This window comes from Lampetra planeri, chromosome 45 (assembly GCF_965212315.1).
Source record: "Lampetra planeri chromosome 45, kcLamPlan1.2.h2, whole genome shotgun sequence".
Classification (NCBI taxonomy): domain Eukaryota; kingdom Metazoa; phylum Chordata; class Hyperoartia; order Petromyzontiformes; family Petromyzontidae; genus Lampetra; species Lampetra planeri.
Window position 1 is genome coordinate 7,579,703 of NC_136151.1, and position 64,759 is coordinate 7,644,461.

General features: G+C 45.2%; 2 protein-coding genes and 1 long non-coding RNA gene across 4 annotated transcripts; 2 read left to right on the forward strand and 1 right to left on the reverse strand.

Moving 5' to 3' along the window:
* Positions 1–2,658: 2,658 nt before the first annotated feature.
* Positions 2,659–19,758, forward strand: LOC144733211 (E3 ubiquitin/ISG15 ligase TRIM25-like). The gene is made up of 6 exons (XM_078615005.1): positions 2,659–3,312; positions 3,643–3,738; positions 7,535–7,768; positions 8,385–8,407; positions 9,168–9,271; positions 19,179–19,758. The coding sequence occupies exons 1-6, from the start codon at positions 2,755–2,757 to the stop codon at positions 19,724–19,726; spliced, it is 1,563 nt and encodes a 520-aa protein (XP_078471131.1). The 5' UTR covers positions 2,659–2,754; the 3' UTR covers positions 19,727–19,758.
* Positions 5,365–47,514, reverse strand: LOC144733230 (uncharacterized). 2 transcript variants are annotated; one of them, XR_013588328.1, is made up of 3 exons: positions 47,351–47,514; positions 12,588–12,655; positions 5,365–10,962 (listed from the first exon to the last, which is right to left on the reverse strand). It is a non-coding gene; the product is annotated as an uncharacterized LOC144733230 (long non-coding RNA). The 2 variants fall into 2 exon arrangements; XR_013588327.1 differs by having other exon boundaries at positions 5,365–12,655.
* Positions 29,806–49,140, forward strand: LOC144733226 (E3 ubiquitin-protein ligase TRIM11-like). The gene is made up of 6 exons (XM_078615020.1): positions 29,806–30,427; positions 30,899–30,994; positions 40,062–40,295; positions 41,155–41,177; positions 41,547–41,650; positions 48,434–49,140. The coding sequence occupies exons 1-6, from the start codon at positions 29,870–29,872 to the stop codon at positions 48,979–48,981; spliced, it is 1,563 nt and encodes a 520-aa protein (XP_078471146.1). The 5' UTR covers positions 29,806–29,869; the 3' UTR covers positions 48,982–49,140.
* The last annotated feature ends 15,619 nt before the right edge of the window (positions 49,141–64,759 follow it).

The following is a 64,759-nucleotide window of genomic DNA, read 5'->3' on the forward strand; positions in this document are numbered from 1 at the left end:
TACGTCATACTGATGACAATACTATACTCTATAAAAACAAGTATTTTTAAACATAAATTTGTACATGTTATGTTTCGGCTTGGGTCTAATTGTCCACGCTCAACTAACGTTGGCTGTAAATCACCACGGTCCCTTACGTTGTGGCAAGCTTCGGGGCCACTTCCTGGAGTCGTCGAGTTCTGCCATTACGAGTATGGTACAATTTCGATTTAAAGCTTTCGTGTCTGCAGGGATTCATCTTCTTGGTTCTTTCGGTATAGTCACGTAGAAGGGAAGTAATAAAATAATAAAAATGAAACATAATAAAAAAATTTAAATGAAACATAATAAATAATAAAATTAAAACATAATAAAATAATACAAATAAAAAATAATTAACTAATAAAAATAAAACATAATAAAATAATAAAAATAAAACATAATAAAATAATAAAAATAAAACATAACATTTCGATTTAAAGCTTTCGTGACTGTAGGGATTCATCTTCTTGGTTCTTTCGGTAAAGTCACGTAGAAGGGAAGTAATAAAATAATACAAATAAAACATAATAAAATACAGTTCTCACGACGTTTCGGCCACAACGCAAGCAGCCGAGGCGACAGTGTCTGACGCTGTCGCCTCGGCTGCTTGCGTTGTGGCCGAAACGTCGTGAGAATTATTTTGTTATGTTTTATTTGTCTACGTGACTTTACCGAAAGAACCAAGAAGAGTATGGTACATTTCATTAAAGCGTGTTTAAAAAAAATATTTTTTAAATATTACTTATTTTGTTTACGTGACAAACCTTACTCATTGGTTGTGTCGGGTGGTGGCGGGTTTAACGACACTTATATTTACGCGATCTACCCCAAAAACACGTTTTATAGATAATATTGGTCGCGATAGCCTACTTATAATTTTAAATCTTTAATACAAATTTACACGGTGAGGTTTACAGTGGAAAAACACAGCCTCAGCCAAGCGGGTGTAACCAGTCTATAGGACAAACCATCACCGTTTTCATGGTTACCGTGGGGTTTTTGTAAAAATATATCAATTGCGACTCTTTAACCTTGACACTGTGTGTGAATGTGACGCCACGTCTACACAGGTGAGTTCGGGCTGCCGCGTGCAACATTCCAGGGCGCGTCTCGTGGTGTTTATAATTTAGCTGCAGGTGAAGTCAGCTCGTTTCCTTGTTCGTTGTCGCTGCTCTGATTTTTTTTTTACATCTCGCCGCGGTGGCTATGAGATGTTAACTACCTCGCCTGGTATACAGGAGGTCGTCGGTTCGATCCCGGCCCTGACGCCTGTACGTGTTCTTGTAGTTTGCTTGTCTCTCTCACCGTAGTCGTGTGGATTTGTCTCAGGGTTCTCCAATTTTTCCCTCCACACTTAGAAACATGCACTTAGAGTGTTTGGCTGCTAGAAATGTCCACGTAATAAGCCACGTCTGTGAGCTATCATTTGTGGCCAGATCGCTTCTGAAAAGAGCTATATACCTCAGTGGGCCTTACCTGGTAAATTTTAATTAAATATTTTTTTTTATATATAAAATCGTCCAAACTCAACGAGTCCAGGATGTAAAATATTCACATTAACAATAGGTGATTAATAAATATTTTTTTAGGTTTCTAAGATTATAATCCTAATTTTTTTTACGCATAATAGGAAAATGGACGGTGAAAGTCATATGAGCTTAAATGAACCATGATGTTTGTTTAGCCAGAGGCTGTTCGCTGTGGTAATGCGTGAGGCCACCCACCCAGGTACCCAATCACTGCTGCACGCCCTCCCAGCCACCCACTCACCCTCCCTCCCTACCTCACCTCCTACTCGCCCACCCTTCACGCCATCCTCCTGCTCATCTGTCTCCCATCTCACCAAATAACCCCTCCACTCACTCAACCACCACCACCCACTCACTCGCCTCTCTGATTAGCACGAGTGGCTATGTACGCTGCGACATAAGTTCAACATACATACCCACACACCCACTCACCCAACCACTCACCCACACACGAAACCAATCACCCACCTCCACACTCACCCACACACCTTCGATTAGCACGGTTAACTACGTACGGTGAAAAAGAAGTTCAACATACACCATTCACCCAGAATAAAACGGTGTCGTGGGAATAAAAAAACTAAAAAATGATTGACAGATGAACAGAGGATGCATGAAGCCAGTAGTTAAAATATTAGTTGATAAAGGTGGAAGACGATTACAGACTGCGAACTTTAAAAAGGCCTTGCAAGAAAAAAATGGATAAAGACACAGATGGAAAAAAACAAGTTCACCTTTACATCAGAATCTTTGTACAAGGTGCGGTTCCATTGTGCAATGCACACAGCCTGATCTAGCCGGTCAATCAGCCTGTGGGACAAACCATTATCGCGGTGTCCCGGGTTGCTGCTGCTGGGTTTTGTTTGTACAAATATATCAATTGAGACCGGTCAAAGCTATGTGTGTTGAACTTCTTCCACACCGCACGTAGCCAACAGTGCATATTAGAAGTGCAGGGGAAGGACAAACTAAACACAAAAGCAGTTTTAGCTATTACACAGTGCGTGACTGTAACGCCACGTCTACACAGGTGAGCCCAGCCGCCGTGTGGAACATTCCAGGGCGTGTCTCGAGGTATTTATAACTTCACTGCAGGTGAAGTCAGTTCATTTCCTTGTTCGTCTCCGCTGTGTGAGCAGCTGCTGCTGCGATAGCTCCTCTGTGAGCCGCGGCGAGCGACTGAGTCCGAGTGAAGCCATGGGCCATGGCGAGCGCGTCTCCCAGTGATTGTGTCGACCGTGAGCTGAGCTGCCCCATCTGCCTGGGCACGTTTGACTGCCCCTCCACGCTGAGCTGCGGACACTCGTTCTGCCTCCGGTGTCTGGACGGTGCCTGGGAGAGAGCGAGCAGCTTCAGCTGCCCGCAGTGCCGAGCGGCCTTCCCTGAGCGACCCCAGCTGAAGAGGAACGTGGCGCTCGCCAACCTGGTGGAGCAGCTCAGAGTTGGAGAGAGGATGGCTGCAGTTGTCTTCTGTGACACCTGTGGTGATGGGGAGACTCGTGCAGTGAAGACCTGTCTCAGGTGTGAGACTTCCTTCTGTGGGTCCCACTTGACACCTCACCTGAACAACCCGAGATTGATTGACCACGTCCTGGTGGCTCCCATTGTCAGCCTGGAGGAGCGAAGATGCCAGCAGCATGGAGACCCTTACAGGTTCTTCTGCAAACAGGACGAAAGCCTGATCTGCACGGTCTGCACAATCGCCGGACACCATAGAGGGCATGATGTCAACACACTAGAGGATGTGCATGAGATACGGAAGGTGAGGCCCTCAGGGAGTGAGAACCACTCAGGAGTGAATGATACCACACACGAGCTGGTAAAAGCCATCACTGGGAATAACAACGTGGCATTTAAATAATCAGTGTCACTGGGATTAATAGAAACATCTCATAAAAAAACATCACCATGAGTTGATTGCCTCTCGGTGGTCTCTTGCATTGTATACTTGTCAGTCGTCTAGCCTGACTTCATGACCACTCTTCTGGGGGGCATTTCAGGGCCACCATTGTGGAGTGGCTCCGTGTGGTGTGGGGCTGAGAGGGTGTCACTCAGGGAGTGGAGTCTCCTCTGGTGACTTCGTCTCTTACAGAGTGGAGTCGGAGAGGAGACGCGAGCAGTGGAGAAGAAGAGGAGGGAGGCGGAGGCGTCTGTGGAACGGATGGAGGCCGCTCGCAGGGACGTGCAGGTACCGCATGTGGGCTCTGTGACCCTGTGACCTCCACCGTGTGGAGTCTGTGACTCTCCCTGTGAGGCCAACTCCGTAGATTAAAGTGAACTTTGTCATCCTTCAGTAAATGCTTAATAACTCTACAGGATATTGAATCATTATGGTTACGAGTGCATGGGATGTATTGTTTAAAAAAAATTCAACTTTTCTAAGAACAATGTTAATATCTCGTGCCCCTAGCCGAGGTGTTTCACGTTATTTTACTGAATGACTTAAAACATTCACTATTGGCGAAATGGTAGGACCAGTATAGGTATAATCTACACAAGACGACCTTGTGCTGCAGGGAGTTTATTACTTTGCATATATTTATGCTCGTTTGTTTTATCTTGTGGCATGGTTGTCTTTGTGCTGATTTCTATTTTCTTCGTTGCTGTGCTTTATACATTTTTTATTTCGTATTTTTTGACCTAGGTTACTCTGATAAATAAGACTCTCTCGCAATCTAGAGTTCTCACCCGATAAAACAAAAATCAACTTAAACTGTATTTAACCAGGAGATAAAATATATCAATAGAAGCACATGATGAAATAGTATTTGTTTATAGTGTTCGAGTATAGGTTATAGATTATATGCTATAGAGTTAGTGTACACAATGTAAATTTTAGAGTGTTAGGGTTGACCAAATGCGTTGATCAAAGACGTTATTCCACTATGGAACACCAGCATACTGGTGTATCAGGTATGGCACTGCCGTGGATTGAGTCATACCTACATAAGTCGATCACGGACCGTGAAGCTGAGTGATGAAAAGTCATCAATTACGCTGTGCCTAGTTGGTGTACCACAAGGGTCCATCATCAGGCCCTTCCTATTTTCAACATATCTCTCTCATCGCATGACATCAAGTTCCATCTATATGCTGATGAGACACAATTATATACCATAGTGTATTCAAAGTTAGATATGGAGAGCCTCGGTGACCTTGAAAATTGCATGTCAGCGGTGCACATGTGGTTTGCACGAAATGAAATGCTGCTTAATCCATAAAAATCAGAGGTACTGCAGGCGAAAACATTTGTGGGAGGATCAGGTGTGGTGGTCGCAGACTCCAGGATTCAGTTTTCTACTCATCTCCAGAGCCTCAGCACCATACTCAATCAGAATATGTCGATTGATCTCCACGTGCAAATTATAGACTTTGACACTGCCAAAAGCCTAAAGAACAATTTAAGATCAGCTGACACGACTCAATGAATTAACCAAGGAAACCAAGATACCGCATACTGTACAATAACAGCCACATACCGTCATACACCCACCTACGTGGAGGCCGTGACCTACTATATTTGCACAGTGCAACCTAGCGTTGTGACATCATCATTACAGACATGGGCACCATTTTCACCACCATGAATAGGTCTCAAACGGCGTGGATAAAATACTAGAATCTAATCGCAATGAATTAAGGGATAGCTCTCATTCGGACGCCTTCACAACCGCCCCGAGACTTCACCGAGGCACAAATCAGACTGTGGCGTTGCAGCGGTTTCTAATATGAACAACTTAAAATGTTATCTTCATTAGGCAATTCACGTTGAACGAATCATTATATGTATACTTTTTAAACACAACAAAAAATGTATAGAAAAGTATTTTTATTAGAAAAATTATTTCTCATCTCCAGCTGCTTGGTGGAGCGGTGCCCCAATGCCCCTTGTGTACGAACCGCGCCTGGTTGCAGAATATTTTTTAAAGGAATACTTATGATGTGAAGGAAACAAGGTTTTTTTTCAAAAACGTTGGTGCTGCAATGGTAAGGGCTTTGTCACCTATTCCAATGTTTGTTCTTTGGATAGTTAAAATGCAATTAGATGGATGCCTTAGCTTTCTTGGATTTGGCAATGGGGTGAATGAATTAGCGTAGATTTGCCAATCAGGATTTTGTGGATGAACACGGCCCAATGTAGATTTCTTCTTGGATCCAGTGATGTGAGATAGGATTTTTAAGTAGACATCTACTTAAATGGCGGGTTATGTGTGGTACATCCAGTGCAAATGGAAGAGCAGAATGATAAATCGGGTTTAGTCGGTTTCGTGATTCATTAGGATCTGATCTGTAAGCGGGATCACAGTAGTAAATGAGTGATTGAATGACAGCTTCAACAATTTGCAGGCGTCATCAAATGGGAAAACAATGTTTGCTTCTATAAAATCCAGAGATTAATATTCTATTTTACTATTTGACGGTCTATAGCAACACATCAGAGTAAAATGTTGGTTACTTGGAGAATACATTATATTATAAAGAGCAAGGGTTGGTTACAGTAGCGAGTTGTATGCAAGGTAAGTCATTTTTCAAATATACTACCACACCTAATCACAAATTATTATTTCCATACATTTTATTAGGCTAGGATTTATATGTGAGGTAAGCCATGTTTCAGACAAACAGAAGATGTCTGGCTAAATATTGAATTAAATTTTGAATTGTTAAAATGTACCTATGTCAAAAGTATAGGCCTTATAGTATTTTGAAAAAAAGTGCTGTGCTAATTGGCGTTTGCTGACAATTATAAATGTTGAGGACCAGTTTTAGGGCATTAAGTTGAAGTCCATCGAAGCCCTGTTGTAGATGCTGTTGGGGCTGTGTCATCAGCAAAAACTTAAATGTCAAAGTGCAGATTGGAGATGCCTATATGGTTGATATAGAGAGAAAACAGAACAGGGCCAAGCACAGAGCTCTGAGGAACTCCCTTAGTAATCGGGGTCCTGTCAGACCCCCATTATGGACACAATTTGAAATCGGTGACATAAGTTGTTGCGAATCCAGTTGATTGCACAATCCGAGAAATGTAGCCATTTTAGCCTTTGCAAAATTACAGCGTGATCCACAATGCCACGCATGCCCAATCAGCTTGTGTTTGACCAGACAGAGGGGGATAAACAGGCATGGCACGGGCTAGAAAAGAGATGGTGTGGTACATGAGGATGTGGGGCTGAGTGGACTTGCCGATGACCGGTACCAGCAATGTCAAGATTGGCCTCTGTGGAGGAGAATGCTCATGAAGGACGCTCCTGGGCAGTTGGAGGCAGTCGCCATCCAGCAAGAGTGGAGGGTAGAGGAGTGAAGCTCACAAAAACGAGCGGAGCGCCGGGCAGCTAAAAAACATAACATCTCACTGGTATTGGCCAAACTTCACGATGCTGAGAAGTTACTCAATTAATACCACAAAGCAACAGCGTTGCCCTCTACTCTCAAAACTTGGCAGGACCTTGCAAAAAATTGTCTTGCAACCAAGTTGGCTATGTACGGTGCAAAAGAACTTCAACATACATACAAGAGAGATCTTTCTGGGCAAACAAGCAGAATAATCAAACTAATAATCATGGCTCATGGAAAATGATATCTTAAATTTATAGAGTGCGTTCTCTCATGGCGCTTTATATATAAACAAAAACGGTAACAATAGAGTAAGTTAGATGGCAGGGCCAATAGATCCGTGACAGTAACAGAGGGCACATAGGGGTCACGAAAGTGCAGGGGAGGAGTGGGAAGGAGGGGAGGGGTAAGGGGAGTGGAAGGGAATGGGTGAACTTTGAGAGACGAACGAAAGGAAGTTGAGGGGGACTGCTTCATCTAGAGGGTAAATGTCGTGAGAATTTTATTGTTAAATTTTTTATTAATTTATTATTTCCCTTCTACGTGACTTTACCAAAATAACCAAGAATATGAATCCCTACAGTCACGAAAGCTTTATATCGAAATTTAGAGGGGAATGGTCAATCATTAGAATTTGCGTGTCTCGACAGGGATCTATGACTGGGGTGAAGGAGCGAATCAAAGCCGAGTTCACCCGTCTGAGAACGGCACTCGATGAGGACGAGAGGACGGCTTTACATCGCGCAGAACTGAAGGAGAAGGAGCTGCTGTCCCAGATCGACAAGAACATCGCTCATTACAAGCACGAGATCAGCGAGCTGCAAGCAGCAGCCGCGCGCCTGCGCACTCTGCAGGAGGAGAGGGACTCGCTCACGTTTTTGCAGGTAGAGCGCTCATGGAGCCAGGGACAGAGCCCTCAGCAGTAGAGAGGCTTCTGGCCCGAGGGTTTAGAACTTGAGAACACAGTTTCAATAACAATAATAATTCCCTTAACCACGATAGTGGCTTCTTTTGAAATCCCACTATCTATCTAATTAAATTATGTGTATTATCGCATTTCCTGCAGAGAATTCCACATATTACCGTGAAGATAACATTCAGATAAAGTTCAATTCTAAATACCTGATGGTATGCTATACAGTTGCTCTGTTGCTATCAGATGTTTGATATCCACTCTCAAGCACCCTTAATATACATTGATGAATTGCCTCTGCAGAAATAGACATTGCTTATCAATTTGAGAGGCTGTCTCAAGCCATCAGAAATGGGTACTGCCCAAGGCTGGAGGGGACTCAAACTCTGGCAAAAGGGTTGAGATGCTCAGGTCTTGAGAAGATCGCTTCACTTATTAACCAAGGATACAGATTTGGCCTTCACAGGGTCATTAGCCAAGACGTGGGATTCATATTCCGGTCATGGGACTCGCAGAGGGAACGCGAGCGATCCCTTGGGAGTGAATGGAGGCAGCATCACAGTGACGCATCTCTCTGTATCCCACAGGGGCACCTGGAGGAGACGCGCAGGTACAGACCCTCACAGACCACGAGGCGGTGCAGTGTGGGAGCCTTGTGCTGTGTGTTTACTTGTAAAGTGATTTTAATCACCATTGTGATTGTAGTTTACTTGGATAGTGATTTTAATCCCTGTTGCATGAATTAAAGTTAACGTCAGGTGGTTCTGATGTAACCGTATGTTTAAATTACTTTAAACGATACTATCCTAGATCATTTCTTTAGAACTGCTTTGTTTTAGTTCGTTGTCATTCCCCTCACCTTCGATTAGCATGCTTGGCTACGTTCGATGCGTAAGATTGTAATACATACATATGTGTGTGATGATGCTCTTTGTGGTAATATGGACCATTTGCTGTGTGTGCTGGTGCTGTCTGTGATTATCTGTGTGTGGAACATCGGCTGTTTATATTGAGTTGGTGTTACAAACTGGATGCGTGTGACCATGCTAATGTTGCATAAATAGAGGACTGCATATTGCACAAGGGCTATGTATGGGGCATGCGCTGTGTGTAGGAAATAGGTTACATTTAATGGTTCTGCATTTTTTACGTTGTCTTGCATGTGGTGATTCTGTGTGTGTGTGTGATGATGCTGTGTGTGTGTGGTGATGTTGTGTTTTTGTGGTGATGCGGTGTGTGTGGTGAAACTGTATGTGTTGTGATGCTGTGTGTGAGTGGTGATTCTGGGTGTGTGTGGTGATGCTGTGTGTGTGTGTGGTGATGCCGTGTGTGTGGTGATGCTGATTGTTTTTTGCTAATCGTTGTCACAGGGGAAAGGTTCCTAAAAAGTCTCCGCCCCCAGCTCCAACTCCACTGGACACCCCCACGATCCGCTCCCTTGAGAGAGTCATGGGCAGACTGCTCCCTCTCGTCTGTGAGTTCATCACTCCTGCCCCAGTGTGGAGGGGAGACCTTGGCTATTGAAACAACTGATTCCAGATACTAGGGTCCTGGGTTCAATCCCCAGTTCTAGCTGATACCTAGTATAGTCAATGTACTCATTGCTGTGAGTCTAGCCTGAGCTTAGTCTCCAATCGTTGCACAACAAACACAACCCTCCATTGCTAATAGCACTTATTTCACTCATCCAGAAGCGAGGGCATCAATATCAGTGTAAAATCATGATTCATATGACGCAGTGTTAATGCCCGAGACTCACAGAAGCAGAATAAGTCTCGTTTCGAGGCTGTTACATTTAGGCTCGATCAACTTTCATAAGTCGTAGGGTTCAGTGTCCATATTCCAGGCTCAGGTGATAACTTTATCACTCTGCATATCATAAGAAACGTGACAGTTACACAGGTAGTGTATTTTCTAAATGTTAATGTATAGCAAACGCATGAGTGTAAATCACTCTTACAGTGCTCTATTAATACTACACGTGTATATTGAACTTGTTTCCCACTGCACTTAGCCAACCGTGCTAATTGGAGGTGTGAGTGTATAATATCGAGTGTGGATGTTGTCGGCCAAAGTAACCATTGTAGCAGATTCATCTATTAGTAGAGGAGGTTTCTCGGTCATGGATGTCATCCTCAGACTAGAGCCAGACTACATTACCGTAGTAATGCAAAAGGTTCATTGTTAATGCATGAGGTGCATAGCCAGGCTAACTCAGCATTAGGTTTCATCTTTATTGGTTGAGGCTGCTATATCCCTTCTAAGGCACCTCAAGGATTATTGGGATTGGGTGTTAATTCCCGAGGCTCACAGAGCCACACTGGGCTATAACTGTGGCTGACCATGTGTATCATTGTACATATGTTACAGTGCAAAGACGACTCAGGGGCAAATCTTATTAGGGGCTTACGCCAAGGGACTATTAGGGGATTACGCCAGTTATGGGCTAAGGGCTAATATAATTCTCTCCAGGGATAGGGTACTGGGACTCCTAACACACTGACTTAGCGGGCTCTTCCCACTGCGCCAGCCCGAGGGCTCAACCAACATCGGCCGACCGGGTAAAGCAGCCACTCCTAACCCTCGTGCTAGATTTCCCTTATTCCCCGTCAGCCCTACCCCTGGGTCCAAACTTCCACCCTTCACGTTATCCGGGCTCCTGCGACGACCCCGCTCACGTCACGGGCTCCAGCTTAAGTACCCCACGGAGACATGACGTCATCGCCCCGCCCCCCGTGCATGACGTCACTGTCCGTGATGTCATCCTACCGGAAGGTCCGCATGACGTCACATCCTGTGATGTCACCGCACCAGAAGGTGAGCGTGACGTAATGTCCCCGACTACTCCTCTACATTACCCACCCCCCCGTGAAAAAAAATCAGCCTACCCAACGGTAACCATTACTAGGCAGCATGATACAAGGCAAAGTTTGGAGACAGTCCCCACGTGGGACACCATAAAAGTGTCTGAGGAAGGCAGGGGACGAAGAAACAGCTCCACTGGCCGTCACAGTATCCGCACGCCCCGTGAGTGTGTGCGTGACGCCGGCCCGCTTCCCCGCGCAGCGTCGGGCATCAGAACCGGCGGTCTACTGGCAGGTGTCAAGTCCGTCGCCGGTACATCCGCCGGATGAGGCGTCGCTGTTGATGTTACTGGCGGGGACTCTGCAGGCGCACACACAGGCAGGGTATCGCTCGCGCCATAACAACCCGTGCGGCCCGGCTTGTCGCACGCATCAATCGCTGGCCGCTCCTGAAGTGGGGATGAATGAGTGAGGCCAGGCGGTACAACTCGATTGAACCGAGACGGGTGCACAATCCAGTGGCGGCGGCCCAACTGAATAGGGATGCACTGCGGTCGGCGGACTTCTATGACCTCGACAGGGCCCTGCCAAGGACGATGCAATTCAGGGGACGTGCCAACAGGTACTTGGGGGCAGTGCAGCCACGCCTTCTGGACCTTTTCCCATGGAAGGCCAACAGCCTGGTGTTTGGGCAAGCACTCGTTAGCCGCCTGCCGGCTGGCCGAATTATCCAAGGCCACCTGCCATGCCTCACGCAGCCGGTCAAGCGCGACTTTCATTGGGGCAGGCACTGGCGAGCCTTATTTGAAGGACCCAGGTCCAGCTGGATATGCATCGGGGGCTCCGGTTCCCTCCCATACATTAAATAAAAAGGCGAGAACCCTGTCGAGGCATGCGCAGCCAACCTATACGCAGCCAGAACCCCCGGAATGAACAGGTCCCAATCCGATTGGGACGTACTCACGTGGTGGCACAGCATGGATGTGAAGGTGTGGTTTAAGCACTCTACCATCCCGTTGGACTGGGGGTGGTAGGGCGAAGTGTGGATTTTCTTTGTGCCAAGGAGCATAAGATTCTCGTGAATGGCTCAGATCAATTTATCTCGCACGCCAATGGGCACAACCACACAATAGCGTTCCAACTGGGCATCCCAACGCATGAGGAGGCCGTCATGCACGTCAATCACCGGGGCAGCCGATGGAGCTGAGCTCCGAGCATTTGGCCCAACACAGCGTCGTAGCCTCAGCAGAGAAGAATCCTCCATCTGCAACTTAGACCAAACCTCTCAGGGGAGTCCCAGGCCGAAATCAACAGGCAAGGCCACACCCAGAAGGGGGGCCGCTTCGGCCGATGCAACCAACTGGGCCGCAGTGTCCACTGGGGCTTTGCAGCGGCTACAACCCAGGGCACAAGCGCACCCGCCGTCTGTAGGCAGCCTGGAAAGGCCATCCGCATTCCCATGCTGTGTCCCCTTCCTGTGGATGACGTCGAAGGGGTACTCTTGGAGCACCTCGAGCCAGCGGGACAGCTGACCCGACGGCTGGTCAATCCGCAGGGAATATTGCAGGGCCGCATGGTCGGTCCGGATGGTAAACCACCTACCATACAAATAGGGCCTGTACAGCTGGACTAAAAACACTATGGCCAGCAACTCCCTCCGGGTCACACAGTACTGCTTTTGGGAGACAAAACACGGCTGCCATAGGCAACAACCCTCTCAACCCCGTCGACCACCTGAGCCAGGACAGCCCCAATGCCCGTGTCACTGGCATCAATATCGAGGAGGAACGGTTTGGAGAAGTCCGGATACCCCAGGGGTGGCGCGTCCGCCAAGGCCGTACGAAGCGCCACAAAAGCGGCTTCCTCCTCTATCCCCCAGCAAAACTTTTGACCTTTGGCGGAGAGTGCGTGCAGTGGTTTCGCAATTGTCTCAAAATCGCGGACGAACCGATTATAGTACGATGCAAAGCCAACAAAGCTACGAACCTCAGCAACAGATGTAGGAGTCGGCCTCGTCCGGACACAAGCTGTCTTTTCCGGATCCGTGGCAACACCTGACACACTCACAATGTGTCCCAAATACTTCACCAATGGTTGCAATAAATGACATTTCTGTGGTTTGAACTTCAAGCCCACGGCCCGCACTTTGAGGAACACTGCCTCAAGGCGTTGCAAGTGCTCGTCAAACCTATGGCCAAAAACAATAACATCGTCCAAGTAGATTTAACAAGATTACCACTGCAGCCCCGCCAAGACCATCTCCATGAGACGCTAGAAGGTGGCCGGGGCCGAATGGAGACCCATAGCAAGCCGATTGAATTGGAACAGCCCCTGGGGTGTGCGGAATGCTGTCTTGGGTCTGGAGGCCTCGTCCAGTGGCAACTGCAGAAGCCTGAGAGCAAGTTTAGGGTCGAAAAGAACCGCGCACCCGAGAGAGCGTCCAGAGAATCGTCCATGCGAGGCAATGGATATGCATCGGCCACCGAGATCTTGTTTAATTTACGGAAGTCGACGCAGAAACGGAGACTCCCGTTCCCGTTTCTTGACTAGCACAATGGGGGCACCACAAGGGCTAGTGGATGGGGAGATAATGTCCGCTGCCAACATCTCGTCACGTGCGGAGCGGACATGATCCTTTTCCGCCGGGCTAAAGCGGTGCGAATTTAGCTGAATAGGGGTCGAGTTGCCCGTATCTATGTGATGTTGCAGGAGAGTGGTGCGACCGAGATCGAATTCACTCTGGCTAAACACATCGGTGAACCTCACGATGAGTTCGCGGAGCGGCTAGCGCTCCTCGGAGGATAATGAGACATTCTTGTGACACAACACATCGATCCACGATGCGTTGGTTCTCCCCTTGTGCAGTACGCCTGCCACAACCCCTCCAGCCGGCCTAGCGTCATTGGGAGGGGGGCCCGGGGTAGCATGCGCTAAAACAGGCACCGGCTGGAACGACGATCGGCGAGGGCCCCGAATTTAGGACCTGTAAAAAGGGGTCCTGGCCCGCCAACACGGCCGTCAAGGCGCCTACCTACCCATTTAACCTCAAAGTAATTGAAGGGAGACAAGAGGATACCTGCCTCTGGGGAATCCAATTTTAATGGTCTGCGCAGCCTGAGGGGTAGTAGGATTTGTGACCCAGGTGGAACCATCACAGACACCTTAGTCACACACACACAAGTGTACATCACTACACTATCACACACACACACACACACGAGTGTACATCACTACACTATCACACACACACACGAGTGTACATCACTACACTATCACACACACACACGAGTGTACATCACTACACTATCACACACACAGACGAGTGTACATCACTACACTATCACACACACACACGAGTGTACATCACTACACTATCACACACACACACACGAGTGTACATCACTACACTATCACACACACACACACACACACGAGTGTACATCACTACACTATCACACACACACACACGAGTGTACATCACTACACTATCACACACACACACACACGAGTGTACATCACTACACTATCACACACACACACACACGAGTGTACATCACTACACTATTACACACACACACACGAGTGTACATCACTACACTATTACACACACACACGAGTGTACATCACTACACTATTACACACACACGAGTGTACATAACTACACTATTACACACACACGAGTGTACATCACTACACTAACACACACACGAGTGTACATGACTACACTATCACACACACAAACGAGTGTACATCACTACACTATCACACACATACGAGTGTACATCACTACACCATCACACACACACGAGTGTACATCACTACACTATCACACACACACACACACGAGTGTACATCACTGGGCTAACACACACACACGAGTGTACATCACTACACTATCACACACACACACACACGAGTGTACATCACTACACTATCACACACACACACGAGTGTACATCACTACACTATCACACATACACAGTGTACATCACTACACTATCACACACACACACGAGTGTACATCACTACACTATCACACACACACGAGTGTACATCACTACACTATCACACACACACACACGAGTGTACATGACTACACTATCACACACACGAGTGTACATCACTACACTATCACACACACAGTACACATCACTACACTATCACACACACACACACGAGTGTACATGACTACACTATCACACACACGACTGTACATCACTACACTATCGCACACACACGAGTGTACATCACTACACTATCACACACACACACACGAGTGTACATCACTACACTATCACACACACACGAGTGTACATCACTACACTATCACACACACACACACACACACGAGTGTACATCACTACACTATCACACACACACGAGTGTACATCACTACACTATCACACACACACACGAGTGTACATCACTACACTATCACACACACAGTATACATCACTACACTATCACACACACACACGAGTGTACATCACTACACTATCACACACACACACGAGTGTACATCACTACACTATCGCACACACACGAGTGTACATCACTACACTATCACACACACACACACACACACGAGTGTACATCACTACACTATAACACACACACACACACACGAGTGTACATCACTACACTATCACACACACACACACACGAGTGTACATCACTACACTATCACACACACACACGAGTGTACATCACTACACTATCACACACACACACGAGTGTACATCACTACACTATCACACACACGACTGTACATCACTACACTATCACACACACGACTGTACATCACTACACTATCACACACACGACTGTACATCACTACACTATCACACACACGAGTGTACATCACTACACTATCACACACACACGAGTGTACATCACTACACTATCACACACACACGAGTGTACATCACTACACTATCACACACACACGAGTGTACATCACTACACTATCACACACACACGAGTGTACATCACTACACTATCACACACACACGAGTGTACATCACTACACTATCACACACACACGAGTGTACATCACTACACTATCACACACACACGAGTGTACATCACTACACTATCACACACACACGAGTGTACATAACTACACTATCACACACACACGAGTGTACATCACTACACTATCACACACACGACTGTACATCACTACACTATCACACACACACGAGTGTACATCACTACACTATCACACACACACACGAGTGTACATCACTACACTATCACACACACACAGTGTACATCACTACACTATCACACACACACAGTGTACATCACTACACTATCACACACACACAGTGTACATCACTACACTATCACACACACACGAGTGTACATCACTACACTATCACACACACACGAGTGTACATCACTACACTATCACACACACACGAGTGTACATCACTACACTATCACACACACACGAGTGTACATCACTACACTATCAAACACACACACACACAGTGTACATCACTACACTATCAAACACACACACACACAGTGTACATCACTACACTATCACACACACACGAGTGTACATCACTACACTATCACACAAACACACACGAGTGTACATCACTACACTATCACACACACACACGAGTGTACATCACTACACTATCACACACACACACACAGTGTACATCACTACACTATCACACACACACACGAGTGTACATCACTACACTATCACACACACACACGAGTGTACATCACTACACTATCACACACACACACGAGTGTACATCACTACACTATCACACACACACGAGTGTACATCACTACACTATCACACACACACGAGTGTACATCACTACACTATCACACACACACGAGTGTACATCACTACACTATCACACACACACACGAGTGTACATCTCTACACTATCACACACACACACGAGTTTACATCACTACACTATCACACACACACGAGTGTACATCTCTACACTATCACACACACACACGAGTTTACATCACTACACTATCACACACACACGAGTGTACATCACTACACCATCACACACACACACGAGTGTACATCACTACACTATCACACACACACACGAGTGTACATCACTACACTATCACACACACACACGAGTGTACATCACTACACTATCACACACACACGAGTGTACATCACTACACTATCACACACACACACACACGAGTGTACATCACTACACTATCACACACACGAGTGTACATCACTACACTATCACACACACACACACGTGTACATCACTACACTATCACACACACGAGTGTACATCACTACACTATCACACACACACACACGAGTGTACATCACTACACTATCACACACACGAGTGTACATCACTACACTATCACACACACACACACACGAGTGTACATCACTACACTATCACACACACACACGAGTGTACATCACTACACTATCACACACACACACACACACGAGTGTACATCACTACACTATCACACACACACACACGAGTGTGCATCACTACACTATCACACACACACACACGAGTGTACATCACTACACTAACACACACACACACGAGTATACATCACTACACTATCACACACACAGAGTGTACATCACTACACCATCACACACACACACACGAGTGTACATCACTACACTATCACACACACACACACACACACGAGTGTACATCACTAAACTATCACACACACACAGTGTACATCACTACACTACCACACACACACAGTGTACATCACTACACTACCACACACACACAGTGTACATCACTACACTACCACACACACACGAGTGTACATCACTACACTATCACACACACGAGTGTACATCACTACACTATCACACACACACACACGAGTGTACATCACTACACTATCACACACACACACGAGTGTACATCACTACACTATCACACACACACACACGAGTGTACATCACTACACTATCACACACACACACAGAGTGTACATCACTACACTACCACACACACACGAGTGTACATCACTACACTATCACACACACGAGTGTACATCACTACACTATCACACACACACACACGAGTGTACATCACTACACTATCACACACACACGAGTGTACATCACTACACTATCACACACACACACGATTGTACATCACTACACTATCACACACACATAGTGTACATCACTACACTATCACACACACACACACACGAGTGTACATCACTACACCATCACACACACACACACACGAGTGTACATCACTACACTATCACACACACGAGTGTACATCACTACACTATCACACACACGAGTGTACATCACTACACTATAACACACACGAGTGTACATCACTACACTATCACACACACACACGAGTGTACATCACTACACTATCACACACACACACGAGTGTACATCACTACACCATCACACACACACACACACACGAGTGTACATCACTACACTATCACACCCACCTCGCGTGCCGTGCCGGCCTTCACAGGTGCTCACCAACACCACTTGCCCCTACAGCCTGTGAAAGGTGACACACGGGAGATGTTTGTGTTTGTTGTACACACACAGAGACGCTGCGGCGGTGTTGATATCCACGTTGCCGCTGCTGCTGTGACCCACTGCCTCCCACGGGCACTTCCGCACAGTGGGGCTGAACGATGAATCGATTTCAAATCGAAGTCGCAATTTGAAACAACGCGATTGGCAAATCGCAAAGGCTGCGATTTTGAAAAGTCCTATTACTTTCTTATTGGAATGTTTTATTTTTTATTATTAGAACTTTATTGATTTAACTTAACAATTAATTCTAGATTTGAAGCTTTCGTGACTGCAAGGATTCATACTCTTAGGTTGATTCGGTAAAGTCACGTAGGTAAAAATAAATAAATATTATAATAAAAGAAAATAACTCAATTACATCACGATGTTTCGGAGGCAACACAAGTCTCCGTCTTCAGGTGGGAGCGTCACAGCTAGATTTACTGTATCACTTTATTTTACTATTATTACCTACGTGACTTTACCGAAAAAACGTAACAATTGTTCTATGTTTGATCGTTCTATTTCAAGAAATCTTTTTTAACAAATACATGTTGAAAGCAATTAATAAATTTTTAATTTTCAGCCTTGCATTAGAATATATAGAGCAGTTCACATTTTGATGGTATCATCACATGTTGTACATCTATTACACAGTGAATATTGAACTGAAGCTCGACTTTTAAAAATGTAGATGGCGGGGCAGACAAACGCACCGCTGTACTGTACTTCTGTGCTCTCGCCAGCTGCGCCACCTGCCTTCGCCAACGCGCGGTGACCGGCGTGGTGAAGTATGGTCAAATGTCCCCCGCGACCCCTACGGCGTAAGGAGGCCCTCATCCAGCAGTGGATTTACAAAATGCCTGTCACATGTCATCACACCGATAGCTACGCATTACAACGTTGTATAACAATGCTCATTATGAATTGCTCTATTGTAGTGCACGTGCGTGTTAGTGCACGAGTGCTGTTGTTATAGTGGTGCTGTTGTTACACGGCTACTGTGATTACTGCAGACGGACGCTCACCGACTGTGGACACAAACTCGGCCGACAACAACCTCCAGATTTCCTCGGACCTCAGGACGGTGACGTGGACCGCTGTCTCCCAGGGTCGCCCTGATCACCCGCACCGCTTTGACTGGTGGCCACAAGCCCAGTGCTCCGAGAGCTTCTCATCGGGTCAGCACTACTGGGAGGTGGACGTGGGGGGTGCGGCGGGGCGCTGTGAGGTTGGAGTCGCGTACGGGACGATCGCACGGAAAGGGCTTGGTAACGAGTGCAGGCTGGGATACAACGACTCATCCTGGGTTTTATATAAAGATAACAACAGCTGCTACGTGCGTCATGGTGGTGTATCGACCTCAGTGCCGGTGAGGGATCCTCCCCGGAGAGTCGGGTGTCACCTGCACTGGGAGGCGGGGCTGCTGTCGTTTTACCGCGCCGACTCCATGGAGCTGCTGCACTCCGTCCACCACTCGTTTAGTCAACCGCTCTACCCCGCACTGTGGGTGGGTGATGATGATGACTCAGTGAGGATTCTGGATCTGAGTCGTGCGTGCTGAGAGCACGGGAGTGTGAGCAGCGCAGAGAAACGGGCACAACGCACAGACTCACGCACACAAAGACACAGATCTCCCGTGTAGCCTTCACAGGCTGTTGGGGCAAGTGCTGTCAGCGAGCACCTATGGGGCCGTCCATAAATGACGTCACGCACCTGGGGGGGGGGGCAAATATTTGTGACGATGGGGGGGGGGGGGGGGGTTGAGAAATGTGACGTCACGTCAAAATGCGCAAATTTAAATAAATTTCGACAACACGTTCTACTTAATTAAATATACTTTTTTTATAAATGTTTTCTCCTACAACATCAGAGTGCAGCGCCACATTAAATAGGCACTACAATGACAATAGTTTAAAGCGATTTGAAGCATGTTTTATTTTCTTTGGGGGGGGCAGAGCTTTGTGACGTCATATTTGAGGGGGGGGGTCTGACTTTTTGTGACGCCGTGTGACGAAGGGGGGGGGGGATCAAAAATCGTGTGACGTCATTTATGGACGGCCCCTATGAAGGCCGGCACAGCACACTAGGGGGTGGGTGGCCAACACCACGCCTGGCCGCCTTTGTCTCCCCAGTGGTGATGTTTACACACCGTACCAGGAACTCTTTTTTCAGGCTGAGTCGACCTAGGGGAGGCCCATGACCGGTTCACCAACACCAGTGACGTTTATCGGAATCGGTCCAGGCTCTTATCTAGGTCGACTCAGCCTCAAATGAGTACCTGCTGCGACGTGCAAACATCGCCACTGGGGAGACAAAGGCGGGTCGGGCGTGGTGCTGGTCACCGACCCCCTAGTGTGCTACAGTGCCGGACTTCATAGGTGCTACTAGCAAACAGCACTTGCCCCTACAGTCTGTTAAGGCTACACGGGGATAATTTTCTTTGGGTTAGTGGGTTGGTCTGTATGCCTTTGTCTGTGTGTGTCTTTGTTTCTGTGTCTGTGTGTGTGTGTCTTTGTTTCTGTGTGTGTGTGTCTTTGTTACTGTGTCTGTGTGTGTGTGTCTTTGTTACTGTGTCTGTGTGTGTGTGTCTGTGTGTATTTTTGTTCTGGTGCTGGCCACCCACCCCCTCGTGTGCAAGAGTGACAGCCTTCACAGGCTCTGTTATTTGCTACTAAAAGCCCTTTCCCCAACAGTCTGTTAAGACTACACAGACACACACACAGATCGACAAACACACTCATACACATACAAGCACACAGACACACAAACAGGTAGACACATGTACATACACTCACAAATACACTCACAAACAGATACATACACAGATACACACACAGATACAAAGACATATCCCCCGTATAGCCTTAACAGACTGTACGGGCAAGTGCTGTTAGTGAGCACCTATAAAGGCCGGCACTTCACACGAGGGTGTGGGTGGCCACCATCACGCCTGGCCGCTATTGTTTCCCCAGTGGTGATGTTTACACATTGTACCAGGTACTTATTTGAGGCTGAAACGACCTAGGGGAAGCCCATGACCGGTTTACCAACACCATTGATAACTATTATTTGAATCGGTCTTGGGTCTCCCCGAGGTCGACTCAGCCTCAAATGACTACCTGGTGCGATGAGTAAACATTACCCCTTGGGATACAAAGGCAGGTCTCTTCCAGGCTGGCCTTCATAGGTGAAACTCACTAACAGCACTTAACTCACATTATTTTAAAGCTATACCGGGGATTTTTGTCTTCGGGTAAGTGGGTTGGTGTGTATGCCTTTGTGTGTCTTTGTTATTGTTTTTGTGTCTTTGTTACTGTGTCTGTGCATGTCTTTGTGTGTCTTTGTTATTATTTGTGTCTTTGTTACTGTCTGTGCATGTCTTTGTCTTTGTGTGTTTTTGTTATTGTGGTTGTCTTTGTTACTGTGTCTGTGCGTGTCTTTGTGTTTGTGTATTTCTGGGCGTGGTGCTGCCTACCCACTCCCTCGTGTGTCACAGTGCCGGCCTTCATAGTTGCTACTCGCTACGAACAGCACTTGCCCCAACAGTCTGTTAAGGCTACACGGGGGATCTTTGTCTTTAGCGTATAGAAAGCCATGTGCGTAGTGTGGGGTGGAGCGGTGGTGCAGTGGTTAGCGCACTGGTGGGGGAGGGCGGGGGGAGCCAAGCTTCTCTCTGACGTCATCGTCCCTCGCACCGCGCGCCACGTGGCGCTCAACGCCCAGAGGGCGGAGCTCCACCGCGGGCGTGCTGGGAACACGCGTCACGTGACGCTGCGGGGTGATGCGCGCCGTCCCCCTCGCGGTCACTCGCTCGTTGGGTGATAAACCCGGGGTGGGAATGGGATGGCATCACTAGGGGGGGACTACTCGTGGTGTGTGCTGAGCGTCACTGGGCTAAAACATTTTTGTTATAACCAGGGGTCGAATGACCCCCCCCACCCAAACTAGTTTTATTTTACAGGGCCATAGCGAGAGAGAAGCCAATTAAAACATAGTAGTAGTAGGAGGTCTTTCGCCACCAATATTATTCGTAAAGGTTTGTTTTGATTAATATTTTAATTATCTGCTGTCAGACTTTTAGACCTGAAGCCACAACTTTCGATTTATGGGATAACGCTTCTGCTGACAACAATGGGAACTGTGTTTTGACGTTGAAGTGGGTTAAAGTTATTAAGCACCTGATATATATCTAGAGTGAGGATCTACCTTACAATACGACACGACTAATATTGTCTCAACACGCATTAATAACACAAAGACACTGTGTGTTATTACAGGGATAGAGACAACACAAACTCCAAATTTCCAGCAACTGTCAGGGTCGGAATCCAACCAATGACCTCTTGCATACCAAGCAAGGGAGTTAACATATCCTAGCCACAACGGCGTCCCTCCTTAACGTGAGACACCAATACGATGTGAACCCAACCTCGAGTCTCAGGCTGTTTAGCAACGCGTAGATTATTTGAGACGCATTGATTATATCGTACCAGTTGTGTACTTGTGTGAACGCTAATCGCATTGTGTTCTGGGCTGTGGGTGAGATTTCTATTTGCTTCATTGCTGGCATGGGTTTGACTTGTTTTGCTTTTTTCATTTTTGTGACCCAGGTCACTCTTGTCAATGAGACTCATCCTGATCTCCTGAGTTCTCACCTCGTTAAATTAAAATTCAACTCGACTCGATCATCAGCAGAAGTATCATCAGCAGAAAAAATAGTAACAGGAGCAACAGCATCAACAGCAGTAGCTCCATCATAATTATCATCAGCATCAGGAGTAGAACAAGTAACATCAATAATAATGGAATCATTATCAGCAGTAACAGAATCATCATCAGCAGCAGAACCAGCATCATTATCATCACTTTTGCAACCGAGACTCATCCTGGTTTATTGAGTTCTCACCTGGTTAAACAAATCGACTTTAACACGTAGGCTTTCGCGACCAATATTATCAATGATAAAGGTTTTTTGGGTTAGATCGCATAAATATACATAGGCTTGATTGTGTTCTGGGTTACCTGTGAATTGTAATCACATTGTATTGTGGGTCAAGGGTCAATGTGTTCTGGGTGAATAAAAAATAAAATCTGAAAATCTATTGTCAAGATTGTCATCTAGGCTGTGAATGTGACTCTCTCATAGCTGAGACTGACTTGTGTAACATGTATTTTTTTGGGATGGTTGCTGTTGTTTTGTTTGTTTAGATGTCATTAACGGATATTAAACCCTGGCACAGTTAGTAAATCTACAGCTTACGCCTTCACAGGTAAGTGCTGTCTGTAGCCTTGGGCCACATTCCATGGCGCATCTCGTGTTATTTTTTGCTGCACTCTGTCAGTTTGCTTGTTCCTCGTCATCATGGGCTATGATGATTAATGGATCCTGACTGATGGATGATGATGAAGAGCAAGATGATGATGATAATGACTACACTTGGTAATGATGACCACCACCCACTCACCTGCACCCAACACTCTCCTCGCCGACACCTGCCACTCCCTAACCTACTACCCCCCAGCCGTCTACAGAGACCCTCCCACCTGCCCACACTCACACCTGCTCGGCCATACACCTGCCCATCCTGCCACCCTCCCAGCTGCCCACCTCATGCATTTTCAAGCGCCCATTCCCGGCTGATCTCCCTCCCACCTGATCACCTGCAAACCCGCTCACTCACCCACCCGCACAAAGGCAAAGATCGCCCGAATAGCCTGAACATACTGTTGGGCAAGTCCTGTTAGCGAGCATCTATGAAGGTCGGCATTGCACACGAGTGGGTGGATGGCCAGCACAAAGCCCGGCCGCCTTTGTCTCCCGAGTGGTGATATTTATACTCCACACCAGGTACTCATTTGAGGCTGAATCGACCTAAGGGAGGCTCATGACCAGTTCAGACAATGGTCATTGGTGTTGGTGGCCATGAGTGGGAATTGAACTTGGATCGGCAGGTTCATAGCACAGCGCACTAACCACTACAACACCAATCTCCACCGACACACACACACCTGCTCAACCACCCACACAATCACCCTCCTACCCTCCCACTTGATCCCCCACTCATTTACACGTGAAGTTGTGAGATGATTTGTCAAAAAAATTAACAATTTAATGTTTACTATTTTTTAAAGACAATTTTAAACAGTTATGCTAACATAAATCCAGAACAAATAAATATCAATGATAGAGACGACATACCTTTTTTTTTATAAACCCTTTAATAAGAATGTTTTACAAGGTACGGCTTGGTGCAGAAACCCACAGAGCCTCACGATAGGCGACGAAATCAGTCCAAGGGACAAACCATCACCGTTTGCCTGGCCACTCTGTGTTTTGTAAAAATCGTGACCTCTAAACCCGAACACCGCGGTGTGAATGCAACGCTCCTGTCTAAGCAGTTGAGTCGATTCGTGTCTTGGTTAGTCACATTTCCACGGAGTGTTTCGTGATGTTTGTAACCTCGTGCGAAGTAATGTTGGTTTCCTTGTTCATCTCCGATGTTGTGAGTCCCCAGGATGTTTATGGTTAAAATATTTTACCTGGAAAGTAGCTCGATTTAACTTCTCATTCGCAAGGGTGTCCAAGGTGTCTAGTGACACATGCGTAAAAACTTCAATAAGTTTACTGTGGACTATATTTTGTTATATTTCACCAGGTAAGGCACACTGAACAATGTAGCTCTTTTTCAGAAACGATCTGGCCATCACAGATGATAGCTCAACGAAGTGGTTTATCGTGTGGAAATGTATAGGAGTAGCTTAATACTCTAAACGCGTGATGTTGATTCTAAATGTGGAGGGGAAAAACGACCCCAGTGAGAGAGACACGCTAACTCCTAATATGCAGCAGGCGTCGGGGTCGGGATCGAATCCACGACCTCCTGCAGACCAGGCGAGGGAGTTAACATCTAATCACTCCAAATAAAAACGTTACAATCTACATCTTACACGGTTTACGTTTATAAACAACGTGAAACACATTGATACAGAGCCAAGAACAGAGGCAAGGCAAAACACCCACGAGCATCAGAGGGCAGTCAAACGCACGAAAGCGCGGTGCGCACTGACGGTTCATGTGGGACGTTCTCTCGCTGTCACAAAGTAACTCAACGCGTTCGTAAAACACTGCGTGGAGCTTAAAAGTAACATTAAACGACGTTTCAGGCAACGGACCTATTCATAGGACATCATTGAGAGTTAAAGGAGGAGGGCGATTCTGAATGAGTGCGTGCGTGCTTGGGGTTTGTACTCTGATGATCGTTGCTTGAGTGAATGTAAGGGTTTGGAATTGGTTCCCACGCACGCGTTTCTCTCTGTGTGCACGTGGCAGAGTTAAGCGGATCAACAGCGAATTAATAAATAAATAACAACGCCAGCCTCTGTAGCGCCGAAGCATGGCGAGCCGTTCTCCAATCACCAAAATGTTTTGGTGACGCTACGTTTGGCAGTGGCGCACAAATAACAACAACAAACAATCTCAGCACATTCGTAGAGTCGCTCTACCTCTCGTGCTGTGAAGAGGGGCCTTTGCTCGAAACGTCGCCTGTTGTATACAGTACTGCCTTTGAGAGTGCAACTCACACCACTGAGTAGCTATGTGAGTGTGTGTTTATATTTACTACCCAGATTCAAGCGATGAGGTTGTCCATAACATGACACATCACACTTACTACTGTGTAATACTCAGATACAGTATACCTGTGTGTAATGTTGTTACATACCCTCACCATGTACTATAGGTGAGTTACATACAGTGCATAGTGTGCTGTATAGTGTGATGTGTAATGTTGTTACATACCCTCACCATGTACTATAGCTGAGTTACATACAGTGCATAGTGTGCTGTATAGTGTGATGTGTAATGTTGTTACATACCCTCACCATGTACTATAGCTGAGTTACATACAGTGCATAGTGTGCTGTATAGTGTGATGTGTAATGTTGTTACATACCCATACCTGTCAACCCATATGGGGTTGCCCGTATTGTTTCTTGCTGTGGTTGTCCCACCTGATGACGGACGCTTGTGTTGCGCCCGAAACGTCGTGATTTAATTAATTTTATACCTACGTGACTTTACCGAAAGAACCAAAGAGTATTAAATTATAATTATTACTTGACGCTCACGCCAGTTGGTTCAGGGCACGGGGTCTGCAACCTGCAGCTCCGTAGCGGCGTGCGGCTCTTTGAGGGACGGCTGCTTCGTGAGACGTTTTTATTTATCAACGACCACCACCACCACCGTCTCTCGTATTCACACCACATTCTTATTTATCAAGGACCACCACCACCACCACCGTCTCTCGTACTCACACCACGTTCTTATTTATCAAGGACCACCACCACCACCGTCTCTCGTACTCACACCACGTTCTTATTTATCAAGGACCACCACCGTCTCTCGTACTCACACCACGTTCTAATTTATCACGCACCACCACCACCACCACCGTCTCTCGTACTCACACCACGTTCTTATTTATCAAGGACAACCACCACCACCATCTCTCGTACTCACACCACGTTCTTATTTATCACGCACCACCACCACCACCGTCTCTCGTACTCGCACCACGTTGCACTACGGCTCTTGAAATAATGAGTTGTTTGGTTTCTCTTTTACTTATCGAATTGTAAAAAATAAGAAAAAATGTCTCTACTTGTTGTTTTGGTTTCTGAACCCCCTGGTTTAGGGGAATCGTTTTTTTGAACCTTGAATACGAACTGACAGCTGTGTGGTTTGCTGGGCAAAACGCACAGCATCACCCTAGCCGGAATGGTTTTTGTCTTATTATTACACGCTTTTATTTAACTCACTGTCTGTTGTTGTCGTATCCTCAAATCTTGTAAGTCAATTTTAACCCACTTCCCAATGTGGTATCGACTGCAAACTTGGTATACTTACGTCATACTAATGACAATACTATATTCTATTAAAAAAAGTATTTTGAAACATAATTTTTTACATGTTATGTTTCGGCCTGGGCCTAATTGTCCACGCTCAACTGGCTGTAAATCACCACGGTCCCTTACGTTGTGGCAAGCTTCGGGGTCACTTCCTGGAGTCGTCGAGTTCTGGCATTCCGAGTATGGTACAATTTCGATTTAAAGCTTTCGTGACTGCAGGGATTCATCTTCTTGGTTCTTTCGGTAAAGTCACGTAGAAGGGAAGTAATAAAATAATAAAAATGAAACATAATAAAACAAAAATTTAAATGAAACATAACAAAATAATAAAATAAAAACATAATTAAATAATAAAAATTAAAACATAATAAAATAATAAAAATAAAACATAATAAAATAATAAAAATAAAACATAATAAAATAATAAAAATAAAACATAACATTTCGATTTAAAGCTTTCGTGACTGCAGGGATTCATCTTCTTGGTTCTTTCGGTAAAGTCACGTAGAAGGGAAATAATAAAATAATAAAAATAAAACATAATAAAATACAGTTCTCACGACGTTTCGGCCACAACGCAAGCAGCCGAGGCGACAGTGTCTGACGCTGTCGCCTCGGCTGCTTGCATTGTGGCCGAAACGTCGTGAGAATTATTTTGTTATGTTTTATTTTCATTATTTTATTACTTCCCTTCTACGTGACTTTACCGAAAGAACCAAGAAGAGTATGGTACATTTCATTAAAGCGTGTTAAAAAATATATTTTTTAAATATTACTTATTTTGTTTACGTGACAAACCTTACTCATTGGTTGTGTCGGGTGGTGGCGGGTTTAACGACACTTTTATATTTCAGCGATCTACCCCAAAAACACGTTTGATGGATAATATTTTTCGTGATAGCCTATTTATAATTTTAAATCTTTAATTAAACTTTACACGGTGAGGTTTACAGTGGAAAAACACAGCCTCACCCAAGCGGGTGTAACCAGTCTGTAGGACAAACCATCACCGTTTTCATGGTTACCGTGGGGTTTTTGTAAAAATATATCAATTGCGACTCTTTAACCTTGACACTGTGTGTGTGAATGTGACGCCACGTCTACACAGGTGAGTGCGGGCTGCCGCGTGCAACATTCCAGGGCGCGTCTCGTTGTGTTTATAATTTAGCTGCAGGTGAAGTCAGCTCGTTTCCTTGTTCGTTGTCGCTGCTCTGTGATTTTTTTTTACATCTCGCCACGGTGGCTATGATATGTTAACTACCTCGCCTGGTATACAGGAGGGCGTGGGTTCGATCCCGACCCTGACGCCTGTACGTGTACTTGGAGTTTGCTTGTCTCTCTCACCGTAGTCGTGTGGATTTGTCTCAGGGTTCTCCAATTTTTCCCTCCACACTTAGAAAAGTGCGTTTAGAGTGTTTGGCTGCTAGAAATGTCCACGTAATAAGCCACGTCGTTGAGCTATCAATTGTGGCCAGGTCGCTTCTGAAAAGAGCTATATACCTCAGTGGGCCTTACCTTGTCAAATAAAAAAATGTTTTATAGAATCATCCAAACTCAGCGATTCCAGGATGTCAAATCTTAACATTAACAATAGGTGATGAATATATATTGTTTAGGTTATGAAGATTTAAATCCTTGATTTTTTTACGCATAATAGGAAAATAGACGGTGAAAGTCATACAGATAATAAGCTTAAATGAACCACGATGTTTGTTTAGCCAGGGGCTGTTCGCTGTGGTAATGCGTGAGGCCACCCACCCAGAGACCCAACCACTCAACCGCACGCCCTCCCAGCCACCCTTCCTCCAGCCCTCCCTCACCGCCTGCTCGCCAACCCTTCACGCCATCCTCCTGCTCATCTGTCTCCCCTCTCACCAAATATCCCCCCCCCCACTTACTCACTCATCCTCCACCACCACCCACTCACCCGCACCTTCGATTAGCACGAGTGGCTTCGTACGCTGCGAAATAAGTATAACATACATACTCGCACACTCACTCACCCACACACCCACTCACGCACACACTAAACCAAACACCCACCTACACACTCACCCACACACCTTCGATTAGCACGGTTGATTAAGTATGGTGTAAAATAAGTTCAACATACATACAACCACCGTCCACTCAGGATAAAACTGTGTCGTAAGAATAAAAAAAAATTGACAGATCAACAGAGGATGCATGAAGCCAGTAGTTAAATATTAGTTGATAAAGGTGGAAGACGATTACAGACTGTGAAGCTTAAACAAACAGGCCTTGCAAGAAAAAAATTAATAAAGACACAGATGGGATAAAAAACAAGTTAACCTTTACATCAGAATGTTTGCACAAGGCGCGGTTCCACTGTGTGCAATGCACACAGCCTGACCCTTGCCCGTCAATCAGCCTGTGGGATAAACCATTATTGCTGTGTCCCGGGTTGCTACTGCTGGGTTTTGTTTGTACAAATATTATATCAATTGAGACCGGTCAAAGCTATGTATGTATGTTGAACTTCTTCCACACCGTACGTAGCCAACCGTGCTAATCGGAAGTGCAGGGGAAGGACAACAAACTAAACACAAAAGTCAATTTTAGCTATTACACAGTGCGTCACTGTACCGCCACGTCTACACAGGTGAGCCCAGCCGCCGTGTGGAACATTCCAGGGCGTGTCTCGAGGTATTTATAACTTCACTGCAGGTGAAGTCAGTTCATTTCCTTGTTCGTCTCCGCTGTGTGAGCAGTTGCTGCTACGATAGCTCCTCCGTCAGCCGCGGCGAGCGACTGAGTCCGAGTGAAGCCATGGGCCATGGCGAGCGCGTCTCCCAGTGATTGTGTCGACAGTGAGCTGAGCTGCCCCATCTGCCTGGGCACGTTTGACTGCCCCTCCACGCTGAGCTGCGGACACTCGTTCTGCCTCCGGTGTCTGGACGGTGCCTGGGAGAGAGCGAGCAGCTTCAGCTGCCCGCAGTGCCGAGCGGCCTTCCGTGAGCGACCCCAGCTGAAGAGGAACGTGGCGCTCGCCAACCTGGTGGAGCAGCTCAGAGTTGGAGAGAGGATGGCCGGAGTTGTCTTCTGTGACGGCTGTGATGATGGGGAGACTCCTGCAGTGAAGACCTGCCTCAGGTGTGAGATGTCCCTGTGTGAGACCCACCTGAAGCCTCATCTGAAAAACCCCAAGTTGATGGACCACGTCCTGGTGGCTCCCATTGTCAGCCTGGAGGAAAGAAGATGCAAGAAACACAAACAGGAGCTCATGTTCTACTGCAAGCAGGACGCGAGCCTGGTGTGCGTTGCCTGTACCATTACCGGAGAACATAGAGGGCATGATGTCGACACACTGGAGGATGAGCATGAGACACGGAAGGTGAGTACCTCACGGTGTGAGAATGGGATCGCTTCAGTTCAAGGTAGCCATTCGGTTTTGGCAGGGAAAGGAAGGGACAGGAGTTTGAGTGCAGGGAGGAGGAGGGTGGGTCGAGGCTTTTTGAGCGAGCCGTGCTGGAGGAAGGCCGTGTTTGGATGTTGCTCGTGAAGTGAAGAGCCATTGTGTTGAACGATCACATGTCCCTGTCCCCTGCTGTGGCCTCTACAACACCTGGACACGAGCTGACAAATTCGCAACTTCCACATCGCATTAAAGATAACATGAAGTTATTATTCTCTCTTCATTGTGCCTTCTTGCTTACAGACTGTTAAGTCAGTCCAGGCTGACTTCCGTGGCACTCTTCTGGTGGGCAATTCTAGAGCTGTCACTGTGGAGGGCTCTGTGTGGAGTGGGGCTGAGAGGGAGCCGCTCAAGGAGTGGAGTCCCCTCTGGTGACTTCGTCTTTTACAGAGTAGAGTCGGAGAAGAGACGCGAGCGGTGGATGAGAAGAGGAAGAAAGCAAAGGCATCTGTGGGACAGATGAAGGCCACTCGCAAATACTTGCAGGTACGACCTGTGGGCTCTGGTAATCTCGTGGCCTCCACCCTGCGTAAAGTCTGTGACTCTCTCTATGAGGACAACTCCGTAGATTCAAGTGAGCCTTCAGTATCATTGGAAATAGCAATACATTATTTATATTGCTGCTTGAATGTGGATTTTAAAATGCAACGTTTATAACAAACAAGTTAATTTTTAGTACCACTGCAAAGCTGTATATGGGATAAATTGAATGACTTTCTATGGGTTTGATAATATAAAAGTGCATTGGATTAAAAACTAACACTTAAAAGAAGTAAAGATTGTGATACAATTTCATAGAAAATCTTAGCTCTTTAATTCTAGAACACAAGAGTTGACTTGATATATGACAGGGAACGCAGGGAAAACTGTTTCATCACACACCCAAGTATACAATAGACAATTCATACGTAATGGAATGTTAAAACTTGTTTTACTTGCATTTCAGTTTGCATTCATTGGGATGTATTAATGACTGAATCTTGGTGTTGTGCATATAAGGCAGGGTGGGGAACGTCCGGCCCGCGGGCCGCATAAAACTCGCGAAATCATTTGGCAGTTGCAGCCATCACATTAGGGGTGAGTTAATTAAATGTTTTGACCAAATATAACGGGATAATCTTTAATTTGATACTTTTGCATGGCCGGCGAATGATGTTATAAATATTCTCAGGTTTTTTCGGTAAAGTCACGTAGGTAAAACATTAAAAGTAATGAAAGTAAAATAAAACAAAACAAAAACAAAAATAAAATTCACGACGTTTCGGAGGCAACACAAGTCTCCGTCATCAGGTGGGACCGTCACAGCCAGATTAGCTGCATCAAGTGAAGCAATGATTCAAGATGTAATCCCTTATAAGCAAGTTGAAGGGGGGGAGGAGAGGGGGGGGGGAGTTCATCAGAATGTGGTAGCCAATGAATGGAACGTATCAGGAGGGAGGGGGGTGGGAGGGGGGGTGGGAGGGGGGTGGGAGGGGGAGGGAGCCAACAAAACATTTGGCGACGGCTTGGACGCGGCTGCTGCGCACGCCAACACAATGGGCAGAGAGGGGGGAGGGGAGGTCTGATACACATGATAGAACAAAGGAACGAAAATGCCCATGTTTATACCAATGCAGGCTGAAAAATGAAGAGAGTACTGTTAAAAATAACTGGGGATGTTAACACTCGGTGAAGTAAATTAAAATAGTGCCTGTCAGATAAGATGGTCCAAAAAGTGTAATTAAGTCTTTTTTGTGTGGTTAATAACATCTTTCCAGTGATTACTGAGTAATCACTGGAAACTGAGTAATCACTGGAAAGATGTTATTAACCACACAAAAAAGACTTAATTACACTTTTTGGACCATCTTATCTGACAGGCACTATTTTAATTTACTTCACCGAGTGTTAACATCCCCAGTTATTTTTAACAGTACTCTCTTCATTTTTCAGCCTGCATTGGTATAAACATGGGCATTTTCGTTCCTTTGTTCTATCATGTGTATCAGACCTCCCCTCCCCCCTCTCTGCCCATTGTGTTGGCGTGCGCAGCAGCCGCGTCCAAGCCGTCGCCAAATGTTTTGTTGGCTCCCTCCCCCTCCCACCCCCCCTCCCTCCTGATACGTTCCATTCATTGGCTACCACATTCTGATGAACTCCCCCCCCCTCTCCTCCCCCCCTTCAACTTGCTTATAAGGGATTACATCTTGAATCATTGCTTCACTTGATGCAGCTAATCTGGCTGTGACGGTCCCACCTGATGACGGAGACTTGTGTTGCCTCCGAAACGTCGTGAATTTTATTTTTGTTTTTGTTTTGTTTTATTTTACTTTCATTACTTTTAATGTTTTACCTACGTGACTTTACCGAAAAAACCTGAGAATATGAATCATTGCAGTCACGAAAGCTTCAAATCTAGATGTTATAAATGTCCAATGGCCCTTGGCAGAAAAAATGTTCCCCACTCCTGGTATAAGGCATCCGATAATGATGCAATTGCGTATACTTTTAACATTTCTGCAAGGAATGGGTTTGAGCCTATTTGTTATCAACTGCATGGATTTACATTCTAACTAAATATATGTCCTAGAATAGGGCGTATCCTCATATAGAGAACTGGACGCCTTTGACCAGTGTTGCTTGCGACGGAGACTTCACATTCACTCTGCGAATGTATCTCAAATACCGGAGTCCATCGATGAACAGCATGCCAGTTGCTGTCTGAAGCAGTCACAGCCAGGAGGATCTGGCTCTGTGGACACATTGCAGGGCTGACGCATGGGATGATCCCACCAGAGCACTGTGTGCAATCATTGATGGCCTTGCTCAGGATTGGAGGTGGCCCACGGGCAGGCCGAGGCTGACCTGAACGCGCACGATTGAGGCCGATCTCAGGCATCGTAATCTAGGCGGCCTGCACTCAGCATGGTGTGTAACCCAGGACAGAGTTGCCTGGCAATGTGTCATGAGCATTGCAACACCCCGGCCTGCTAAAGATTGATTTATATCCTTTTATCAAGTCACCTTGTGATGGTAATAATAATTTACACCAGGTTAACACTTAGGCTTTTGCGACTATTATTATCCAAATTAGAGTTTTTTTTGGAGTTAGATCGTGACAATATGAATGTGTCATTAAACCCACCACCACCCAACACCGCCAATTTGTAAGGTTTGTTACATAAACACAACATGCCAATTAGATATTACTAGTTCAGCAAACCGGTGTGTTGGAGAAGAAACCCACAACATGTACAATTTGAGTATGACATTTCACCGGTAATTGCAACCAGCTTCATCAGGCCACAGCCAGAATTGTTCTTAAATAAAGAAATAAATGCGATGTCATCACTTGTGAGCCAATCAAGTTCGGAGACCAGGGGATGGGGGAGGGGTTCGTGTATTTATATAAATTACAATTGATATCTACTATTGGTTGGGTTATTCACAGTTAATCAACACACAAGATATATATCATGTATGTACATTCTCCATTTGTAGTTTCAATGATTCGGAGACAAGGTTCGTAGGAGGCACCTTTTGTTTATCAACTTCCACAGTTTTGTCCACACACTCTCCACATTTGCTTAGCCTACCCTGTACACAACACTAACGGTCAAACACTGACCATGCCGACTGAGCCAACAACTTTAAGCAGCGCAATATCTAGTGAAGACGGCAGTGATGACGGCAACGAATTGACAGCAACAACGAGACAAGTCCACTCCCAGAACCGGCAGCCCCGAGACCCCACTCTCGGCTCCTTTTATGCTCCCAGAGCGGCCTGGCTCCGCCCTGACCGCACCTCCCTTCTCAAACCTGCTAGCAGGTTCCAGGGGCGTCCAGATGGGGTCCTCCATGACCCTTGCCTGAGTTATTTCTCTCTGCCAACACACCGTGCACACCCTCATCGGCGTGTGTACTGTTTGTCCACCTCAGTTTCCGCCGCTGTCCACCAGCCGGCACTATTACACTACACATGTATTAAAAAGAACTCTTATGGATAAATTATACCCTTTGTTAAACCAGTGTAACATTGAGGCCTTGCCACAACCTTCATGCTAGCAGATTGCTTAACAATACATTACCATGCTGGTCAATGTGGGTTGGTGAAGACAGCCCAGCACCCATTCATAAATGACTAACCACACAGTTTGATGACCACCCCACCACCACTGCCCTACCTGGTGAACATCATCATGACGATTCATGGGCAGATAGCCCGTAGTAGGTGTCTACTGCCCATGTCGTGATTGGTTTCCACTTTCCTCTCTCTGTCTTGTCAATATGCTCTAGTAGTGCCACATCTTTCTGGTACCAATCTTTAATGTCAATCCATTCTCTGTGAGGTCTAACTCTCTTTCCGGTTCCTTCCATATTTCTGAACAACAAAATAGTTTTCATTTGCCTGTTGTTTTCCATACTACATATGTGTACTGCCAGTTTCCTTATCATTGCTGCATCATCAGGTCTTCTTCTGTGTGCCATATTTTTCTTACTTCTACATTGGTCACTCTTTGGGTTCAGCTTAGATGCAGTATCCTTCTATAGCAATACATTTCGAGTACCAATATCTTATGTCTGTCAATATTTGTTAATGTCCAAGTCTCGCAAGCATACAAAGCTGTATTGAACACACATGTTCTTATGATGTTCAGTTTGTTCTTGTAGCTGATTTTCTTGCTTCTCCAGATGTTATTAAATCCTGCCATTAATCATTTTGCCTTTGCGATTCTCGCTCTTATTGCGTCTTTAGTGTAGTCATTGTCCCATGTCAGTAGATGTCCCGAGGAATACAAGTTCCTTTATATTCACAATCTTGCTGCTTTGTATTATTGCTTCTTTCTGAATGTATCCCTTCAGAACACCATTGTCTTTGCCTTTTCTTTTCCACGTTAATCCTCAGTCTTGCATCCTTTCCTAACTTATTGAGCGTATGAACACTTTGCTGCAGGACTATGCATCTTATTTTCCATTAGATCTATGTCGTCCACGAATCTTTATTCTGTCTCCTTGCATATATATATTACCTGTGCTATTGTCCTGAATGGCATCTATCACTCTTTCGAAGTGTAGTGTCATAGGTCTCTTCTTCCTTCTTGTTGGAAGCTTGTGTGTGTGTGCGGGTGGCGTGCGTCGCACACACTCAGTCAGAGACGGGGTAGTCGCAGGAGGCACCATCCTCCCCTTTTATTGGTGTTGTGTGCACGCCACCAACTCTGGCTCCCTCTCTCACGACCATGCTGCCGCACGACCCAGCCCAGACACGACCCTGCCGCATTGCACCGATGGCGTCGATCAAGACAGCAAACTACTGTCCGGCCGCGCAATGCCCAGGTGAAGGCGGGTAGCGACGACGAAGAGACGAGTCCACTCCCAGAACCGGCAGCCTGGAGCTCTCGCTCTCTGCTGCTTATATTCCCCTCAGCGTGGCTTGGCTCCGCCCTAGCCACGCCTCCCTTCTCGAACCCACCAGAGGGTTCTTGGGGCTTCCCCACGAGGTCTACCGTGACCCTTGCCCCAGTTCCTCCACCCTACCGGCACACACGCATATGTAGGACTCGTACTCGGCTGTCTTTCTGTTCTCTTTATTTTCCGCTTAAGAGTCCACCTCCGCCGCGCCACCGCTCCGCGTCTCTCCGTGCCCTCACTCCACTCCGCGTCGCTCCGTGCCCTCACTCCGCTCCGCGTCTCTCCGCATCTCTCTCTCGCCGTGCCGCGTCTCCTCCGCGTCTCTCTCTCGCCGCGCCGCGTCTCCTCCGCGTCTCTCTCTCGCTAGGTCTGTCGACTCTACTGCTATGCTACACTGCATCCTTCAGATGCATGGCTACCCCTGTTCGCACACTGCGTTCTCGCTATCACTGTCTCTCTATCTCCACTCCGTCTGTCGCTGCTAACCCACTCTTTCTCTGCTCTACTACCGTCACCGCCTGCTCTGCGATTCCCCGGCACCGTCGCTGCAGCTCCATCCAAGACGCCGACCAGAAGACCCCCTCTCGCTGTCGCGTTGTGGTTTATATCCCCATACCAATTAATCCCCATTAATTATCTCAACCCCCCGCTTATTACTCGCCCCCTGGCCCCCGGTCTCACGTGACCTTGTTTTTGCCGCCAGCGCGATGCCAGCTAATACCCAATTACCCTCTTAGGCAATTGCTGGCCTGTGTCCCCCCGGCTACCCCGAACACCTGTCTCAACACTTAAAGACCCCCTCACCTAATCCCACAACAACAACCCTGTCCTCACATACCCCCCACTGTACTCTGCTCGCTCGCATAGCAACAGTGGAAGAGAATGTGTGGCGCGCTATAACTCAAGTCCTACACATATATGCTCAATGGCGTGTGTGCTAACGGCCCACCTACAGTTGCAGCTGCTGTACAAGAGTCAGCACTATGTCACTCTACTATTAGAGGTAAAGGGGATATAGCAACACCAGTTACGTCAACACGAATACCAGCAAAACTATTAGCTGGAGGCTGATCTGCTCATTCAGTCTCTAAAATCCCTTTGAAAATAACTGCAACATTGACTTGCAATATAAAGCCAAACACGAAGCCACAAATATATTCCAATCGAAACTAATTGTCTGGGATGAAGCACACACGTATGCCAGGCTGTTGATAGCTTATTGGGTTATCGAACAGTTAAATGTAAACAATTTGGAGGCAAGTCCTACTGGTTACTTTACATGGATCACGGCCTCTTGTATAAAGAAGCATCGTTTCTGGGGAGAATTACAGGTGCTGAAGCTGAAACAGAATTTGCCAGCTCTGGAAAGTGAAACGGAACTTGTGGAATAGCTCCTGGACGTTGTTGATGGAAAAACAGACGATACAGCAACATTACACTCACACTGCTATCCAGAAAATCAAGATACATTTGCGCAACTATACGGTGACATTTACTTTTCTACGATTACTCCTGAACAGCTTAAATGAAGCGCAATACTGAATGTTACAAATGCAGACTTTTTTTATCTCAACAATGGAGCTGAGTGCTTTTCTAGTGCGTGGATACTATTGTGAGTGATGATACTGCTGATCAACTTGCAATCCCGGAAGAATTGTTAAAGTCTTACTCCAACCGGAATGCCTTCTCATGAACTGAAACTTAAAGTAGGAGCCGTTATCATGCTCCTTAAAAACCTAATGTCATTGTGAGGACTACTTAATGGTACAAGACTTACTTTTACTCAAATACAAACTTGCATAATCGAAGCAAAAATTATCGATGGAGCAACCTCCGACAGGGTACTTATTCTATTAGATATTAATTTAACATTCAGTTTCATACGCTAACAATTCCCCATACGATTGGCTTTTTCTATTTACAATCAATAAGTCACAATGTCAAACGTTTGATGAAAAATGCATTAACTTACCTAAGTCTGTTTTTAGTCAAGGACAATTATATCTTTTCTAGATTTGAAGTTTTCGTGACTGAAAGGGTCCATACTCTTTGGTTTTTTTCGGTAAAGTCACGTAGGTAAAAAATTAAATAAAAATAAATTAAATCACGACGTTTCAGAGGCAACACAAGCTTCCGTCTTCAGGTGGCACCGTCACAGCAAAATTACTGTATCAAGTGAAGTGATACAGTAATTTTGCTGTGACTTTGCCACCTGAAGACGGAAGCTTGTGTTGCCTCCGAAACGTCGTGATTTAATTTATTTTTATTTTATTTTTTACCTACGTGACTTTACCGAAAAAACCAAAGAGTATACAATTATATCTAGCTCGATCAAGAGTCATATCGTGTGATTCACTTAATCTAGTGTCGGAAAAAAACCCAGAATATGGCAATTGTGTATTTATATCAATCTTTGTTGAAAAATATGAGTAACAAAAATGCGTTAATGTTTAATTAAGATCTGCTAGATCAGTGAATGTTTCACCAGGTACAGCTAGTCTCGTATAAAGCCCTTACGAGTGGGAACACGCAGCAGTGCTGGCTTAGGAAACGTACCCACCCCTAATCATTCGCTCAGCCAATGAGAGTGACGCACGCTGAGCCAACCAGACCCCACCCCCCAAGATTCTATTATCACGATTTTTATTAAAAAAAAATTAAAACAATCCATTTTTTTATCTTAATTTTAGAACTTTCGTGACTGCAGGAATTATTATTTGGTTCTTTCGGTTATGTTAGCGAGGTGAGAACTCACTCGACCAGGATAGAGTTCCAGGCTCCATCTAAAAGATACCTCGTCACAGAAATGTAGACTGAGGGCACTGCTAAGTTCACAGAGGTCCTGGAGCTCTTCTCTGAGAATGACCCCAGACTGGGAGTGCAGCAGCTGCTCCACCCTCGTCTCCCACTGCTGCCATGGTAGCAGGAGTACAGTATTATGCACAGCATGTCATACTTAATATGGTTATTATAATTATTTTTTATTCATTAAATGTTTACCATCTGTATTTTTGGTGCTTTTACCTATACTCCAATGAAGCCCTCATATATTGGTCATCCGAAAGCAATAACGCTGACGGGAACACATCCTGATATATACAACAGTATAATGGCCCATTTTTGCGCTTATTCGATAAGCACTCACTTCAGGAAGCATACTGAGCATTTAGCGAGGTCTGCCAGTACTGATAAAATAATTCAGTCCCAAAAGGCCATGGGGCAAATAGATTGTGTACAAAATACTTTTAATGATGAATCTATGCAGAAGGTGAATCATGTGCTTATCTTTACCGAAAGGACCAAGAACATGTGCCTATCTGTTTTGGTAAATAATTTACAGATCCTCAACAATACACTTCTGGACGAAGGTTCCACAACATCGTGTTGATCATTGAGGCTAGTTGGCCATACTTAGTTGCGTGGGTCAGTGCAGGTTTGTGAAGGTAGAGTCCAGCACTGGTTCATATCTCAATCATTACGCAGCCCTCTAATCGTGTTGGAGGCTGGGGAGGGAGCCCAGCCTAGGCTGAGGCAAGGACACGCCAGTAACGTGGGGTAGTAACAGCAGCGTGGAAGGACGCGTCGCAAAACCTAGTTTTAATTTCTGGTAATTTTAGAGAGAACAGGGAGGTACTTGTTGAGGTTGCGATTGGGAATTTGCAGAGTTAGGAGGTGCTTACATACTTGGCGGATTTGTTTTAAAGGAATATTAGGATGAAGACAGCCCTGTGGTGGTCTCTAAACATATCCAGGGGAGATAAATTGGAGGTGATACAGAGGTTGCAATAATGTGTTGATATGGAGGCATCAAGGTCAAAGTGGGCGGCCAGGTGGTATAATGGAACAAGAGGCGAGGCAGTCGATGATTTCACAGGAGTCAAAGATGGGGAGGATGGCGGCTTGGACTATATGAAGATGGAGCCGAGGTGAGACAATGTGTTTATTTATATAGAAGATTTTGTTTATTAAACGATATGATCAAATTGAAGGGCAAGATAGCACCTAAATACCTAAAGTTATCGACCTGTTCAATGGGATGTGAGTCTAAAGACATAACGTGAAGGCAGGGAAAAATAGGTTTGGAGTAACCGGAAAACAATTTGGCTTTTGTCTTAACAGCATGGAATATTAATTTATATAATCCACTGCATGCCCCTTGCAGGATTCCATGGTCCAGACCAAGGCTCGCATCTCAGGCGAGTTCACCCGTATGAGGGTGACGCTGGATGAGGACGAGAGGGCAGCTCTGGATCGCGTGGACGTGAAGGGGCGCGAGCTGCTGTCCCGGATCGAGGAGAACATCGCTCATTACGAGCGCGAGATCAGCGAGCTCCAGGCAGCAGCCACGCGCCTGCGCACTCTGCAGGAGGAGAGGGACTCACTCACGTTCCTGCAGGTAGAGCGCTCACGGAGCCAGGGCAAGTGCCCCAGTTCGCGTGTTCATTACGTTGGTAAACTTGGCAGATGTGTTGCAACACAAAACACAGGATAACGCCACTTCCATTGTCAAGACAGCATATAGCCCATGGGTTCTGAAAGTAAATGTAGAGTCAAGTTCACCAACTTGGATTTGTATATTGTAATACAAATATAAACTAGCGCTGAATTTCCAAATAAAAAAAAAACTATTAACACACAAATTCCTCGAGTTAATTGGTTGGTAATATATGCAGACATTGGCATTACAAATCGTAACCGCATCATCCTGTAATGTACATCAGATTGAGGCCACTTGACACTACATTTAAATTTTTCATTTTACCAAATGTATACCAACCATTAGTAATGCTGAACACGGAAGGGTTTTTAACATCAGGAAAGCCAGAAGCAGTTATATTTCAGCATTCACTGCTGATGAGTCTTTGAAAGTTGAAACAAATCCCGAGATTGCTTGCCTCAACAAATGTTCACCCTGCTAAATTATGGACTCTGGTAACACCACGCTCTGGTTGTAATTCACGCTCGCAGTGGATCATTATTTTGATTGTTGGTTCACAATCACTGCAACTCGATGTCAAGTGCCACGGACGCCTCTTGCCATGACATCAGGTACCGAGTGGCAACAGTTTTAGAGGCGACACCTTACTGATGAGAATCATTGAGTCCTAATGCATCCATGGCTTTGTCTTGATTACAGACAACAACACTAGGCCACGCGAATGTCTGAGTGCAGCCTCATCGCGTCTACCAATCACCATGTGGTTAACGTGGCTGGAGGTGAACTGACTCACGCCCCCTGTGTCTGACTCCTGCAGGTTCACCTGAAAGAGACAAACCGGTATGGACTATGAACTTGCACAGATTAACACACGGGGTGATGCCTTGTGTGGAACATGGGCTGAGTAATGATGATTATGTGTGATGATGATGATGTGTGATGATGCTGTGTTATGTTGTGTGCTGATGTGTGGCATGATGCTGTGTAAGACGAGGGTTGTGTGATGTTGTGTCCTGTGATGCTGTGCACGATGTTGCCGTTTGTGATGCCATGTGTGATAATGCCATGTGTGATGATGGTATGTGTGATGATGGTGGGTGATGATGTTGTATGTGATTATGTGTAGTATGATACTGTGTATGCTGATGCTGTGTGTGATTATGCTGTGCGTAATGATGCTGTGTGTCACTGCTGGTTTTTGTCTCACAGGAGAGACGCTCAGAAGGGAGATCCACCCACATCTCTCAGCAAAAAAGACATCGCCACGATCAGCGCCCTGCACGGAGCTGTGGTCAACCTGCTGGCATTCATGTGTGAGTTCCACGGACTCTTACCACCTGTGCGTGTGTGTTATTGTGCGTCTAATTGTGTCTTGTGTGTATGTTGCGGAGCGGTGGCATAGTGGTTAACGTGCTACAATATGAACCTGGCAACACAAATTCGATTCCCGTTCACAGCCAACACCAGTGACAATTTTCTGAACCGGTCATGAGCCTCCCCTAGGTCGACTCGGCATCAAATGACTACCTGGTGTAGTGTGTAAAAACTGCCACTAGGGAGACAAAGGCGGCCTTACGTGGTGCTGGCCACCCACCCCCTCATGTTCCATACCGGCCTTGAAGTGTCACTCGCTAACAATTCTTGCCCCTACAGCCTGTTTGGGCTATACGGGGGGTCTTGTAATTGCGTCTGTTTGTATACGTATGTGTAGATGAGCGAGAGTGAGTACGGATGTGCAATGATGATGGGATGCTCTGAGCACTGAGCTACAAACATGGTCACCTACACGTGACTCACGGCCATGGCTATCATCAATGGTGAGTTGATTCAGAACCAATTCTGAGCCTCTCCCAGATGAACCCTTGGCTTAAACGAGTACCGGGTACGTTCTGTAAGCATCAGCACTGCGGACACAAAATCGGCCTGCAGAATTCATATGGTGAAATAGATTTTATAACTACATCAATATAAATTTCAATAATGTTGTGGCTTGGCTCTCCAACACACCGGCGTGTTGTACTAGTGACGAATTGGCACGTTCTGTTTACGTGACAACCCTTACTAGTTGTCTGTGTCGGGTGGTGGCGGGTTTTAACGACACATTTATATATTTACGCAATCTAACCCCAAAAAACCTCTATTATGGATTATATAAACTTAGGGTTGATTGGTAATGCCCAAGGATCATACATCCAGACTAAGACACGTTGAAGATGTTTAGGCTTCATGTCCACAGCCTGATACTCAGTCAAACTAAGGCATTTTTAGGATTCTTAGGTTCCCCAGTTAATGGCTGAGGCTCACAGAGCGAGACTAAGGCATAATCTTGGTCGACCTTGTCTATCACTACACTGCACGTGCAAACATCAACTTTACGACTGTAATGTATTCATTAGACAATAATATATAGCACACACACGAGTGTATTTCACTATTACATAAGCTCCATTGATATTACACGCGTGTATTATCCGTAAGGATGCTGTTGGCCAAAGTAACCATTGTAGCAGATGAACCTACGAGTATAAGTCTTCTCTGTAATGGATGTCATCATCAGACTCGAGCCAGACTACATCACCGTAGTGATGCGCAGGATTTCATTGTTAATGATGTAGGCTCATATCCAGACTAAGGCAACCTAAGGATTCTCATTGTTCATTCATAATGTGCTTGAGGCTGCTATATCCCTACTAAGGCATCTTAAGGATTATTGGGGTTCAATGCTAATACCTGAGGCTCACAGAGCCAGACTGGGCTATCGCTGTGGCTGACCACATGTATCACTGTGCAAACAGATACATTGCTATTGCCCATGTATTGCAATACCTCTACGCTCACATACAGCACACACACGAGTGTAAAGGAGTATTACATGAGCTATATTAACCCTACACGTGTGTATCATTGAGTGAGGATGCTGTTGCTATTCTGCGTGTGAGTGTTTTACACAGAGACACTATGGCTGATATTCTTAGGATTCATTATTAGTGCTTGAGGCAGCGTGATACAGACTCAGACACAGTTAGGATTCTTAGGGTTCTGTGTTAAAGTCTGAAGTTCTCAGCATCAACGGCACTGAGTCTTTGACACAAACAGGCTGTGGCTGATATTATTAAGATTCATTACACTGTGTAATAAATAAAAATTGTCCCTGGGTAGTAAGTGTTATTTTATAATTGCTTATGCCTCAAAAGTACACAAAATGGTTATTACTCACCACAAACTTTGCTTTTGTGACCAGGACAGTGATATTTTGAAATTTACACATTTTCAATGGGAATTCCAGATAGATTCAGTGCTGAGTAGAAACTTGTAGTAACTTCTAGAACATTCAAGAACTTTCCAGTAATAAAAAAGTAGTATAAATATAGGACCCTTAAGCCCACCAGTTTCAGTTTACAGTGGTACCTCGGTATGCGTCGTTAATTCGTTCCAGAAGGTAGGACTTATACCAAAAATGACGTATACCAAACGAATTTTTCCTATAAGAAATAAAGGAAGAGAAAATAATCCGTTCCAGAGTATAAGAAATTATATTTAATATGGCATAATATACATTAATGGGGTTGTATAAAATAAGAATTAGACTTAACGTATTACTAAAATGCATACATAAATTCAAATAAATGCACACACGAGTGTACATCACTACACCATCACACACACACACACGAGTGTACATCACTACACTATCACACACACACACGAGTGTACATCACTACACTCACACACACACGAGTGTACATCACTACACTATCACACACACACGCGAGTGTACATCACTACACTATCACACACACGAGTGTACATCACTACACTATCACACACACACACGAGTGTACATCACTACACTATCACACACACACACACACGAGTGTACATCACTACACTATCACACACACGAGTGTACATCACTACACTATCACACACACACACGAGTGTTCATCACTATACCATCACACACACACGAGTGTACATCACTACACTACCACACACACACACGAGTGTACATCACTACACTACCACACACACACACACGAGTGTACATCACTACACTACCACACACACACACACGAGTGTACATCACTACACTATCACACACACACACACGAGTGTACATCACTACACCATCACACACACGAGTGTACATCACTACACTATCACACACACACGAGTGTACATCACTACACTATCACACACACACACACGAGTGTTCATCACTACACCATCACACACACGAGTGTACATCACTACACGATCACACACACACGAGTGTACATCACTACACTATCACACACACACACGAGTGTACATCACTACACTATCACACACACACACGAGTGTACATCACTACACTATCACACACACACACGAGTGTACATCACTACACTATCACACACACACACACACGAGTGTACATCACTACACTATCACACACACACACACGAGTGTACATCACTACACTACCACACACACACACGAGTGTACATCACTACACTACCACACACACACACACGAGTGTACATCACTACACTACCACACACACACACACGAGTGTACATCACTACACTATCACACACACACACACGAGTGTACATCACTACACTATCACACACACACACACGAGTGTACATCACTACACTATCACACACACACACGAGTGTACATCACTACACTACCACACACACACACACACACGAGTGTACATCACTACACTACCACACACACACACACGAGTGTACATCACTACACTATCACACACACACACACGAGTGTACATCACTACACTATCACACACACACACACGAGTGTACATCACTACACTACCACACACACACACACGAGTGTACATCACTACACTATCACACACACACACGAGTGTACATCACTACACTACCACACACACACACACACACGAGTGTACATCACTACACTACCACACACACACACACGAGTGTACATCACTACACTATCTCACACACACACAGTGTACATCACTACACTATCACACACACACGAGTGTACATCACTACACTATCACACACACACACGAGTGTACATCACTACACTATCACACACACACACACGAGTGTACATCACTACACTATTACACACACACACACACGAGTGTACATCACTACACTATCACACACACACACGAGTGTACATCACTACACTATCACACACACACACACGAGTGTACATCACTACACTATCACACACACACGAGTGTACATCACTACACTATTACACACACACGCACGAGTGTACATCACTACACTATCTCACACACACACACAGTGTACATCACTACACTATCACACACACACGAGTGTACATCACTACACTATTACACACACACACACACACGAGTGTACATCACTACACTATCACACACACACGAGTGTACATCACTACACTATCACACACACACACACGAGTGTACATCACTACACTATCACACACACACTAGTGTACATCACTACACTATCACACACACACGAGTGTACATCACTACACTATCACACACACGAGTGTACATCACTACACTATCACACACACACACACACACGAGTGTACATCACTACACTATCACACACACGAGTGTACATCTCTACACTATCACACACACGAGTGTACATCACTACACTATTACACACACGAGTGTACATCTCTACACTATCACACACACGAGTGTACATCACTACACTATCACACACACACACACGAGTGTACATCACTACACTATCACACACACACGAGTGTACATCACTACACTATTACACACACGAGTGTACATCACTACACCATCACACACACACACACGAGTGTACATCACTACACTATCACACACACACACGAGTGTACATCACTACACTATCACACACACGAGTGTACATCACTACACTATCACACACACACGAGTGTACATCACTACACTATCACACACACGAGTGTACATCACTACACTATCACACACACACACAAGTGTACATCACTACACTATCACACACACACACGAGTGTACATCACTACACTATCACACACACACACGAGTGTACATCACTACACTATAACACACACACACAAGTGTACATCACTACACTATCACACACGCACACGAGTGTACATCACTACACTAACACACACACACACGAGTGTACATCACTACACTAACACACACGCACACGAGTGTACATCACTACACTATCACACACACACACACAGTGTACATCACTACACTATCACACACACACACACGAGTGTACATCACTACACTATCACACACACGCACACGAGTGGACATCACTACACTATCACACACACAGTGTACATCACTACACTATCACACACACACACACGAGTGTACATCACTACACTATCACACACACACACGCACACGAGTGTGCATCACTACACTATCACACACACACACACGAGTGTACATCACTACACTAACACACACACACACGAGTGTACATCACTACACTATCACACACACACGAGTGTACATCACTACACTATCACACACACACACGAGTGTACATCACTACACTATCACACACACGAGTGTACATCACTACACTATCACACACACACACACACGAGTGTACATCACTACACTATCACACACACACACACGAGTGTACATCACTACACTATCACACACACACGAGTGTACATCACTACACCATCACACACACACACACACGAGTGTACATCACTACACTATCACACAAACACACACGAGTGTACATCACTACACTATCACACAAACACACACGAGTGTACATCACTACACCATCACACACACACACAGTGTACATCACTACACTATCACACACACACACGAGTGTACATCACTACACTATCACACACACGAGTGTACATCACTACACTATAACACACACACACACGAGTGTACATCACTACACTATCACACACACACGAGTGTACATCACTACACTATCACACACACATACGAGTGTATATCACTACACTATCACACCCACCTCGTGTGCCGTGTCGGCCTTCACAGGTGCTCACCAACACCACTTGCCCCTACAGTCTGTGAAAGGTGACACGCGGGAGATGTTTGTGTTTGTTGTACACACACAGAGACGCTGCGGCGGTGTTGATATCCACGTTGCCGCTGCTGCTGTGATCCACTGCCTCCCACGGGCACTTCCGCACAGTGGGGCTGAACGATGAATCGATTCCAAATCGAAGTCGCAATTTGAAACAATGCGATTAGCAAATCGCAAAAGCTGCGATTTTTGAAAAGTGTTTTATTTTTTATTATTAGAACTTTATTGATTTAACTTAACAATTCTAGATTTGAAGCTTTCGTGACTGCAAGGATTCATACTCTGAGGTTGTTTCGGTAAAGTCACGTTGGTAAAATATAATAATAAAATAAAATAATAATAAATGAAAATAACTCAATTCAATCACGATGTTTCGAAGGCAACACAAGTCTCCGTCTTCAGGTGGGACCGTCACAGCTAAATGTACGGTATCACTTTATTTTATTATTATTATTTTACCTACGTGACTTTACCGAAAAAACTTAACAATTGCTCCATGTTTGATCTTTCTATTTAAATAAAAAATGTTAACAAATACATGTTGAAAGCAATTAATACATTTTTAGTTTTCAGCCTTGCATTAGAATATATAGAGCAGTTCACATTTTGATGGTATCATCACATGTTTTACATCTACTACACAGTGAATATTGAACTGAAGCGGGACTTTTAAAAATGTAGATGCGGGGCAGACAAACGCACCGCTGTACTGTACTTCTGTGCTCTCACCAGCTGCGCCACCTGCCTTCGCCAACGCGCGGTGACCGGCGTGGTGAAGTATGGTCAAATGTCCCCCGCGACCCCCACGGCGTAGGGAGGCCCTCATCCAGCAGTGGATTGACAAAGTGCCCGTTACATGTCATCACACCGATAGCTACGCATTACAACGTTGCATAACAATGCTCATTATGAATTGCTCTATTGTAGTGCACGTGCGTGTTAGTGCACGAGTGCTGTTGTTATAGTGGTGCTGTTGTTACACGGCTACTGTGATTATCGTTACTGCAGACGGACGCTCACCGACTGTGGACACAAACTCGGCCGACAACAACCTCCAGATTTCCTCGGACCTCAGGACGGTGACGCGGACCGCTGTCTCCCAGGGTCGCCCCGATCACCCGCACCGCTTTGATGGCTACTACCAAGCCCTGTGCTCCGAGAGCTTCTCGTCGGGTCAGCACTACTGGGAGGTGGACGTGGGGGGTGTGGCGTGGGGCTGTGCGGTTGGAGTCGCGTACGGGACGATCGCACGGAAAGGGCGTGGTAACGAGTGCAGGCTGGGATACAACGACTCATCCTGGGTTTTATATAAAAATAACAACAGCTGGTCAGCGTGGCATGGTGGTGTACGGACCTCAGTGCCGGTGAGGGATCCTCCCCGGAGAGTCGGGTGTCACCTGCACTGGGAGGCGGGGCTGCTGTCGTTCTACCGCGCCGACTCCATGGAGCTGCTGCACTCCGTCCACCACTCGTTTAGTCAACCGCTCTACCCCGCACTGTGGGTGTGGGGTAAAGGTGACTCAGTGAGGATTCTGGATCTGAGTCGTGCGTGCTGAGAGCACGGAGTGTGAGCAGCGCAGAGAAACGGGCGCAGCGCACAGACTCGCGCACACAAAGACACAGATCCCCCGTGTAGCCTTCACAGGCTGTTGGGGCAAGTGCTGTTAGCGAGCACCGATGGGGCCGTCCATAAATGACGTCACACACGTGGGGGGGGGGGGGAGTTAGAAATGTGACGTCACATCAAAATGCGCAACTTAAATAAATATAGACAACACGTTCTACTTAATTAAATAAACTTTTTTTATAAATGTTTTCTCCTACAACATAAGAGTGCAGCGCCACATTAAATATGCACTACAATGACAATAGTTTAAAGCGATTTGAAGCATGTTTTATTTTCTTTGGGGGGGGGCAGAGCTTTGTGACGTCATATTTGAGGGGGGGTCTGACTTTTTGTGACGAAGGGGGGGGGGGGTCAAAAATTGCGTGACGTCATTTATGGACGGCCCCTATGAAGGCCGGCACAGCACACTAGGGGGTGGGTGGCCAGCACCACGCCCGGTCGCCTTTGTCTCCCCAGTGGTGACGTTTACACACCGTACCAGGAACTCTTTTTTCAGGCTGAGTCGACCTAGGGGAGACCCATGACCGGTTCACCAACACCAGTGACGATTATCAGAATCGGTCCAGGCTCTCCCCTAGGTCGACTGAGCCTCAAATGAGTACCTGCTGCGATGTGTAAACATCGCCACTGGGGAGACAAAGGCGGGTCGGGCGTGGTGCTGGTCACCGACCCCCTCGTGTGCCACAGTGTCGGCCTTCATAGGTGCTACTAGCAAACAGCACTTGCCTCTACAGTCTGTTAAGGCTACACGGGGATAATTTTCTTTGGGTTAGTTTTTTGGTCTGTACGCCTTTGTCTGTGTGTCTTTGTTACTGTGTCTTTGTGTCTTTGTTATTGTATCTTTGTGTATTTGTGTGTCTTTGTTACTGTGTCCGTGTGTGTCTGTTTGTGTGTATTTTTGTTTTGGTGCTGGCCACCCACCCCCTCGTGTGCGAGAGTGACAGCCTTCACACGCTCTGCTACTTGCTACGAACAGCCCTTTCCCCAACAGTCTGTTAAGACTACACAGACACACACAGATAGACACACTCACACGCATACAAACACACAGACACACAAACAGATAGACACACGTACATACACACAGATACATACATACACACAGATACATACATACAGACACTCTCACACACAGACACACACTCACACAGACACATACAAACACAGATAGATACACACAGATATACAAAGACAAAGATCCCCCGTATAGCCTGAACAGACTGTTGGGGCAAGTGCTGTTAGCGAGCACCTATGAAGGCCCGAACGGTACCCGAGGGGGTGAGTTGCCAGTACCACGCCCGACCGCCTTTGTCTCCCCAGTGGCGATGTTTACACACTGCCCCAGGTACTCATTTGAGGCTGAGTCGACCTAGGGGAGGCCCATGACCGGTTTACAAACAACATTGATAGCGATTATATGAATCGGCATTGGGTCTCCCCTAGGTCGACTCAGCCTCAAATCACTACCTGGTGCGATGAGTAAACATTACCCCTGGGGATACAAAGGTGGGTCTCTCCCAGGCTGGCCTTCATAGGTGAAACTCACTAACAGCACTTAACTCAACAGTATTTTAAAGCTATACGGGGGATCTTTGTCTTCGAGTAAGTGGGTTGGTATGTATTCCTTTGTCTTTGTGTGTCTTTGTTATTGTGTTTGTGTCTTTGTTACTGTGTCTGTGCGTGTCTCTGTCTTTGTGTGTCTTTGTTATTATGTTTGTGCCTTTATTACTGTGTCTGTGCGTGTCTTTGTGTGTGTATGTCTGGGCGTAGTGCTGCCTACCCACTCCCTCGTGTGTCACAGTGCCGGCCTTCATAGTTGCTACTCGCTACGAACAGCACTTTCCCCAACAGTCTGTTAAGGCTACATGGGGGATCTTTGTCTTTAGTGTATAGAGCCATGTGCGTAGTGTGGGGTGGAGCGGTGGTGCAGTGGTTAGCGCACTGGTGGGGGAGGGCGGGGGGAGCCAAGCTTCTCTCTGACGTCATCGTCCCTCGCGCCGCGTGGCGCTCAACGCCGAGAGGGCGGAGCTCCACCGCGGGCGTGCTGGGAACACGCGTCACGTGACGCTGCGGGGTGACGCGCGCCATCCCCCTCGCAGTCACTCGCTCGTTGGGTGATAAACCCGGGGTGGGAATGGGATGGCATCACTAGGGGGGGACTACTCGTGGTGTGTGCCGAGTGTCGCTGGGCCAAAACATTGTTGTTATAACCTGGGGTCGAGTGACCCCCTCCTCCCCCCACCCAAACTAGTTTTATTTTACAGGGCATAGAGAGAGATATAAGCCATTTTAATACCTAGTAGTAGTAGGAGGTCTTTCACCACCAATATTCGTAAAGATTTGTTTTGATTAATATTTTATTTATCTGCTCTAAGACTTGGGCCTGAAGCCACAACCTTCGATTCATGGGATAACGCTTCTGATGACAACAATAGGAACTGTGTTTTGACTTTGAAGTGGGTTAAAGTTATTAAGCGCCTGATATATATCTAGAGTGAGGATCTACCTTACAATACGACACGACTAACATTGTCTCAACACGCATTAATAACACAGACACTGTGTGTTATTACAGGGATAGAGACAACACAAACTCCAAATTTCCAGCAACTGTCAGGGTCGGAATCCAACCAATGACCTCTTGCATACCAGGCGAGGGAGTTAACATATCCTAGCCACAACGGCGTCCCTCCTTAACGTGAGACACCAATACGGTGTGAACCCAACCTCGAGTCTCAGGGTGTCTAGCAACACGTAGATTATTTGTAACGCATTGATTATATCGTACCAGTTGTGTACTTGTGTGAACGCTAATCGCATTGTGCTCTGGGCTGTGGGTGAGATTCATATTTGCTTCATTGCTGGCATGATTTTGGCTTGTTTTGCTTTTTTCATTTTTGTGACCCAGGTCACTCTTGTCAATGAGACTCATCCTGATCTCCTGAGTTCTCACCTCGTTAAATTGAAATTCAACTCGACTCGATCATCATCAGCAGCAGAATTAGTAACAACAGCAGGAGCAACAGCATTAGCAGTGGTAGCTCCATCGTTATCATCATGATCAGTATCAGAAGTAGGACCATAATCAATACTAATACAATCATTATCAGCAGTAACATAATAATCAATAGCATAAGCAGCAGCATCATCGCTAGCATCATCAATATTATCAGGAGTAGGACCAGCAGCATTAATAATAATATAATCAGTAGTAGTAGTAGCAGCAGAATCAGCAGCATCATCATTCTTGCAACCGACACTCATCCTTGTATCTTGATTTCTCACCTGGTTAAACAAATTGACTTTAACTCGTAGGCTGTCGCGACCAATATTATCAATAATAAAGGTTTCTTGGGTTAAATCGCTTAAATATAAGTATACTTGATTGTGTTCTGGGTTACCTGTGAATTGGAATCACGTTGTATGTGGGTCAAGGGTCAAAATATTCTGGGTGAATAAAAATAAAATTTGAAAATTATTATCAAGATTGTCATCCAGGCTTGAATGTTTCTCTCTTAGAGCTGAGCCTGACTGCCTTGTGTTATATTACGCGAGATTAAACCCGGTACGATTTGGAAATCTACAGCATACGCCTTCACATGTAAGTGTTGTCTGTAGCATTGGGCCAAATTCTATGGCGTGTCTCGTGGTATTTATAACTGCACACTCAGTCAGTTTGCTTGTTCGTATTCACGATGAGCTATGATGAATTGATCCCGACTGATGGATGATGATGAAGAGTATGATGATGATACAAATAACAATGACTATGCTTGGTAATGATGACCACAACCCACTCACCTGCACCCAACACTCTCCTACCCGATACCTGTCACACCTTTAACCCACGACCCACCCAGCCATCTACAGAGACCCTCCCTCCCACGTGCCCACACTCACACCTGCTCGACCATACACCTGCCCATCCTGCCACCCGTTCCTCCTACCCTCCCACCTGCCCACCCACTCGCCCACCTACTCGCCCGCCCACCCTCTCACCCGTCCACCTCATGCATATTCAAGAGTCCATTACCGGCTGATCTCCCTCCCACCTGATTGCCTGCAAACCTGCTCACTCACACACCCACACAAAGATTCCCCGTATAGCCTGAACAGACTGTTGGGCAAGTGCTGTTAGCGAGCACCTATGACGGCTGGCACGGTACACGAGTGGGTGGGTGGCCAGCACCAAGCCCGGCCGCCTTTGACTCCCAAGTGGCGATATTTATACTCCGCACCAGGTACTCATTTGAGGCTGAGTCGACCTAGGGGATGCCCATGACAGGTTCAGACTGGTCACTGGTGTTGGTGGCCGTGAGTGGGAAAATAATTTGGGTCGGCAGGTTCGTACCACAGCGCACTCACCACAACACTAATCTCCACCCACCCACACACACCTGCTCAACCACCCAATACGATCACCCTCCTACCCTCCCACCTGATCCCCCCACTCATTTACGCGTGAAGTTAGAAGATCATTTGTCAAAAACATTACAATATTAAGTTGATTCTTTTTAAAGATAATTTGAAACCGTCATGCTAAAATAATGGCAATGATAGAGACGGCATACTTTTTTTTTTTTAAACTTTATTAATATTTTTTTACACGGTACGGTTTGGTGCAGAATCCCACGAAGCCTCACCATAGCCGACGACATCAGTCCAAGGGACAAACCATCCCCGTTTGCCTGGCCACTCTGGGTTTTCTAACAAATCGCGACCTGTAAACCCCAACACCGCGATGTGAATGCAACGCTCCTGTCTACGCAGGTGAGAGTCGATTCGTGTCTTGGTTCGTCGCCGCCGTGTGCGCCCCAGGGACAGCGTCTCTCAGCCACAGCGAGCGGCTATCGGTCAGAAGCCACTGAGAGTCGTGGCGAGCGCAGCCCCCACAGAGAGCGTAGCGAGTGGACCTGGCTCCTGTCTGGAAGTGGTCAAAGCCGACCGTGTAACGTGTCTTACGTTGCGTCTGGACAGCTGCGTGCGATACGAAGCTCGTGTCTGTGACCTTGACCACCTGAGCACATTTCCACGGAGTGTCTCGTGAGGTTTGTAACCTCGTGCTAAGTAATGTTGGCTTCCTTGTTCATCTCCGATGTTGTGAGTCCCCAGGATGTTGATGGTTAAAATATTTTATCTGGAAAGTCGCTCGATTTAACTTCTCATTCGCAAGGGTGTGCTCGGTGTCAAGTGACACATGCGTAAAAACTTCAATAAGTTTACTGTGGACTATATTTTGTTATATTTCACCAGGTAAGGCACACTGAACAATGTAGCTCTTTTTCAGAAACGATCTGGCCATCACAGATGATAGCTCAACGAAGTGGTTTATCGTGTGGAAATGTATAGGAGTAGCTTAATACTCTAAACGCGTGATGTTGATTCTAAATGTGGAGGGGAAAAACGACCCCAGTGAGAGAGACACGCTAACTCCTAATATGCAGCAGGCGTCGGGGTCGGGATCGAATCCACGACCTCCTGCAGACCAGGCGAGGGAGTTAACATCTAATCACTCCAAATAAAAACGTTACAATCTACATCTTACACGGTTTACGTTTATAAACAACGTGAAACACATTGATACAGAGCCAAGAACAGAGGCAAGGCAAAACACCCACGAGCATCAGAGGGCAGTCAAACGCACGAAAGCGCGGTGCGCACTGACGGTTCATGTGGGACGTTCTCTCGCTGTCACAAAGTAACTCAACGCGTTCGTAAAACACTGCGTGGAGCTTAAAAGTAACATTAAACGACGTTTCAGGCAACGGACCTATTCATAGGACATAATTGAGAGTTAAAGGAGGAGGGCGATTCTGAATGAGTGCGTGCGTGCTTGGGGTTTGTACTCTGATGATCGTTGCTTGAGTGAATGTAAGGGTTTGGAATTGGTTCCCACGCACGCGTTTCTCTCTGTGTGCACGTGGCAGAGTTAAGCGGATCAACAGCGAATTAATAAATAAATAACAACGCCAGCCTCTGTAGCGCCGAAGCATGGCGAGCCGTTCTCCAATCACCAAAATGTTTTGGTGACGCTACGTTTGGCAGTGGCGCACAAATAACAACAACAAACAATCTCAGCACATTCGTAGAGTCGCTCTACCTCTCGTGCTGTGAAGAGGGGCCTTTGCTCGAAACGTCGCCTGTTGTATACAGTACTGCCTTTTAAGGCCACAGAGTGTCATGAATAAACGTGAGTTTTTATTGTTAAAAATACGTGTGTATTTGCACGTGTACATATATATTTTTGTGCATTTCAGTTTCTACGTGTCTTTGAGAGTGCAACTCACACCACTGAGTAGCTATGTGAGTGTGTGTTTATATTTACTACCCAGATTCAAGCGATGAGGTTGTCCATAACATGACACATCACACTATCTACTGTGTACAGCTCAGATACAGTATACCTGTGTGTAATGTTGTTACATACCCTCACCATGTACTATAGCTGAGTTACATACAGTGCATAGTGTGCTGTATAGTGTGATGTGTAATGCTGTTACATACCCTCACCATGTACTATAGCTGAGTTATATACAGTGCACAGTGTGCTGCATAGTGTGATGTGTAATGTTGTTACATACCCTCACCATGTACTATAGCTGAGTTATAGACAGTGCATAGTGTGCTGTATAGTGTGATGAGTAATGTTGTTACATACCCTCACCATGTACTATAGCTGAGTTATAGACAGTGCATAGTGTGCTGTATAGTGTGATGTGTAATGTTGTTACATACCCTCACCATGTACTATAGCTGAGTTATAGACAGTGCATAGTGTGCTGTATAGTGTGATGTGTAATGTTGTTACATACCCTCACCATGCACTATAGCTGAGTTATAGACAGTGCATAGTGTGCTGTATAGTGTGATGTGTAATGTTGTTACATACCCTCACCATGTACTATAGCTGAGTTATAGACAGTGCATAAAGTGCTGTATAGTGTGATGTGTAATGCTGTTACATACCCTCACCATGTACTATAGCTGAGTTATAGACAGTGCATAGTGTGCTGTATAGTGTGATGTGTAATGCTGTTACATACCCTCACCATGTACTATAGCTGAGTTACATACAGTGCATAGTGTGCTGTATAGTGTGATGTGTAATGTTGTTACATACCCTCACCATGTACTATAGCTGAGTTATATACAGTGCATAGTGTGCTGTATAGTGTGATGTGTAATGCTGTTACATACCCTCACCATGTACTATAGCTGAGTTATAAACAGTGCATATTGTGCTGTATAGTGTGATGAGTAATGCTGTTACATACCCTCACCATGTACTATAGCTGAGTTATAGACAGTGCATAGTGTGCTGTATAGTGTGATGTGTAATGCTGTCACATACCCTCACCATGTACTATAGCTGAGTTACATACAGTGCATAGTGTGCTGTATAGTGTGATGTGTAATGTTGTTACATACCCATACCTGTCAACCCATATGGGTTTACCCGTATTGTTTCTTGCTGTGGTTGTCCCACCTGATGACGGACGCTTGTGTTGCGCCCGAAACGTCGTGATTTAATTAATTTTATACCTACGTGACTATTAAATTATAATTATTACTTGACGCTCACGCCATTTGGTTCAGGGCACGGGGTCTGCAACCTGCAGCTCCGTAGCGGCGTGCGGCTCTTTGAGGGACGGCTGCTTCGTGAGACGTTTTTATTTATCAAGGACCAACACCACCACCGTCTCTCGTATTCACACCACATTCTTATTTATCAAGCACCACCACCACCGTCTCTCGTACTCACACCACATTCTTATTTATCAAGGACCACCACCACAGTCTCTCGTACTCACACCACGTTCTTATTTATCAAGGACCACCACCACAGTCTCTCGTATTCACACCACATTCTTATTTATCAAGCACCACCAGCACCGTCTCTCGTACTCACACCACGTTCTTATTTATCAAGGACCACCACCACAGTCTCTCGTACTCACACCACGTTCTTATTTATCACGCATCACCACCAGCACCGTCTCTCGTACCCACACCACGTTTTTATTTATCAAGGACCACCACCACCGTCTCTCGTACTCACACCACATTCTTATTTATCAAGGACCACCACCACCACGGTCTCCCGTAGTCACACCACGTTTTTATTTATCAAGGACCACCACCACCGTCTCTCGTACTCACACCACGTTTTTACTTATCAAGGACCACCACCACCGTCTTGTACCCACAACTCGTTGCATTGCAGCTCTTGAAATAACGTGTTGGGTTTTTTTACTTACCGAATTGTAACAAACAAAGAAAACATGTCTCGTTATTTTGGTTTCTGAACCCCCTGGTTTAGGGGAATCGGTTTTTTAAACCCTGAATACGATCTGACAGCGGTGTGGTTTGCTGGGCAAAACGCACAGCCTCACCCTAGCCAGTGTTTTGTTTACGTGACAAACCTTTCTCATTGATTGTGTCGGGTGGTGGCGGGTTTAACGACACGTTAAATATTTACGCGATCTAACCAAAAAACACGTTTAATGAATAATATTCGTCGCGATTAGCCTACTTATATTTTTAAATCTGAAAAGACAGTACGAAGCGATAGAGGGACAGTACGGCTCCCCGGGACCATGGTTACTAATTGAAGTGCTAATGATGATTGATGGGACGAGCGTTGACAGGATCACGTGAGGGGAAGCACGTGACCCAATGGTCGTGAAGTGTAACAAGGGCAATCTTAATTTAGGAGCTTTCGTGACTGCAGGAATTATTCTTTGGTTCTTTTCGGTTAAGTCACGTCTAAAAATAAAATAATAAATTAAAATAAAATAACATATTACGACGTTTCGATTGCAACACAAGCAATCATCATCAGGCATAAAAGAAATAGCAACAAAAATCTAACTGTCTATAGTTTTTTCTAGTTAGATTTTTGTTGCTATTTCTTTTATGCCTGATGATGATTGCTTGTGTTGCAATCGAAACGTCGTAATATGTTATTTTATTTTATTATTTTATTTTTAGGTGTAACAAGGGCGTAGATTGAATAAGAGCCGGTGCGAACCGGACCTGGGAGCTGTTGTTGTTGTGGGGAATCGCCGTCGTCTCCATCGTCTCTGAGTAGTCTTGAGGCTAGAATTACATTGTCTCATCAGAATAGAGTCGTCTAATTACCCAAGTGTATATCGTCACTCGTTACGTTGTCAGCAGACTTTATTCATAATAAATATACATGAAGAATAAGACGGTGTCTCTGAGAGCTACATTACAAATGTAACGCCACGTCTACACAGGTGAGCACGGGCTGCCGCGGAGAACATTCCAGGGCGAGTCTAGTGGTGTTCATAATTTAACTGCCCGTGAAGTCAGATCGTTTCCTTGTTCGTCGTGGCTGCTCCATGCTTTTTACATATCGCTTCGGTGGCTAGGAGATGTTAACTACCCTGCCTGGTATACAGGAGGTCGTGGGTTCCATTCCAACCCTGACGCCTGCTGTATATTTGTAGTTTGCGTGATTTTTTTTCTGCTTCTTCTGGTTTCCCCTCGACATTTAGAATCAACGTCACGCGTTTAAAGTTTTTGGCTGAAAAATATCCACGCGAAAAGCCGCTTTGTTGAGCTTTCAATCGTGGCCAGGTCGCTTAAAGAAAGAGCTACATAGCTCAGTGGATTTTACCTGGTAAAATATAAAGAAATATTTTTAATAGCATTTGCCAAAATCAGCCAGAGTAAAGGATGTAAAATGTTGACATTGACAAGAATAGGTGATGAAGACTTCTTTTGTTTAGGTATTGACGATTTTAAATATTGAACAATATATTTTATATTCTTGGTTCTTTCGGTAAAGTCACGTAGATATTTTTTTTTACCGAAACAATCAAAGCGTATGGATTCTTGCAGTCACGAAAGCTTCAAATCAAGAATTACGTCGTCAAAGTAAAAAAGTCACATCTGCGATAAAATCACGCGTAGTGAATTGAAAGAGACATTGATGAGGCGTCAACCATTAATGTTGTACAACAACAACAACAGCAGCAGCTGTTGTGCGTCAACGAGTTGCACCACCCGCACGCCGTTCGCCACAACGCGCTACAGACGCAGTCCATGGCGACACGGAGCCAAGGCGAAGTCGTCGCTGCACTCCGACAACAAAGAAAGCGGTGGATAAAGCAAAGCACTTTGTGGCAATCGCCCCGAATGTCAACAAGACGCAGGGAACTACTAACTTTTATATTTTTATATATATACTGTAGATGTCCATAATGCAGGTTGTCTGGGTTAGATGGTTAACCGCCATTAAAACTGTATAATGGTTATTGGTCGCGAAAGCTTTACGTGTTAAACTACTGTTAGGTGTTCTAGATTTGAAGCTTTCGTGACTGCAAGGATTCATATTCTTAGGTTTTTTTCGGTAAAGTCACGTAGGTAAAAAATTATAAGTAATAAAAGTAAAATAAAATAAAAATCACGACGTTTCGGAGGCAAGACGGAAGCTTGTGTTGCCTCCGAAACGTCGTGATTTTTATTAAATTTTTATTTTACTTTTATTAATTTTTATTTAGAATTTTTACCTACGTGACTTTACCGAAAAAACCTAAGAATACAGTTAGGTGTGTTATGGTGTTAAAATACTGTGGATGTGTTATGGTGATGTGTTAACTTTCCTTGTACTTGCGCTACTATCATGTTTGTGTTCTGTTTGTTGTTGTAACGTTCTTACCCCGTGCCCCTACTGGACATCTGTTACAAAGAGCTTTACAGGTCATCGGATTTCTCCTGCAGTGTAAATATTCCGATTCTGGTGTACGTCAGTACAAATATGCCAAATTAACATCCGTGATAATAACAAATCTCGTTACCGGTATCTGCTTTGATCCACATCGCTCACCGTAGCTGTTGGGCTGTTCGGGATGTACCACTCAGTCAGCGGGTGGGGGGGGGTAACAATAATTTTGCATTAACTTTTACTTTAAAACATAATCAACAAAGCAAGACAGAATTATAAAATCACTGTAAGTGTTATTCGATAATGTATAACAAATTACAATTTGAATTGACGGAATATGGTAAAGTTTTAGTCGTAACATTCTGAAGTAATGGAATAGAATCACCCCTGTGGTTGATAATGGTTTCTCTCACCGTGGGTCATAGCGGACAAATTATTTTATTCAATTGTAATTCAACTTTAAAGCATGTTTTAAACATGTTATTGTATTTAAACTTTTAAATACAGAAACACTTTCTTTCGTGTAAACATCACCGATTGTAAATGTTGTTTTGGCCAATCAACAGGCGGGAAATAATGAGCGCTAGCGTGACACACGCTGGTACTTGTTAAAGCCAACGGCGCGAATCTACAGGTACATCTAGACAGGTTTGTATGTTTGTGTGATGCGGGGCTTGTTTTTACATTCCTTAAACATCTGAGCACATTCCATGGGGTACCTCGTGAGGTTTGTAACCCCGTGTAAAGTAATTTTATATCATTGCTTCTTGTCTGTCTGCGAGCACTGATACAAATACTCACCACTCACCATCTACACACGACAAACCAGCCGATATTCACAAACATTACTCACCATCTCATATGCACACACACACACTACTCACCATCCACACATACTACTCACCACTCACCATCCACACACACTACTCACCACTCACCATCCACACACACTACTCACCACTCACCATCCACACACATGACTCACCACTCAACATCCACACAAACTACTCACCACTCACCATCCACACACATGACTCACCACTCAACATCCACACACACTACTCACCACTCACCATCCACACACTACTCACCATCCACACACCACTCACCATCCACACACACTACTCACCACTCACCATCCACACACACTACTCACCACACACACTACTCACCACTCACCATCCACACACACTACTCACCACACACACTACTCACCAGCCGCCATTAACCAGGGGGAACATCTCCCCCAGGAATAAACCCGTTTCGCAGATATTCTGATGGAGATAATGAGACCAAGAAAGAACTGCAAAGTGTAAAAACAAATCCTTGCAGAAAGAAGAGGCAATGATAGCAACGAGAAAAAATTAACCCGTAAAAACAAAGTTTTTCACTATAAATCCTTTATATGCGTGGCATCGGAGCGGCTAGAGTCCTCTCGTCCTCTGGCTTGAGATGGCTGCCACCATTAAGCAATTGGTAATTAAATATTTAAAAACATTTCCCTAAACAGTGTAAAATTTGGGAAAACATTTTTCACGAAAATTAATTGTCACGCACAACGAGTCTGTGTGCAAAATGTCAGCTCGATTGGATCACGGGAAGTGGGTTAAAAAACGACCGAAAGATTTGCACGGTCCCAAGCAAGCAAGTGAACTTAATATAAAGGATTTAAAAAGGCAGCTCCAACCAACTCGCCCTCGCCTTAAATTGACTTGCTCCTCCCTACATCCATGACCTCCTTCAGCCACGAATATTCCATCAATATCGTCAAGATCCTCAGCTTGTGCGTTGCTCACCGTCCCACCGTCTCCAGGCTGCACACGTGGAGGTGAGTTGGCAATTATGGCACCTACACTCTGCAACTCGTTGCCCTTCGAGGTCAAGGGGACTTCCGAGGCACTGCTCATCTTCACATCTCCACTAAAGCCGTCTCTGTTTAAAATGGCTTTCTCCCTTTAGTGATGTTCAAACGTTCTTCTCACTTCTTTCATTGGGTGATGTTCACTATTTTCTGACTTACCACGCATAGCACCCCGAGAGCGATTGTTCAATGGCGCTTTGTAAATGTTAATTATTATATTACCATTACTGCATGATTATGTAATCAGTAGAAATGTATTATTTTATTATAAAAATACTATTGTTGCATTATTATCGTCAAAGTATTATAGCACAACCATTTATTTTTTATTTAATTATTGTTTAGGTGTCAGTATTTCAGTTATTTAATTATAATTAAATTAATAATACATAAAAAAATAGCTGAATCGTCATTTAATTATTATCTATTTCAAATTAAGTAATAATTTAATTATTATTATAACATTATACTAATGAAAGTATTATTACTTGACGGTCATGCCAGTTGGTTCAGGGCACGGGGTCGGCAACCTGCAGCTCCGTAGCAGCGTGCGGCTCTTTGAGGGACGGCTGCTTCGTGAGACGTTTTTATTTATCAAGGACCACCACCACCACGGTCTCTCGTACTCACACCACGTTCTTATTTATCAAGGACCACCACCTTCTCTCGTACACACACCACGTTGTATTGCGGCTCTTGAAATAATGAGTTGTTTGGTTTCTCTTTTACTTACCGAATTGTAAAAAATAGGAAAAAATGTCTCTCCTTGTTGTTTTGGTTTCTGAACCCCCTGGTTTAGGGGAATCTTTTTTTGTTAAACCTTGAATACGAACTGACAGCTGTGTGGTTTGCTGGGCAAAACGCACAGCCTCACCCTAGCCGGAATGTTTTTATTAGTATTATTACACGCTTTTATTTAACTCACTGTTGTTGTTGTCGTATCCTCAAATCTTTTAACTCAATTTTAACCCACATCCCAATGTGGTATCGACTGCAAACTTGGTATACTTACGTCATACTGATGACAATACTATACTCTATAAGAAATGAAACAAGTATTTTTAAACAATCTTTTTTACATGTTATGTTTCGGCCTGGGTTTAATTGTCCATGCTCAACTGACGTTGGCTGTAAATCACCACGGTCCCTTACGTTGTGGCAAGCTTCGGGCCACTTCCTGGAGTCGTCGAGTTCTGCCATTACGAGTATGGTACAATTTCGATTTAAAGCTTTCGTGTCTGCAGGGATTCATCTTCTTGGTTCTTTCGGTATAGTCACGTAGAAGGGAAGTAATAAAATAATAAAAATGAAACATAATAAAAAAAATGAAACATACTAAAATAATAAAATTAAAACATAATAAAATAATAAAAATAAAACATAAAATAATAAAAATAAAATAATAAAAATAAAACATAATAAAATAATAAAAATAAAACATAAAATAATAAAAATAAAACATTATAACATTTCGATTTAAAGCTTTCGTGACTGCAGGGATTCATCTTCTTGGTTCTTTCGGTAAAGTCACGTAGAAGGGAAGTAATAAAATAATAAAAATGAAACATAATAAAATACAGTTCTCACGACGTTTCGGCCACAACGCAAGCAGCCGAGGCAACAGTGTCTGACGCTGTCGCCTCGGCTGCTTGCGTTGTGGCCGAAACGTCGTGAGAATTATTTTGTTATGTTTTATTTTTATTATTTTATTACTTCCCTTCTACGTGACTTTACCGAAAGAACCAAGAAGAGTATGGTATATTTCATTAAAGCGTGTTTAAAAAAAATATTTTTTAAATATTACTTATTTTGTTTACGTGACAATCCTTACTCATTGGTTGTGTCGGGTGGTGGCGGGTTTAACGACACTTATATTTACGCGATCTACCCCAAAAACACGTTTTATAGATAATATTGGTCGCGATAGCCTACTTATAATTTTAAATCTTTAATACAAATTTACACGGTGAGGTTTACAGTGGAAAAACACAGCCTCAGCCAAGCGGGTGTAACCAGTCTATAGGACAAACCATCACCGTTTTCATGGTTACCGTGGGGTTTTTGTAAAAATATATCAATTGCGACTCTTTAACCTTGACACTGTGTGTGAATGTGACGCCACGTCTACACAGGTGAGTGCGGGCTGCCGCGTGCAACATTCCAGGGCGCGTCTCGCGGTATTTATAATTGAGCTGCAGGTGAAGTCAGCTCGTTTCCTTGTTCGTTGTCGCTGCTCTGTGCTTTTTTTACATCTCGCTGCGGTAGCTGAAAGATGTTAACTACCTCGCCTGGTATACAGGAGGTCGTGGGTTCGATCCCGACCCTGACGTCTGTACATGTATTTGTCTCTCTCCCCGTAGTCGCGTGAATTTGTCTCCGGTCCTCCAATTTTTCCCTCCACACCTAGAAACATGCGTTTAGAGTGTTTGGCTGCTAGAACTGTCCACGTAATAAGCTACGTCGTTGAGCTATCAATTGTGGCCAGGTCGCTTCTGAAAAGAGCTATAAACCTCCGTGGGCCTTACCTGGTAAAATAAAAATAGGTTTATAGAATCGTCCAAACTCAGCGATTCCAGGATGTCAAATCTTAACATTAACAATAGGTGATGAATATATATTGTTTAGGTTATGAAGATTTAAATCCTTGATTTTTTTACGCATAATAGGAAAATAGACGGTGAAAGTCATACAGATAATAAGCTTAAATGAACCACGATGTTTGTTTAGCCAGGGGCTGTTCGCTGTGGTAATGCGTGAGGCCACCCACCCAGTGACCCAACCACTCAACCGCACGCCCCTCCCAGCCACCCTTCCTCCAGCCCTCTCTCACCGCCTGCTCGCCCACCCTCACGCCATCCTCCTGCTCATCTGTCTCCCCTCTCACCAAATAACCCCCCCCCCCTTACTCATTCAAACTCCACCACCCACTCACCCGCACCTTTGATTAGCACGAGTGGCTACGTACGCTACGACATAAGTTCAACATACATATTCTCCCACTTACCCACACACCCACTCACCCAACCGCTTACCCACACACTAAACCAATCACCACCTACACACTCACCCACACACCTTCGTTTAGCACGGTTGACTACGTACGGTGAAAAAAAAGTTCAACATACATACAACCGCTGTCCACTCAGAATAAAA

Excerpts from the sequence above, each read along its gene's own strand:
- LOC144733211 (XM_078615005.1), top strand. The coding sequence starts at position 2,755 with ATGGCGAGCGCGTCTCCCAGTGATTGTGTCGACCGTGAGCTGAGCTGC. Across the intron at positions 3,313-3,642 it reads ATGTGCATGAGATACGGAAG|AGTGGAGTCGGAGAGGAGAC; the intron begins GTGAGGCCCTCA and ends CGTCTCTTACAG. Across the intron at positions 3,739-7,534 it reads CCGCTCGCAGGGACGTGCAG|GGATCTATGACTGGGGTGAA; the intron begins GTACCGCATGTG and ends GTGTCTCGACAG.
- LOC144733226 (XM_078615020.1), top strand. The coding sequence starts at position 29,870 with ATGGCGAGCGCGTCTCCCAGTGATTGTGTCGACAGTGAGCTGAGCTGC. Across the intron at positions 30,428-30,898 it reads ATGAGCATGAGACACGGAAG|AGTAGAGTCGGAGAAGAGAC; the intron begins GTGAGTACCTCA and ends CGTCTTTTACAG. Across the intron at positions 30,995-40,061 it reads CCACTCGCAAATACTTGCAG|GATTCCATGGTCCAGACCAA; the intron begins GTACGACCTGTG and ends TGCCCCTTGCAG.